A 72089-nucleotide genomic window follows, 5' to 3' on the forward strand; every position below is an offset into this window, starting at 1 on the left:
CTTGCTCCTGAATGCCCTTTCGTTACCATCTGAAATTCTGCCAACAATGGTTGTATCACCAGCAAATTTATAGATGGCATTTGAGCTATGCCTAGCCACATATTGATGGATGTAGAGAGAGTAGAGTAGAGAGATTGAAAATTTCTTTGAATACCCCTGCCAGTTGTTTGGCATAGGTTTTCAGAGTCTTACTAGGAACTCCATCAGCATGATCCTAACACATGGACTTGTACATCTGACAAGTAGCCAGCTAAATGTCTTCTGCTTCACTCAATTGACTTCACCAGCAGAGAGATTTAGAAACATGATAGCTATCACCAAGTGACTTAGTGAAGTCAGTCTTAACATACCACTCGGTTATTTCTTTCTACAATAAATTGAAATTGCTACTGCTAAAGCATTCTACTCCTGAAGCAGTTCTAATGTATCTGTTTAACTTTGAGGCAAATGAGTAAATCGTGTAAGAATTTGCTGTTGAATGCAAAGTATAGACAACTGAACCACAGCTATAATGTGGTCTGCACGTCAGTGTGTCTGCCAGGATTAAATATCTACAAGGTGCCATTCTCTTGTTCACTTTATATTAATATTACAAGAGAATGCCTGGCACATGATTGTTTCCAGTAATAGTAAAACGTTATAATCCTGATTTTAACTTGCAGCTCCCAGTTTTAAATGCATGTGCTGAGCCCCCCTGCACTTTCACCCACAGTGCAGATCAAGAAGAGTTGCAAATGCTTTTCTAAAATTGGTGTGAAAACATGTTTAACTCAAGCGGTCAGACAGCAGATTGGATGGGAGCAGTGGAACCGAAATTTCAGCAGCCAAATGTTTCATATCCAAACCACAAATCCCAGATAATTGCTTTAAAAAAGTGTCAAAATTCAAATAGGCATTGAAATAAGATTCCATCCCTAGAATATCAGATGACCTCCTACTGGTAGTGTCTGTAGGTTATTGTGTTCCTTCAAATGAACATCACAGTTTAATACATATATAAAATTCATACAACACAGTACATTCAATTCTTTAACAGCAATAGAACATATATATAAATAAATATTTTTTACAAACCCTATGCAAGCCAGAGAATATGTTGCACCCTCTTTTCCTTACAGTGTAGATACACCATGGAAAGTATCATTTCAAGGTCTTGGACTTTTTCCAACTCTATAGTACACTGGACAGTAGCTACAGTGCCTCTATGGCCAGGCAAACTTGTTTTCAGATGGTCTTCTACAGTGGTATTATGCTTTAAAGAGACCTAAGCATTAAACTGGGGGGTTACCCCTGTGTAAAAATGGCTAAATAGTCATAACCTAAATGCCCCTTTAATACCCAAGACAAAAGCGTCTTTTTCAAATGGATTAAGGAACTATTAAAAACACCATGTAAGGTTTGTGTGTTTCAAGTAAGAGCATAAGATATAGGAGGATAATTAGGCCATTCGGCCCATTGAGTATGATCCACCATTCCAACATGGTTGATTTGTTATTCCTCTCAACTCCATTCTCCTGCCTTCTCTCTGTAACTTTTGACACCCTGAATAACTAAGAAACTATCAATCTCTGCTTTAAATATATTCAATGACTTGGTCTCCACAGCCATCCGTGGCAATGAATTCCACATAGTCACCAACTTCTGGCTAAATAAATTCTGTCTTAATTAAATTCACTGTTTGTAAATTATTTAGGATGCATCTGGTGATATTGGTAAAAAAAAATTAGATGACCTGCAGCATCTTGACAGCATTGTATTTATTTTTCTTCTGATGTAAAAATGAATTGTTTAAAAAGCTTGGGCCTGGTTAACAGAGGAACTGAAGATGGGAAATGTTGATTTATTCCATGCTGCTTTTTTCCCCTTGTTTAATTCAGGAAAGTACAATTTGATTTGAACATTAAGACAAAAGAAATGCTGCCTAACTGAAGATTGGTCTTCTGAGATGCTGAGGTAAATGACACATTTCTTTCTTGAAGGAACTAGCTGTCCTTGTTTAACAGGAAGACCAAATTAAATTACACGCTTTCAAGACACCAATCTTTCAACACAGATGGCTGAGTTTCACAAAGAATGTTCAGATGTGATGGACAGGGACCTCTGACCTTTGCCATGAGGAGAATGCCTGGATATACACACAAACCCTGTCATCAGCAGCTGCTTCAGTGCATCCCATTATCATCAGCCCATTGCTTACACAGGCCATTCCACACTAAACTGTGACCACTGGTGTCCAATTTTCATGTTTATGTCACACAGATTGTGGTTTTCTAAATATTTGCATTTGTGCAATAAGATCCACTGCAAATATTTTCCCTGGGTTGTTATGTTTTGTCACTCCAAAACATAAAACTGAAAACATGGAGTTGTGAATAACATGTCTACTTCATTCTTTGCTTTAGTGAGGTGTGCACATATGATGTGGTGGTGTGATGACGTAGGCCATTCACATACTGTTACGTATAACCCATAATGAATTATTTAAACCAAGAATGATTAATTAAACAACACTTTTACAATATAACCCAAATATTAAATTCACAACACTCCTCCCTCCTTAGCTATAAACTCAAACTCAATATAGAATGCATCACAACTCCAATATGTAATGTAATGGATACAGTAGGGTCTTTTAAAAGACTCCTGAATAGGTTCATGGAGCTTAGAAAAATAAAGGGCTAAGGGTAACCCTAGGTAATTTCTAAAGTAAGGACGTGTTCGGCACAGTTTTGTGGGCCAAAGGCCTGTAGTGTGTTGTAAGTTTTCTATGTTTCTATGTATTGCTCTCTAGTTATCTATAGTTATCTATCTGTGTGTGTGTGTGTGTGTGTGTGTGTGTGTGTGTGTGTGTGTGTGTGTGTGTGTGTGTGTGTGTGTGTGTGTGTGTGTGTGTGTGTGTGTGTGTGTGTGTGTGTGTGTGTGTGCATGTATATATCTATATATATATAATACAAATCAATTAGTATATAGACATCCACAGATTGGTGATTTTTTTAAATTGTCCTATTTAGGCCTAAGGATTTAATCGCTGAGGAGGATTTGGTACTCTTGTGGGGAAGTGTCCTTTCTAACAAGGGGGATCACTGTGCTTGGCAGGAGAGAAGTGTCTGTAAAATAATCTCAGCTTCTGGGGCCTCCTCCGTGTTGGTTGTAGGAGTTGACTCTGGGACTACAGGAAGTGGTTCTGACAGCTCTGGACCTCTTTCTTCTCTAACAATTGACTCAACTCCTCTCAACAGATTGATGTGTCCTCTCCAGAAGATATCAAACACAATCTCCAGTGTATAAGAGAGTGACCCAATACTGTCCTCAATCTTTCTAAGTACCCACTTTTGATCACCGCTATAGGACTGCTTGTCCAGGAGTGAAACATCGAGCCTCCTTGGTTGAGGAGCCCTCACTCTGTATCAGCCTCTTGTCCTGCATACTCCTGGGTTTGGGTTTGAGGAGATCCAAGTGTGATCACAAAGGACGACTGAGGAACAGCATAACTGGTGGCTATTGGTTGTGGAGTGTGCTGCATTATGATATGTGAGCTTCTGATTCCGTGTCAGTGTAGTGCGTTCTGATGACATTGCTTGCATGCGTTCTTTGGATCCTAGACAAACCTTTCCACCAAGCCATTTGTAGCTGGGTGGTATGGTGAAGATTTAATGTCTTATTTCATTTATTTTCAGGAATGACTGAAACTGTTCTGCAACAAACTGTGGTCCGTTGTCACTGATTAAGTGTTCTGGAACACCAATCCTTAAGAAGAGGCTTCTCAGCTCATCAACAGGCTATTGAGAACATTTCTGGCCACTTTGCAGCTACATTTACTACTACCAACAAATTTGTGCCCATGAGTGGTCTGGCAAAATCCACGTGAATCCTCCGTCAGAGCAACGTAGACCATTCCCAGGGATGGAGAGGTGCTGCCCTTGGCATCCTGAACAGCACATGGCAAGCTGCTCGATATGCTGATCAATCCCAGCCCACCTAACAAAGCTTAAAGCCACTGCTTTCATTCTGACTGGGCCTTGATGACTGGCACACAGCTCCTGCAACTCTTTAGCTCCCAGCTTGGATGGTATAACTACTTTCACACCTCACATAAAGAACCCCCATCAAGGCCAAGTTCATCCCAGTGCAGATAAAGGTTGCAGAACTGGAGTTTCTGCTGCACATTCCATCCATTTTGGGTGGAAATGTAGACCTGAAAGAGTGTTGTTTTTTTTTACTGGCTCCTCCTTTGGATCATCTCTGCCATAATTAATGTGTGGCTGAGAGACTGTCGTAGGGGGCCGGGCTTCAGATTCCTGGATCATTGGGGTCTCTTCTGGGGGAGGTGTGACCTGTACAAAAAGGACGGGTTACACCTGAACCCAAAGGGGTCCGATATCCTAGTGGGCACATTTAATAAACCTGTTAGGGAGGGTTTAAACTGATCTGGCAGTGGGATGGGAACTGGAGTGATAGGGCTGAGGAAGGGGAAAACAGAAATAAATCAAAGATAGTGTGCAACAGAGTTGATAGAAAGAACAGGCAGGAGATGAGTCTTTATCAAAGCCAGTGGCATGAGTTACAAGGCAATAGAGACCTGGTGCAGTTAAAACAGAAAGAACAAATACTGGACTGAGAGGGTTGTATTTGAATGCACGTAGCATGAGGAATAAAATGGACAATCTTGAAATTCAGCTACAGATTGGCAAGTATGACGTTGTGGACATCTATGAAACTTGGCCGCCATTGGGAGCTGAACGTCCAAGGATATACGGTGTATCGGAAAGATAGGTTAGTAGGCAGAGGGGGTGACGTGGCTCGGTGTATAAGAAATAATATTAAATCATTAGAAAGAGATGACATAGGATTGGAAGGTGTAGAGTCTCTATGGGTTGAGTTAAGAGATGGCAAGGGTAAAAGGATCCTAATGGCAGTTGTATACAGGCCTCCAAACAGCAGCCAGGAAGTGGATTACAAATTACCGCAACAGATAGATAAGCCATATCAGAAAGGCAATGTCATGATAATCGTTGGGGATTTTAACATGAAAGTGGATTGGGAAAACCAGGCCCATACTGGACCTCAAGAGAGAGAATATGTAGAATGTCTAAGAGATGGCTTTTCAGAACAGTTTATTGTTGAGCCCACTAGGGGATTGGCTGTGCTGGGTTGGCTGTTGTGCAATGATCCAGAGGTGATAAGAGAGCTTAAGGTTAAGGAACCCTTAGGGAACAGTGATCACAATATGGTCGAGTTCACTTTGAAATTTGAAAGAGAAAAGATAAAATCTAACATGTTGGTATTTCAGTGGAATAAAGGAAATTACAATGGCATGAGAGGGGAACTGGCCGAAGTTGACTGGAAAGGGACATTTGCAGGAAGGACAGCAGAGCATCAATGGCTAGAGTTTCTGCAAAAAATGAGGGAAGTGCAAGACAGATATATTGCAAATATGAAGAAATTTTAAAAGGGAAGAAGGACATTACCGTGGCTGACAAGTGAAGTCAGAGCCAAAGTAAAAGCAAAAGAGAGGGCATACAAGGAAGCCAGAGGCAGTGGGAAGATAGAGGATTGGGGAGCTTTTATAAACTTGCAGAAGGAAACTAAGAAGGTCATTTGGAAAGAAAAGATGAATTATGAGGGGAAGCTGGCGCCTGGTATCAAAGAAGATACTAAAAGCTTTTTTAAGTATATAAAGGGTAAAAGAGTGTTGAGGGTAGATGTGGGACCAATACTAAACGACGCTGGAGATATTGTAATGAAAAATGCAGAGATGGCAGAGGAACTGAATGTGTATTTTGCATCAGTCTTCACAGTGGAAGACATATGCAGTATACCAAACATTCAAGAGTGTCAGGGAAGTGAGGTTTGTGCAGTGAAAATTACGACTGAGATGGTGTTCAGGAAGTTTAACAGTCTGAGGTTGGATAAATCTCCTGGACCTGATGGAATGCCCCCTCAGGTTCTGAAGGAAGTAGCTGGAGAGATTGCGGAGGTGTTAACGATGATCTTTCAAGAATCTATAGATTCTGGCATTGTACCGGATGACTGGAGAATTGCAAATGTTACTCCACTATTTAAGAAGGCTGGGAGGCAGCAGAAAGGAAACTATAGACTTGTTAGCCTGACATCAGTGGTTGGGAAGTTGTTGGGATTGATTGTTAGTGATGAGATTACAGAGTACCTGGATGTACATGCCAAGATAGGCCAAAGCCAGCATGCTTTCCTGAAAGGAAGATCCTGCCTGGGAAACCTACTGCAATTCTTTAAGGAAGTTACAAGCAGGATAGACAAAGGAGATGCAATAGACATGGTGTACTTGGATTTTCAATAGGCCTTTGACAAGGTGCCACACATGAGGCTGCTTAGCAAGATAAGAGCCCATGGAATTACAGGGAAGTTACTAGCATGGGCAGAGCATTGGCTGGTCAGCAGTAATAAAGAGAATGGGAATAAAGGGCTCCTATTCTGGCTGACTGCCAGTTACCAGTGGAGTTCCACAGGGGTCGGTGTTGGGACCGTTACATTTTACGATGTATGTCAATAATTTGGACTATGGTATTAAGGGATTTGTGGCTAAACTTGCTGATTATGCAAAGATAGGTGGAGGAGCAGGTAGTGTTGATGAAACAGAGAGCCTGCAGAGAGACTTGGATAGTTTAGAGGAATGGGCAAAGAAGTGGCAAATGAGATACAATGTTGGAAAGTGTATGGTCATGCACTTTGGTGGAAGAAATAAATAGCCAGACATTTATTCAGATGGGGAGAGAATTTAAAATGCAGAGATACAAAGGGACTTGAGAGTCCTTGTGCAAGATACCCTAAAGGTTAATTTGCAGATTGAGTCAGTTGTGAAGAAGACGAATGCAATGTTGGCACTCATTTCTAGAGGTACAGAATATAAGAGCGGGGATGTGATGTTGAGGCTCTATAAGGCACCTGTGAGACCACACTTGGAGTATTGTGTGCAGTTTTGGGCTCCTAATTCTAGAAAGCATATACTGACATTGGAAATGGTTCAGAGAAGATTCACGAGAATGATTCCAGGAATCAGAAGGTTGCCGTATGAGGAACGTCTGGCAGCTCTTGGGCTGTATTCCCTGGAGTTCAGGAGAATGAGGGGGGAATGTTAAAAGGCCTGAACAGATTAGATATGGCAAAGTTACTTACCATGGCAGGGGATTCTAGGACAAGAGGGCACGATTTCAGGATTGAAGGACTTCCTTTTAGAACTAAGATGTGGAGAAATTACTTTAGTCAGAGGGAGGTAAATCTGTGGAATTTGTTGCCACGAGCTACTGTGGAGGCCAAGTCATTGGGTGTATTTAAGGCAAAGATAGATAGGTTCTTGATTAGCCAGGGCATCAAAGGGTATGGGATGAAAGCAGGGGAGTGGGGATGACTGGATGAAGCGGATCAGTCCATGATTGAATGGTGGAGCAGTCTCGATGCACTAAATGGCCTACTTCTGATCCTAAATCTTATGGTCTTATGGTCTATAATAGGAGACTTTTGATTTGCATTAGAGTGCTTTAGAGGAAAGTCCTCTGTTGTAAATTTCTCAAGTATTTCTTTTCCCAAGGGTAAATAGGACAATCCATTAGCGTTTCTGTGATTAATTTTCCTCTTGAATTCAATCTTGTAATTGTACCCTCCAAGAAACAGAGCCTTTCTCTGTATTCGTGCTGCTGCTGTTAGTGGAACAGCCTTCTGTGTATTGAAAATGGACACTAGTGCTCGATGATCAGTAATGAGGGTAAACAATATCCCATAAAAGTACTGGTTGAAATGTTTTATACCCCTAACCAGACTCAAGGACTCAGTGTCAATCTGTGTGTAATTTTTCTCTACAGCGGTATGGGAACGTGATGCAAAGACTATGGAGTGATCACTCCCATCACTCATAACATGTAACGTGACTGCTCCTATACCATAAGATGAGGCATCACGAGCGAGCTTCACTGGACAAAGTGGATCATAATGTGTGAGTACAGTGTCAGATGTCACCATTTCCTTTACCTTTTAGAAAGCCACCTCACACTGCTTTGCCCATTGCCTTTTCTTCCCGGTCTGTTGTGACGAGTTCAAAGGGAGCAGCGTGGTAGGAGTGCAGTAGCTGGGTTTGGCATGAACCTTTTGCAGTAAGTGACAAATCCTAAAAAGGATCACAACTGTGACATGTCCTTTGGCCTTGGGATGTCCACCACTGCCTGAATTTTCTCAGCACACTTGTGTAATCCTTGTGCATCAATGTACGTGCTGCTTTGTTTAAGTAATTCACTCTTGTTGTATTGTGCTCTGAGGCTATAATCTTCTAATCCTTTTGACTCTGTCTTGAGATTTTGTGAAGGTTCCTTATCATCCTTACTGTAATGATGATTTCATCCAGGTAACACTGAATGCCTGAGCAGCACCTGGTTCATAGCTTTCTGCCACAGTGCAGGCACAGATGCTACTCCAAAAATAAGCCTTTTATAGCAATAAAGCCCTTTGTGAGTGGTGATGCTGAGAAAGACTTTGGACTCTTCTTCCATCTCCATCTGTAGGTAGGCTTCAGCTAAGTTCACTTTGCTGAAGTGTTTTCCTCCAGAAATGTTTGCAAATATATTTTCTATAGTGGGCAAAGGGTGTTGATCTGTTTTCAGTACTGGGTTGATGATGACCTTAAAATCATCACAGATCCTGACAGACCCATTCTTCTTAAACAGTCAAATGTGCACTTGGAGCTCATCATGAACTCGTCTGTCACTCATGCGCTGGACCCTTAGTCTGCACGAAAGCTCACACCACTCTTCCGAATGTCGCTCAAAATCCATCTCAAACAAACAGGTCTCCCTCGGGAGTATTGGTCCTTCCTTCTTGAAGTTATTCATCTGCACAAAGCACTTCATGCAACAGGGAGGGCATCATCAGCCATCTTTTTCTCCTGTCTTCTCCCAGCTCCTGCCAACAAAGACCTCTCCCCTCAATTCTGCCATGCTGACACCACATTCCCAAGTTGAATAACAAGCATCTTAACTCAACTCAAACCCAGACAGGCTGAAAGCAGAACAGACTGCTCTTACAGAACTGCTAAAATGAAATACCTACAACATAGCAGTGAAAATCTTAACCAGGACGTTACACTTGCGTTTGTTTGGTGTACGCAGGCCTTGCCACAACAGTAGCACAATTTGTTCAGCCAGGCCACTTTCTGTTTAGATGTTGCAATTTTGTTCACACTCACTTTCATTCCGAACTGCAACTCACTTGCGTTTCCAATGATACATTGTTTTTTTTTAATGTGAGTAGTGCTTCAATTAGGAGCTGTTTTTGAATGCTTTCTGGTAAGATTCTACAAACTAAATGATCGCTCAGTGCATCATTGAGGCTATCTCTAAACTGATAATCTCTTCAGTCAGTTGCATCCACTGAAATGGACCTTTCTTCCTTTTGATTATGCTTCTGTAATCTGAATCATTCTGCAGTCAACAATGGTTTTAGCTCTAAATGTTCCTGCATACTTTCATGATATCAGCAAAGCTCATTTTGGTTGGTTTGGTTGGTGTAGTCAAACTTCTAAGCAAATTGTATTCTCTTCCACCAAATGTACTCAACAAAACTGACACTTATTTCTCATTGGTTATTCCATTTGCTTTAAAACATTGCTCTATTTGTTCTGTATACATCTCCCGTTTATCTGCTGTGTAGTCGAACGTGTCCACCTTTCTGATGAAGCCAGCCATTTATGATTTTGTCACACAGTAATCACTATTTAGGAACCTGTGAATTTCATCCATTTTTGCCTTTTTTTTTAAACTCAGCTGTCTCTCTCCTTTTCCAAAGAGACATATGCTGTGGTTTTTTTGAACTTAACTATTCGTCTCCTTTTGTGAAGAGAAAACGTGTTGCACTTCATTAGGTAGGTAGTATTCTTGGGTTCATTTTAAAACTTACTAATCGCTACTGTTATGTTATGTAAGCCCAAAACATAAAGCTAATTGAAAGAAAAACATGGAGCCAGGAATAACATGTCTACTTTGTTCTTTTCATTACTGAGGCACACACTTATGATGTGGTGGCATGATGACGTATGACATTCATATACATTTACATATAACCCATAACGAATTATTTAAATAGACAAATGATGCTTAATTAAACTACATATTTACAATATTACTCAAATATTACTGAAATATTAAATGCACAACTGGTGTTAGATACTTTCATTTTCAAATCCTGTTACTCTATTCATTTAGCCAGTTTATGTCATATTTGTTAGTGGTTGGGTACACAGCACTGAACACATACCAATTTTAAATCTAGTTGAGTAACAGCGTATCTACAAGCGTTTCAGGTGTTGTTCTGACACCATCCTTGCAGAGGTGTTCTGTGTATCAATTTTCATGCTGAAGCATTTCACAATTATGTCTAAGATAGAAATGCAAAATATTGGAATCTGATTTTATGAATCAGATCTGCTTCTGATTTCATCCTCGATATGGAATATCAGAGAAGCACGAACCAGCTGAAAAGGGAGTTAATCCAGATTTCCCTTGAAATGACTAACTTGATGAAACGGTCTGCCTTTGGCAAAATTTAATTATTTCTTAAACTAATTTGAACAAACAACACATTTGAAATTCTATAAGATCATATCAAAAGGATAAAATTTGCATTACAGTAACCTTGACCGCCACCATTTTAAAAGTACTTTCGATGTCTGCATGCGTAAAGCTGTGTACTCTGTCACTTTGTCTTCACACAGGGTGCATGACTGAGATAGAGGTATTCATAATGAGATAGAGGTATTCATAATGATAACTCCAAATACTTTATCTGCTATCTATAAGGATTTTGAAATATTCTACAACAGGAAACCATCAGTGAAAGCAGTCACAACACCCTCACTCAGTTGAACATTCTCCCTCTTTCTCCTGAAAATTAATTCCAACCACAAACTGAAGCAATCCTTCAGTCTCTGATTAGTGGATTCCAGCTCTTAAGTGCCTTCAGAAACAATATTGACACCTAAATCCTATATTGTCCCTGAACAACTGACAGGCATTAGTAAAATCTAAGTACTGTTTTTAAGGCTGTCCCATACCAAGGCACAGTGAAAAATCTTTTGTTTTGCATGTCATCCATATAGATTATTTCATCTCTTCAGTACATCAAGAAGAAAAAGGTAACAGGAACAACAGGAGGCTGAATACTATGTTACAGGGAAAGTGCGGTGAGGACCGATAATAAGGTGCAGGGCATGCAAAGGTAGATTGTGAGGTCTATCCTATCATATGAGATGTCTGTTTAATAGACTGATGACAGCAAGATGTGAGCCATGCTTAAGCCCAAGAGTACATTTTGCAGAATTTTGTAAGTACTGCCCGAAGGAAGGGAGAATGTCTGCATTGGGCAGAGTTAGCTACTTTACCGAGGCAGCGAGTTGCGTAGACAGAGTTGATGGAAATTAATTTACATGATATGCTGAGCCATGTGTACAGCACTGCAGTTTCTTGCAGGCTGGTGAAGAGCGATTGCCATGCAAAACCAGATAGGATGCCCTCTATTGTACAACTACCTGCTTGAGCTGATGGAAATCCAAAAGGTAAAACCCTCAAAAATGCACACTGAATGGAAGCTTTTGAAATTATTTGAAAATGAAATCAAATTCACATTTTTAGGCCTGGGTATCAGTTGATTGGAGGATGTATCTTGTATCTTTTCATTAGTATTAAGCATATTTATATAAAAATAAATTCCAAAGGAAAGTTCATTTGACTTTTCAATGCAGTTACTTCCCTACTACAATCCCCTCACTGTTCAGTGTATAACATGCCTGTTGGCATCGTATTCTTCTCTTCTGATACAGTTCAAACCTTTTGCTGTACACTCCAGGGGGATGTTAGCCATTCAATTTATAATGCTTTTTATCTTGAGCATCACAATTTTCAACCATAAATTTTTTTAACAAGGAACTTTGAGCTTGATGAGTTTTCAAAACGTAGAGTTATTTGATCAACAATTATGGTAATTCACTTGCCACCTCACAGATCAACCTAGAAGTTGTATGTTTACAAATATCAGCTGCTCATCCTTCTTTCTTCAAAGCACTTCTACAACCTTTTATTATATTCCGCAATATCATTCTGCATGTCTTCTATCTCCTCACATTTCAGCTCCTGCTCCTTTCCTTCCTCAGCTCTCTGCAAACAGAAGCTCATCGAAATTCACTCGCCTGTTTCCTTAAAAGCACTAGAGTTCCTTCAGCCATAACTTTTATGTTTGTTGATGAACATGGGCTCCCAGTTTAATGCTTGAGGATTAAAATTTTCATCTCCGATAATTCTTTACCGTGCATCTTTTGTTTTGGACTCAATATTTTCTCTTGCAGCTCAGTGCCAAGTTTTGTTTGACATTACTTTTGCAAGGAAAAGCTAGCTTTGCTACAAGTTGTCAATGGCGATTTTGCAAACTGTATTTGTATATTAGAAATTCTGAACTATTAGTTGTTGTTTCCTAGAATGTTAAACTACACACAGCAATAATAATAGATCTTAATTATAAGGAGCAAGAGTCCAATTGAAATTCCAGTTGATTTTGATTTTCTCTATTGACCAGGAACCAGCATGCTGACAAAGTTCATGTTAATCCTTGTTTAATTGATTAACTGGAAATTTGACCAAGTATTAGAATTATATCCTTCTCTCCAATCTAAATTTATTAGTGGTTATGAATTTTCCACATGTATGTAAAAAAACTGCAAATAACACAATGGTTTACAAAAGCCATAACAACTGTACAACATTGCACACAACTAGAAATCTTGGCACTGATGAGTTTGCCCTGCAGATGGTATTTAACTCAATAAGGTCAACTTGAATCAAATACAATAATTCCTGAGCCCTTATTGGCAAATAAAGCAAGGGCGAGGTTCACTGGCAGCCCAGTCGTATGTCAGAATTTGTTGCAATCAACAAAAACTGTTGCAAACAGGATGTTTCACTGCATCTGAATCTGCCACATATCAGAAGATAATTTTAATTATAACAGTATTTCCCAAGTGGAGTTATGTGCTTGGATCAGAATTTTACTTGGATTAAGTGTATGTTTAATCTGCTGAGTCTGTGAGTGGTTTGTCTGCTGGTTCGGCTCCAGACAGATCAGCTTGCAAGTCAGGCAGCATTTCTCAGCTGATGAAAGTTGTGACGGAGGTAATTTTCCTCTGGTGAATACCAAGAACATTAATCCCTCTCCTCGGTTCCCCATCATACACCCACTCAATTCTGTTTACCCAATTGCTATTGGAATTTTGTGAACATTTGCCATGAGAAGCAAAGACATTGTTTCTATTAAAAAATCAGTATCAAATGCGATGCAATCTAGTTTACAACCTCTACGGTTATCAATGTTTTAAACTAGATTAAATCTCCATGTGATTTCCTTATGAACGTGAGCTGGATAAATTCTCATATGTATAGGAATTGTTTCTATAACATTCTCCTTTTATGGCGTTTTTCACCATTCGACAGAGGTTGTACTAACTTGCGGGGTAAATTTTGTGGATATAATTGAAAATTGAGTAACAAATGAACAGTTCATCTAGGACCTTATGTACATTGAATCCAAAGGTTTCTTTAACTGAAAGCAACAGAGCGAATGACAGAAGGAAGATCAAAAGAAGGGAATGAAAGTAAGTGAACCAAAGGGTTAAGGGTTTTTTTAATATTAAAATTCAATCATCTCCAAGGAACAATCCACTGCTTGCAAGAGTAAGAATCCACAGTTTTACTGTTTACTTTCTTGGCCTGCCAAGACTCAACTGCAAATCCAGAACATTAATGTCAATAAATATGGTGTTGGCATAAGATAAGTGGAAATGCAAACACTAACCCAGGATTTGTTTCTACAGTGATTTTGGGTGATGAATGCCTTCAACTGGAGGATTTTGTGTGTCAATCCTCCAATTTTAAATATGTGCCAGAAAGTGAAAGAGAATTAATTAGATTAAGCTGGAGTAAACTGAATGTACTGTGGCTGACAGTCAGTGTAAAATCTGTTCTAATGTGATCATCTTCAAACCCAGACGTGCTTCACATAATTATTTTATGATTGAAATACGAAGGAGAAACACGTGCAAATTCAAAATACAAAGAATGACAATCTTTAATCACTGCCTTTATATCTGCCTGGTTAAGTTATAGGATAGAATCTTCTACTAAAGTTATGCAGGGAACTTGAAGTCTTTAGTTACATCCACAGTTTTTAATGCCTACAACATTACTGACTTACTGCTTATATTCAAAATTCAAAGTATACAAATCATCAATCAAAATAAGTCAGATTCAGGTGGTATTTTAAGTCTAGGAACTAACAAATTACATCCAAGATTTACATTATTTCTGTTGTTTTGCACTTTTCAGCAGTAATCCTGGATGCCGTCAAAATTAAATCACTAATTATAAAATAATTGAACCGAACAAAGGGCTATATAATCATCTCTTAATTCAGACATTAGCTAAAATTTTAATAGTGAACTGAGCAGAACGATTTGGATGCTAAGAATGTTTGGAGATCACAGTAACACTAATTAAACTACAGATATGTCTTACCTTTGATTTCTAAAGATTATGGGCAGGAACTACTTTAATACCTGTTGTACAATTATGATGAGGAAAGCAGTGAGGTGATGCACAAATCAGTGAATTATGAAGTTGTTCACTTTATGCCATAATTTCCTGAGAACTTCAAACTTCACTCCATAAATTACAGATACAGATTTCAGAGCATCTAACAAATTCTGAGCCATGTTAATTTCCTCATTAAAATTATAATGAAATAGCAGGTAAATATTGTATCTTTTTGTTAGTAAATGGTTGAATATTATATTAATTTGGCTGGATTCATTTGTTTAATGCTTATGGATCCTGGATATGGTTTGTTTGCGTAACTTTCAACTCAGAAAGGTAATGCTGCTAATATGCTAGTAGGAAACTCGTCGAGCTCTCTAGAGGAACAAACAAATGGCAGTTTAATCTGTCCGTGTCATTTCTCTGACCACCTCAACAGGTACCTGCTGTAGAGCAGCCATGACACTTCCAATAGCTCTTTAAATATTTGTTACACAAGGTGTGAAATATTCCCTTGTCAGCTCATCATTTTGAAGTCTACCATAAAGACAGACAATTTTGTGTAGCACCAGATGTTTTGGATTTAATTCTTTAATTCAATGGATTTTTACTCAATTAAACAGTATTCATTTTGCTATTGTTTACCATCAATATTATAGTTGATGTTTTATTAGCAAAAACTGATAGGCATGTTAATCATTGCTAAATGTATTTTCAGCTATTAAAGTACAAAGAAACTTCAACGTGTGAAGTTTCAACTTGCAGTCTGCCTTACATAACTCAGCTAGTGTTCCGTTCTTCATGAAACATCGTGAGTGCTGATGAAGGGTGTCGGCCTGAAACAGCAACTGTTTATTTTCCTCCATAGATGCTGCCTGACCTGCTGAGTTCCTGCAGCATTTCTGCAGATGCACAATCTCTTGTGTTTACATCATGACCCACCTATCTTTTGGCAAGAGTTCCATTTGAACTAGATTTGATTAATATGGATATTTACAGTAGACCTAAACTTTGAGCATCAGTACATATAGAGAAGAATCTGCCGGAACAGGGCATTTGACAGCATTTCTTATGATAATTTCTCATCCGCTTGGAAAATCTCTTGAGTCAATTAATAGCATTGCAACAAAGGCAGTTTAAGCTATTGTGCAAACACGAGGAAATCTGCAGATGCTGGAAATTCAAACAACGCACACAAAATGCTGACGAAGGGTCTCGGCCCGAAACATCGACAGCACTTCTCCCTATAGATGCTGCCTGGCCTGCTGTGTTCCACCAGTATTTTGTATGTTTAAGCTACTGTGCCTTTTCTCTGAGTGCCTCACCAATCTGACTGCACAGTAGGTGGAGGGTAAGATGTGCATGTCTCACAATAACTCCTACAATGTGCACCCCTCCCCAAAAACCGGCAAAGTTTATAGCCCCATGCATGTCGCTATGGAATCAATAATCCTTGTTTAAAAAGGATTAATAATGTGGAGAGAAAAACAAATCTTACCATAACAACTAGAATATATAAATTCAGTTGATTAAATGCAGCTGGGGTTGCAATGCCAGCCATCGATCTCAGTGAGGAGGAAATAAACTGCCAGGAGAATTGCATTGGTCAGGCAGCATCTATGGAGGTAAAGAGATGGTTAGTGTTTTGGATTGTGATCTTGAATCATGACTTGTCATGCAGCAATTGTATAGAAGTGAGAAGCAGGTAAGGGTGAGACACATGGTGAGTGGAAACAGAAGAAAAAAATAAGCAGATGGACAGGGTGGACCCTCTCCCTGCCCCCTTCCACACTCATTCCAAGAGTACAGCGCAATACTTAAAATTACTACAGTACTGTGCAAAAATCTGAGGCATCCTAGCTATATATACAGTATACACGTAAGACTTTTGCACAGTACTGTATGTGAATGATGGGCAAATGGATAAAGGTTGGGAGTAGGTGGGTGATGTGTCTAGTTAATGATGAGGGGAATGATGAAAAATGCAAGACAGACCCTGCATGGACTAGTGAGATTAGGAAAGGAACACAGGGGGAGTGGGTTACCTTAAACTGGAAAATTTGTAGTTCATGTTACCCTGAAGTGTACTTTAAGATGCAGTGTCAAAATGGGAGTGAGAATTGCTCCGTTTGTAGGTGGGAATGGATTGGACAAAGGAAGTCAAGACAACGTATGAGAAAATTAAGTTTGATGCAGCAAGATGTGTAGAAATAATGGGTCCACAGGGCTGTCGTATCTGTGCACATTAAGCAAGAGAAAGAAGCGGGCAATGCAGGGTTGAGGCTCTGTTAGATCAGAGACTGAACAGAAAACCTGCTGACGTGGTGTAAAGTGAAAATGTATGTGATTTATTTGAGTATACTTTCCCATCATAATATTAGTTCATTCTATTCACACAGAGCCCAGCACTGCAGAGGAATGCAAGAACCATGGAAATCCAAGCCAGTAATTAGGTGGGGGGAAGAGGAATGAAGAAGCACAGATGCACTATGAAGCAACCCCAGCCCCAGTCTAGTGGGTAAATAAAATGTTCCAAGAGAGGAGAGAGGGAATACAATAAACGAGGTAAACTTCATCATACCTCACCCTCCTCCCTGTCTCTGGGGTCATTTGGAGTTGCTGATACATGCTGGTGAAACTGGCTGTATTCTTTCAGAAGATTAACTGAATGCATCAAGATGAGCTGAACACTAGTGGATGCCCATGAAACCCAGCCACTGGTGAGGTCTGACACTGGCTCCCTCTATGGACACAATCCAGACTTAATAGCACCCAGTTACTGAACAACACACACAAAATGCTGGTGGAACCCTCAGCAGGCCAGGCAGCATCTATAGAAAAAAAGTACAGTTGATGTTTTGGTGTTGCTTGGAATTCCAGCATCTGCAGATTTTCTCTTGTTTGTGACCTAGTTACTGAAGATGAGCCCCTCCACAAAATTCAGATGCCAATACTGCCAAAACAATTTCTATCTACGTCTCCTCAGAGATCATCACCAAAGTCACCATGGTCCCCCTTTGATCTGTAAGGCCCAAGCTCCCTGACACTCATGCGGGATTATTATTGAACACGACGTTGGAGAGAGTAGGAAGCTGATCAAAACACTATTCCCATACAGTGATCCTGCTTACGTTCACTCATAGCTGATGTCCTTCAACCCAACGTACCCAGGCTTCAGTAAATAATTCTGTTTTTCACTGTTTACCCTGTAGTTGTGTTTTAGTTATTGTTTATAATAATTATTTGAATTCTTACTCATGGTTGAAATTGTTCATGCTGCTGTGGTTTAATGATTCCTGGAATCATCTGAAGTCTTTTTGAAATTTTGTAATGTCTTTATAACAACTTCAAGATGTTTCCATCTGTTGCCAGATTAGAAATCTAGCATTATTTTAAACATACGCGTACAGGAGCAAGGATGGCTTGCTGCAGCTGTGCAGTCCTCAGTGATACCCTGGACTGACTTTTGTGTTCAGTTTTAGACTTTGCTGAAAAAGGATGCACATGTCACTGGGTCAGGGGGAGAGGGGTAACAAAGTCTTACTAGACGGATTCCTGGCAGGTGATATAAGGAGGAATTGAGTATGTTTGATCTATATTCAGCAGTGAACCTGAGGAATTCTGTACGATAGAATGAGACAGAGGCCACAATGAAGATATTCAAAAAGGAGGTGGATATATATTTTAAACGTCAAAGGATCAAGGGATAGGGTAGAGGTGGGAACTGGACACTGAAGTGCTTGATTGGCCGTGATCATGTCTGGGTGATATGTTGGTGCAGCGGGAAGAACTGCTCATAGCTCTGGTGGCCCATGTACAATTCAGACCTCGGGCTTGTCGGTGTGGAACACTGCCTCACTCAGAGGTACCTGTGAATGATAATTCAGCTTGATTTGATTTCCATGTTTCCTCTGTGACAGTGTGGTGTTCCTCTGGGTGCTCCGGTTTACTCCCACCTTCCAAAGTGGCTTTTCAAGGGTGAAGGAGAAGGAGACGGGGTTGTGTAGGAACAGAGGGGGTGAGGAGCAGAGAAATTTGCTACATTAAATTACTCCAACTGTGGGTGGTAAAATAGATGAATACTGTATAATGTAAGTGTGTGAGAGAGGATATGTTACAGGAAAATAAGTGAGGAAGAGGCTGCAGCAGTGATGCCTGTCATTGCGTTCAGTAAAACTTCAGTTTTGAATGCGATTCGCTTACTTTTATTGTTTGCATGATTTTTTTCCTCTCTGCACACTAATCTTTTTTAACGGGTTCTTCTGGGGTTTCTTTGCTTGGTGGTTACCTGTAGGGAGACGAATCCCACGGCTGTATAAGGTGTAAATACCTCGTTCACAAATGTACTTTGATTTGATTGTCTGAAAGACTGCAGACTGAATGGACTGAACAGTGTCCTTCAATGTCGCAAGAAAATATGATTGTGAATGGTGGTGCAGAGAGTAATGCCTTTACACCTCAAACGCTCAACCTCTCCCGCTGTTGAGTTCAGTCCTACTTGTGTAGAGATTGGAGAATACTACATAGTGTTCAAAGTAAATTTATTATCAAAGTGCATATATGTTGCCCTATACCACCCTGATTCATTTTCTTGTGGGCATTCATATTAAATATAAAGAAGGACGACAGAATCGATGAAATAAAAGCACACACACACACAACAAAGATGGACAAGCGACCGATGTGCTTAAGAGATCAAACTGTGCAAATACAAAAAGAGAAAAAAACTGAAAATAATAATGAATAAAAATTAAATATCAAGAACATGAGTTTTAGAGTCCTTGAGCGTAAGTCTAGAAACTGTGAAACCAGTTTAGTGTTGGGGTGAGTGAAGTTAGAGTCAAAAAGGCCTTTCAGCCCATCTAGTCCATGCCATACCCTTTAAACTGCTTACTCCCATCGGTCTGCACCAGGAACATAGCTGTCCATACACCTACTATCCATGTACCTACCCAAACTTCGCTTAAACATTAAAATTAAGCTTACATGCACTACTTGTGCTGGCAGCTCATTTCACATCTCAAGACCCCCTGAGTAAAGAAGTTTTCTCTCATGTTCCCCTGAAACTTTTCACCTTTCACCCTTAACCCACGATCTCTAGCTGTAGTCCTACCCAACCTCAGTGGAAAAAGCCTGTTAGCATTTATCCTATTTATTCCTCTCATAATTTTGTATACTTCTATCAAATCTCCTCTCAATCTTTTACGTTTCAAGGAATAAAGTCCTAACCTTTCCAATTTTACATATAACTCAGGTCCTCCAGATCCAGCAACACTTTTGTAAACTTATCTGCACACTTTTAACCTTATTTATATCCTTCCTTCATCTAGTGACCAAAATTGCACACAATGGTTGAGGGGGTAACTGATCGTGAACCTGGTGGTGTGGGGCCTGAGGCTCCTGCACCTCCTTTCCGATGGCAGCCGTGAGCCGAAAGCATGTGGATGGTGGGTGTTCTTGACGATGAGCTCTGCTTTCCTGTGATAGCACTCCTTGTAGGTGTGTTCAGTGATGAGGAGGGCTTTACCTTTGATTCATGCCAATTTAGACTTCCTCCATCTATTGTGACCTTCATTTAGTTTTCATCAGTGGAGGAACTCAGCTGGTCAGACTGCATCAGTGGAGGGGAGTAAACATGGAGGGGAATAGTTAACATTTTGGGCTGAGACCCTTCATCAGGACCTTCATGATGTTGTCTGACTTGATGAGTTCCTCCAGCTTTTTTTGTTTCTTGCTCTGGATTTTCAGCATCTATAGGGTCTCATGTGCCTTTAGCTCTCTGTAAACTTCTGTTGTTTCCTATGGCGGGGGCTTTTCTCTTCACACTTCTTTGTCAAGCCACTCCTCCAGCTCATGGCCACCTCGATAGATCTTGGCAAAGCCGTCTCAGGTCTTGGTGAGAGGGCATCTTTGGACTAAGTGGAGGACTTCCTAGCTTGGGGCACCACAGGGGGAAGCCGGGGTTTGTCAGGCTTGATTCATGATGAAGTTTGGCCCAGGAGGGGCAGACATGAGTCTGTCTGTTCAGGAGCCAGGGTTGGATCAATCTTCATCTGGCATCTCATCCACAGCCGTCCCAACATGGGTGTCCCTGAGTTGGCATTGCCTGATGGAGTCCTTGAAGCATGCAAGCCTCCACAGGACACCAACATGTTGATCCAGGATGTGTAGTGTCAACTAATTCTGACTGAATAGGATAATTAAAGAACAACCCCCTTGAGAAGGTATTGTAGTATGGTATGCCCATAAAACTACAACCTGATTAGAGTCGTCACCTCAGATAAGAGGCTTTTCTTTGGTTTTTGCCAGTTGTGGAGAGTTGATGGCCACTACACCATTCCCAACTTAGCTCATGTACAGCTCAGGAAAACAAACGGTGACCTTCTCACCTGCAAGTCTAAACTATGCTGTGTTCCTGTACATAATCTGCTGCTATTTTCTTATCCCTAATACACTTTGATGTTTTTCCTGCCATATGTCACAACAGTAAAGTTCTGACCCAATATGATCATTGATACTTGAAGAGCAATAAAGTGTATGTTTTCCAAGTAGTAGAATAATCATTTTGCAAATTTTATTATCTAATGTAATCAGGCAACGCTTCTTGTACCTAACATGGGCTGGTCTCTTTTTTGTTAAATCCACGTGAACAATCATTTATTGAACACTGACCTAGCCCTAACCACCCCCTTCCCCCCACCGCCATTTTTCAAGTCAGTTTTTTTTCTCAAAAGCAAGTCCCTTTCCTCTCCTGTGAACTTTTCCACTGGATGATATCATGCCTTTTGAAACAAACAGATTATGTGAGGAACGTGGCTGAGGTTCAACTCATAACATAAGCAGTAAAGCAGTCAGCTTAGAGCAGGATGGTGAATAAATCTGACAGATCAAAATTTATATATCTATAAGTTCCTAAATTACAATTTTTAATAAGGATCTGTATTGGGGCATTTGGAGGATATTCTGTTTGTAAGCAAAGCTGCAAATTTACTTTCAAGGATTAGTTTCATCATAGCAAACATATGAATAGTTTTCATGGAACCATATGTAACGTATTTTAACAGTGTTATTACTGAACATACAGCTGTAATTGCTTTGGCATTTTAAGCCTCCAAAAAGTAATCCTGGAATTGAAAAAAAAACAAGGCTAACAGAGTTTTTTTTTTCTTTTTTCTCTACGGGTTAATGCTATAAGAACATCCCCAACCATAATCTGAAAAATCACGTGAGGTACTTTAACTTGACTTGTTCCATTATGACACATGAAATGCCAGTGGGTATGTCATTAATTGCCATGAGCCTGGGGAAGTATAAATCTAAAAGAATCAAGAAAAGGCTTATCAGATGAGTTTAAAACACTGCTGTTGGCAGAATTTCAGATGGCGGTGAGGAGGCGACAGGAATGGAGTAGATGAGCAGATTTAGCAGTGTCGCAGCAACAAACTTGCACTCGTCGTCAGTAAGGTTAAGCAAGTGACTGTGGACTTCAGGAAGGGAACCTGGGAGAAGACACACATTAGTCCTCTTTAAGGAATCAGTGATCTATCACTGAAATTTCACACAATCAGTGAAATTGGGATCTATCCTGGCCCCAACACATTGATACATTCATGAAGAAGGCAAGCAAGCGGCTATACTTCATTAGGAGTTTGAGGACATTTGGTATGTCACCAAAGCTTCTGGCAAATTTCTACAGATGTACAATGGACAGAATTCTAACTATTGGCATCACTGCCTGGAATGGAGGTTCCAAAGCAAATAATGGTAAAAGGCTGCAAAGGGCTGTAGACTCAGCCACCCATCATGGGCACAACCCTCCCCATCATTGAGGACACTGTCAAGAGGTGGTGCCCCAAAAAGGCAGCATCTATCATTAAGGAGCCTCACCATGTGCTCTGGCTGCATCACAGCCTACAAAACGTAGTGGATATGGCCCAGTCCATCACAGGTAAGCCTTCTCCATCATTCACCACACCTACATGAAGCACAGTCAGAGAAAAGCAGCATCCATCATCATCTAAGTTGCAAAAATAAGGCATGCTCTCTTCTCGCTGCTGCCATCAGAAAGAAGGTACAGGAGCATTAGGACTCACACCACCAGATTTAGGAATAGTTACTACCCCTCAACCATCATGCTCTTGAACCAATGGGGATAACTTCACTTCATAATTGTAATGTTCCCTCAACCTATGGACTCCTTTTCGAGGACTCTTCATCTCATGTTCTCAGTATTTATTCCTTATTTATTTGTTATTATTATTTCTTTCTTTTTGTATTTACACAGTTTGCAGTCTTTTGCACACCAGTTAAACCCCCAAGTTGGTGTGGTCTTTCATTGATTATACTATGGATCTTATTCTATTATGGATTTATTGAGTATGCCCACAAGCAATTGAATCTCAAGGTTTTATATGGTGACATATATGTACTTCAAAAATATATTAATTTTGAACTGTTTGAACTCTGAAAACAGCAATGAAGGATTTATGGAGCAGACCCAATGATCCAAATGGACTAATTCTATTCCTATGTCTTATGGTCAGTGAGTTGGAAGCTGCATAAATAATGAACACTCTTTCTCAAAGTCTGAACCCTATATATGTGGCCATTTGAGATGATTACTCAGGTAGCTCTTCAACTGGCATGATGAAACTTGGAATTTTTATTATGCAAATAAGGGTCATATATGCAAAGTATACTGCCAGATATTACCCTTAAAAGTTACGTTTTTCAGCTTGTAGTTTACTTGAATCCAAGTTTATCCACTGCACTTTTCAGTCCCTTTTCTCCAATAACATGCCATCCCAATCTCTAAGTCACTAAAATAAGGCCATATTCTTTTAAAACTACAGCTCTAAGCTCTACCCAAAATATTCCGACTTCATTGTAGCTCTGTCCATATTTAAACTGTGGGCAGGTGAAGGCATGATTTCCTGACTAAACATACCCTCAGCACTTGGCACAATTTCATAGGCAGGCTTACTATCGCTATCCCAGCTAACTTGGAAACAAGAGACTGAATGTAGTTGTGCATAATCCTACCCAAACTGGCTTTTCCAGAGCGTAGCTTTTAAAAAGTAATAGTAGTTACCATGAGGAAATGCACCACTTTGATCTTTTGGGAGTGATGAAATAATAAAGAATTTGAGAAAAAGTGATTAAAACACATCAGAGAAATCTGTTAGTTATTTCAAATGATAATAATTAATGAAACATCGAACAACACAAAACTCGGAGCAGCAATTATACTGTTTTGTAGTATGAAGCAATTCTATAGATTCTGTGCTATGGATTGGCAATTCACTCCAATTCTGACTTTGTCATAGGTTAAAGGATCAAGCCATTAACAACATTTTCTGTTGCAAATGATAAACGTGTAAATCAATGTGTTATTTGTATTTTCATTCCCAGAGTCAGCTTACATCCTGTTCGTGCTGCAAAAGCCAAGAGAGGCAGTGGAGTTAGGAATGGATGGCAAAGCTTCCCATTACTTGGACAACCCAAACCATAGGATTATGGGCAAAATAATGTTTGAGATATATAGTAGGTTCTTCACAAAGATCTACAGCCACTGAAGCTGTTGATAGACTCTATAATCCTCGTTATTGATAATGTAGTGTCTGCTTCACCTTAGTTGCAGAGATCATGGGATAACGGTTGCCCGTATTAGACCAGAACTCTCAACTGCTGTCAGGAACATGGAAACAGCCACATTGCAGAAGAAATAAAAGAAAATGGATCAGTTTATTTGCCAGGATAACCACTTTCCTTTGATCAAAATGGGCATCACATCTTTCATGGGATATAGGCTTCTCTGAATGTGGCCTCTTTCTTCTTTCTGCAAGAAGGCAGGGGAGTGTTAATGAGGGACATTTACTGTGGATGGCAGAGGAGTTATATGCTGTAACTTTAGAGAGTGGAGAAATGTCAAGTTGTAATATTGTGAGAGTTGGAAGTATTATGTGAATAGGAGGAAAAGATGGTGGTGAAGTGATTGATGAATAAACCGACCAGGAAGCAAAGTGCAGAGTGGTTGCTATTGTGCCTGGAGCAAATACGAGGATTGGAATTGTTCATTGAACTTGCCCTGGGAAATAAGGTCTATATATTGACCTCAACTTTAGTTTGACTCTTCCAAAAGCCCTAGGAAGTTTTGTTTTAAGTGATCCTTCATATGTCTTCCAGCTACTGTATCTATGTTACAATGATTCCCAGCTGCTTACAGCCATAGTGTGCTTTCCCTTAAAAGGGTGCGAGATGCTTTAGATGACGTCTTTTTTCCCATCCCTCAAAAAAGGTATGTAACCAGAGCACAGCCAATGAATAGCGTGAAAATTGTTGCTTGTGTGTCTAACTCGTGATAATAAATTGGCAGTACCAATTTCATATGATCACTGTGACTATGTGAATGCAGCAACACAACACCCTCAGGCATCTGCATCAACTTTCTAGGCTGGTGTTACCAAACTCCCGCTGTACAAAAAGCAAAACTTTAAAAAGCACCAGAACATAATTCATCACTATACAAAGTTTACAGACTTGGAAATATTCTAATAAAACCAGAAGTTTTTAGATTTCGGATTTTCATCATGTTTTTCCATTATGCATAAACTGATATAACATTGGATTTTTGACATCCAGCTTACTTGGTTTCCCTATACTAACACTGAAAGAGTTCTACATCAACAAAAATTATATTATAAATTATAATCAGTACAACCTTATAATTGCCTTTGCACAAAGAGGTTGCTGAAAAGTAAAATAAATTAAACAGTCACAAGATTAATGTCATGGAAGAAATGATAATCAATGAGATTGCTTCAATTTATGCCAACTATGGGAAAGTTTACCATTACTACATTGGCTAATAAGATCGCCTATTGTGATAATAATAAATTATGTGACAGACTTAAATCATTGTCTCTTTGCTTTCGACCTCTCCCTCAGAGTAATCTCTTGCACCTGGTTAATTTACTGAATGATTAAATTAAAAGTAATATTGTTTTTGAACCTTGAGTTCTGCTCTCAATGGCCCAGAGCATCCTTCCATATTCCCTGCATACTGAAGGACAGAGTCAAAAGGGGAAATATTATTTGGTCTGTGTGTTTTTTTATATTCCATGTTGATATTCTAGCACAGACCAGGCATTCTGGGAGTATTAGTTGCTGAGGGAAAGGCGCAGGTTCCTGTGTTATAATCAAGCTGGTATAATCCACATCACAGCTGTTCAGTGTTATCTTGGAGCAAAAGGAAATTAAATCTGTGGTTGTGATGTGTAAGTGATGATATATTCATTGCTTTAAGATTGCCCAGCGAGTCTATAACACGTGCCCACACATTGCATGGGAGCAACCTGTTGACATGTCTAGGGAGCTGCCTGTTGACGTGTCAGAGGGGATGTGCATTATGGAGGCAGAATATATCACTTTGAATATAGGCACCTTATCATGATGTGAAGTTATTATAATACTCAACTCTATAGTATATTTTACAGTGATTTTAACTAGTTGGGTATCCTTAAATAATAACCACAATTAAGATGTAAATGTTAATGTGAATCATGTGCAAAATGAACAGTTTCAAAAAACAACTTCTTATGAAGTGTGGTGATGAAGGTAGTTTTAAGACAGCAAGATCTCATAGGCAGCATCTCCAGAAAGCTCCCAAAGAAAGAATATAAGGTATAGTGCTAATGATTCCGTCAAGGCGGGATAACATCTTATTTCTGTTCAGCGTGGGGCTGAGTTGCTTGTGATGTGAGAATCACAAGTGGTATAAATGCTCACACTGTCTCTTTCTGGCTGAATTAACACAAAACAATTTGGCAACTCGTCAAGGAGCTTCTCAGAAAGAATTTCACAGACCACAGCCTTAAGTACTTGTTTATCTTTTGTATTTTAAAGACACTTTTTACATATACAGATTTCTAAAATAACTTCATATTCACATAAACAGAGTAGTAAAAAGGACAACTGAAAACAGTATACAATAAGAACTGTAAATCTTGCACCCTATAATTTTTCCAATAAACACCCGATATAAGCATATTATTGATGACTTGTCTCTCTCATATATTACTTGGAACAATGACTAAGCTAAATTGTTAGCCTGAACAGCATAATGTTATTATTTCATTTGCCATTCATCCTTATATTTTATATATCCCCTTTCATAGAATGAAAATGAAATTATTATTTATCATTTATTTAAACATACTTTCTTCAAAATCTCATGAGTTATTGGTATTGCCAGAAACATGTAATATTTAAACCCCAAACCAAAAAAAATGTTCATTATCTGTAGTGTGTATCGACACTCACATCATTAAAAGTTCAAATCAGAAATAGGCTTAAATGTTAAGTGATTGCATTTGCAAAATGAAGTAAAAATGGTTATTGAGAACCAGAATATAAAGGAAGCCTTGGTTACATTTTTTACTGTCATATTAACATACTGTCACATCTGTAAATACAGATAAAAGTCTTGTTTTTCTAATAAGTGTTTCTCTTTAAGCATTTCAAAACTGAACAGTGTTTCTTCTTTCATTATATTGCAAAGAACTGTTATTCCTTTAGCTGTCCAGTCCTTAAATCTAGCATCCAGTTTATTCAGCGTAAAATCCGAGTCATATGCACACCATTTAAGAATTGCAATATCTCCCTCTAGTTTAAATTCTTATATAATAGTTTTCCATATTTTAAGAGTCCATTTTACCCATGGGTTATCAATAGTATTTATGTACCTTTGTAGGTTGTTATCAGCCAAAATTGCTTGTATGGGGATGGGAAGTACCCGCTCCTCAATGTTTTTCCATTGAGCATCATATGATGGGTTGCACCAACATATCACAGCTCTCAACTGTGCTGCAAAATAATCATCTCCAAGAGAAGGTAGGCCCCATCCTCCCTTTTCCTTGGCTAATTGCAAAGTTTTGAGATGAACTCTAGGCCTTTTACCCTGCCAAATATATCTTGATAACATTTTGTTCCATTCATTGAATTGATTTTGATTAATCTCTATTGGTAGGGTCTGAAAGAGATATAATAGTCTGGGCAGTATATTCATTTTAATAGATTCAATCCTTGACCTGAAACTTAAAAAAGGAATTAGGATCCAGGAGATTAGTGGCATATATGACTATATGATATATATGTACAATATCTGAAATACATCTTATGGAAATGTTTATTGAACTTCAATAAAAAATAAATTACAAAAAAAATATAAAGGAAGATGGTTGTCTTAGATATCAATCCTGTTTGTGACAATTGGGATGGCATTGTAGGTACAACTATCTATCTATATGCATAGAGTTTTTCAAGGAAGTTACCAGAAAAGTTGATAAAGGCAAGAGAGTGGACGTTGTCTACATGGACTTTAGCAAAGGCTTTGACAAAGTCCTGACAGTGGAGAGTGAGGCAGACTAACAAAATTTGCAGCAGGATCTGGATCAGCTGGAAAAATGGACTGAAAAATGGCAGATGGAATGTAGTGCAGACAAGTGTAAGGTAGTGCACTTTGGGAGGATCAACCATGCTAGGTTTTACACAGTGCGTGGTAGGGCACTGCAGAGTGTGGTAGAACAAAGGGATCTGGGAATACAGAGCCATAATTCAGTGAAAATGGCATCACAGATAAATAGGGCTGTAAAGAAAGATTTTGGCACATTAACCTTCATAAATCAATGTATTGAATACCAGATTTGCGATGTTAAAGCTGTATAAGATGTTGGTGAGACTTAATATGATGTATTGTGTGCAGTCTTTATCACCTACCTACAGGAAAGATTGAAAGAGTGCAGAGAAAATGTTTAAGTATGGTGCTGGGACTTGAGGACCTGAGTTATAGGGAAAAGTTGAATAGGTTAGGACTTCATTCTCTAGAACATCAAAGATTGAGGGGATATTTAATACAGATATACTAAATTATGAGCAGTATAGATAGGGCAAATGCAAGCAGTCTTTTTTTGTTGAGGTTGAGTGAGATTACAACTAGAAGTCATGGATTAAGGTGAAAGGTGAAATGTTTAAGGGGAATATGAGAGGGAACTTCTTCAGTCAGAGGGTGGTGAGAGTGTTGAACAAGCTGCCAGTGCTAGAGGTGGATGCTGGGTGAATTTCAACATTTTAGAGAAATCCAGATAGGTACATGAATGGGATGGGTATGGAGAGCTATGGTCTGGATGCAGATTGATGGTTCAACACAGACTAGATGGACCAAAGGGCCTGTTTCTGTGCTGTAGTGGTCTATGACTCTATCTTCAGCTGCTTCATCATTGACCTTTCTTCCGTAATCTTAAAAACAGAAGTGCAAATGTTCTGCATTAATCTTTCCCCAGTCCTGCCAAGGACTCTCTGCCCAAAATGTCAACAGTACTTTTTTCCATTGATGCTGCCTGGCCTGCTGAGTTCCTCCAGCAGTTTTTGTGTGATGTAAGTGTTCTGTATTAATTTCAGGTATTTATTTCTATTCATGATTCCTTAAACAATGAGATGGTCAGTGCCATATGCAGCATGAACAGAGAAATGTGAAATACACATCTGTAGATGTGAACTTCCCACTGTTCAGGACATTTACAAAGACAGGTTTGCAAAAAGGGCCCAAAGGATCATTGGGAACCCGAGTCACCCCAACCACAAACTGTTCCAGCTGCTACCATCCAGGAAACGGTACTGCAGCATAAAAGCCAGGACCAACAGGCTCTGGGACAGCTTCGCCCACCAGGTCATCAGACACAACTGTAGTGCTATGTTATATTGACTGTCCTGTTGTACATACTATTTCTTATAACTTACTATAAATTGCACATTGCACATTTAGACAGAGACATAATGTAAAGATTTTTACTCCTCATGTATATGAAGGATCTAAGTAATAAAGTCAATTTATTAATTCAGTTCAATCCAATTCAGTATTGGATATGGGTCTAGCTTATTGGTTCATTATAGTGTCTTAATTCTGTAGACTCAACACTCACAGGTATGCACCCTCTGTACAATAAAACCGACATCCATTCTGGCTGTGTGTTGTTGTGCCAGGAACACCTACCTTTCCCTTCTGCTGCCTGCCATGGCTCTGACTGATTATTTGTACACTGGGTTCGAAGTAATACTCACCTCCAGACTGGGTGAGCACATTGCAATAATGTTCAATATGAATGAAACCATTCAGGCCATAGCGGACTGCTTGATCAGCAACCAGTCTGTCACATTAAACATCATCTCCCTATACCAACATCTGAGCTGTTTGCACTCTTGACAGGATGAATATATCCACAGAGAAGTGTCAAGTTAGTTTACACCCTCCCCAACAATTCTGGCAAACCTGCCCACAAGGATATTAGTCACCCTTGGGTTCTGGTGTAACCCGTCCAGTTTGTGCAGGTTATACCTTGCCCCCAGAAGTGACCTACTGTGATTTTCATGCACGGCAGTCCAGAGTTTACAGAGAATGGTGCAAAAAACAAATAAAAAATCGGGTGAGCGGCAATTCTGTGGGCGATGCCTTGTTAATGAGAGGAGAATGGCCAGACTGGTTTGAGCTGACAGGAAGGCGACAATTACTCAAACAGTCCCATGTTACAGCAGTAGTGTGCAGAAGAGCATATCTGAACACACAGCACACACCAGCCCTTGAAGTGGATGGGCTACTGCAGAAGACCATGAGCATGCACTCGTAGGATGTATCTAATAAAGAGATTACTGCGTGAACATTGTGAGATCTGTTCTTTTGTGGCATCAGTACAGTGCAATGCATAAAGATAATATAAATTACAAAAATAAACATAGATAATTAAATAGGTCGTGCAAAAGAGAGCAAAAAATAATGAGGTAATGTTCATGGTTGCTTCACTCACCATTCGGAAATCTGATCATGGAGGGGGAAAAGCTGTTCCTAAAACTTTGAGTGTGTGTCTTCTGTCTCCTGTATCTCCTCTCTGATGATAGTAATAAGAGAGTGATGGGGATCCTTAATGGTAGATGCCGCCTTTTTGTGGCATCGTCTTCTGAAGATGCCCTCATTGCTGGGGAGGCTAGCCCATGATGGAGCTGGCTGTATTTTGAAACCTCTGCAGCTTTTTTTTTAGGTCCTGTGCAGTGGCCCTTCCATACCAGACAGAAATTCAATCTGTTAGAAAGCTCTCTAAGGTACATCTGTAGAAATTTGTGAGAGTCCTTGGTGACATACCAAATCTCCTCAAGCTCCCAATGAAATATTTCTGCTGGTAGGTCTGCCATCTTCATAGTTACATATATATGTTGGCCCCAAGAGAGATCTTCAGAGATGTTTACACCCAGGAGCTTGAAACTGCTCACCCTTTCCACTGCTGAGGACTGATACATGTTCCCTTGATTTCCCCCTACTTGAAGTCCACAATCAAGTCCTTGGTCTCACTGACATTGAGAGCAAGGTTAGTGCGACACCACTCATCTAGCTGATCTATTTCACTCCTGCATGCCTCCTCATAAACATCTGAGGTTCTGCTGTGTCGTCAGTAAATTTATAAATGATGTTTGAGCTGTGTCTAGCTGCACATTCATGGGTGTAGAGAGAACAGTGCAGCAGGGTAAGCACGCATTCTTGAGGAGCACTGGTGTTGATTGTCAGTGAGGAAGAGATGTTATTTTGAATCTGCATTGACTGTGTGGTCTCCCGATGAGGGAGTCAGGATCCAGTTGAGAAGGAGGTATTGAGGCCCAGGTTTTTAAACTTGTTGGTTAGTACTGAGGGGATGATGGTGTTAAATGTTGTGCTGTAGTCAATAAAGGGCAATGAGGTATTGCTGTTGTCCAGGTGGCCTAAGGCCCAGTGGAGAGCCAGTGAGACTGCATCTGCTATAGACCTGTTGTGGCGGTATATAGTACTCTCTCTGAATTAACTCTTCTTGGCATACTGAATAGGAATGGACTAAAGAGCTGGTCTATTAAAGTTCAAAGTAAATTTATTATTAAAATACTTATATGTCACCATATACTACCCTGAGATTAATTTTCTAGCGGGCAGACTCAATAAATGCAATAGCCATAATAATCAATGAAAGGCTGCACCAACAGGGTGGACAACCAGTGTGCAAAATACAACAAACTTTGCAAATACAAAAAGAAATAAGAAAAAAAGAAATAATATTAATAATCATCATCATAATCATAATAAATAAGCAATAGATACCAAGAACATAAGATGAAGAGTCCTTGAAAGTGAGACCATAGCTTGTGGGAACAGTTTTCTGATGGGGCAAGTGAAATTAAGTGCAATTATTCCCCCCCCCCGCCCGGTTCAAGTGCTTGATGGTTGAGGGGTAATAACTGTTCCTGAACCTGGTAGTGTGAGTCCTGAGGTTCCTGTACCTCCTTCCTGATGCAGTGAGAAGAGAGCATGACCTGAATTTTACCCGCTGCATTATTTAATTAAAATATTAAAAAGTATAATACCGAAATATAAGTGTCTTTCATAGATACATACAAGATATTAGAACACAGAAGCTGAAACTCTGAAGTAAAAACAATATAAAATTTTACCATCTTTAAATTGCAAAAGACGGGGGTAGATACACAACAGACCTACTAACATCTGGAGAGAAAACTTCTTTGATTTATCACTTTATCATTTTGGTTCATTGCCAGAACTTATTCATAAAACCATACAATTACTAGTACTTCAATGAAAGATTGCAGAACTACAACAGTGTCAGATGTCTCAGCTTTTGCATGAGACATTAACTGAAGCCTCTTCTTGCTTTAGTGGGCCCTAAAAAAATCCTTGGCAGTTTTGAAGGTGAGTGCTTCCCTGTTGTCCTGAAGCAATATTCTTCTCCTGGGATTGTCCTTACTGTGCATAATTTAGCTGTCTTGGTTGCTATGTAGCAACAGACCATATACAGTACTTATGGATTTTGGACAGCTTGAAATTGTGAACAATACATCAGACTGCTTGTTATTTACTTTTGGTTAAAGTTTCAACAGAAAGACAATTTCTAAAAAGCTTTATCTCTAAGGGACAAATGTCTTTTACTTTTGGATACCCATGAGCCTCCTGTGTGGATATTCAGCAGTCTTTTGTTTTTGTTAAGCTGTAGAAAAGTGGAAATATTGAGGAGGTACGATATAAGTTTATTTCATATGAATCAGTGTTCACTATACCAGAGTTGCCTCCCTCGCTGATGGCCTAAACAAATTTTATGCACGCTTCGAAGCATGCAACACAACACCAACCATGAAAACTACACTACCCCTCCAGCCCGCACCCCAGGCAGGCAGCATCTGGAGAGATGTTACATCTTTATCTTTATCAGATGGAAGAAGATGGTGCTAGTGAGTAAGGGGACCACAGGCAACATCGTTTGGACAGTCACAGAATTACTTCCTTTACTGCTTTCAAACATGATTCAGCTATTAATGGAACCTGTGATCTACAGCTTGATGGTGAGTGATCTGGCGCCTTTCTGTCTCCGAACAGGGTCGCTGAGGTTTCAAGTGAAGTGTGTGGCCTGGAGGACAAGAAGCCTGGAGATGGGGCGTGATCCCATGATCGACTCCGTTTCTCGTCGATTAAAGCATCGAGCAAGATTGAAATCCATGAGGACGAGAGCAGAAGGTGCAGGTGTTCCACGCAATCTGCCCGTGAGTGAATGGTCTTTCTCAGTTTTGCTTGCTGCTCCCAGAAGAAGGTGCCTACGTTCGATCGGTCCCTCACTCATGCTGCTGGAGTCTTGGTCCTTGGGCAAGGTTTCACACATACCGCTTGTGGATTGGACTCTGCACTTCATGTTATGATGTGCTTCTGATTTCTGGTTGCTCTTTTTCTGTTGTTATTTTGTACAATTTTGACTGGGACAGAATGGCTCTGTAGCTTGCAGTCAACAACCCAACACATTGCTCGATTGAACTGAACTGAGCTGAAACTGAACATACTTACTGTTTCATTGACTTTGTGGTTTATTGTTTTACATTCTGTGTGTTTTGCTCTCGTTTTGCCACCTGTGTGATTTGTTCTTTTTTGAGTGTTGCGGGTTTGGTGGTTTTCTTTGTTTCACGGCTGTCTATGGGAAGACGAATCTCAGGGTTGTATACTGCATCTTTGAATCTTTAATTCTTGCAGCAGAAGAGGAGGGAAGGACCCTGCAGAGAATCAACCCACATAAAGCTGCCGGGCCAGACAACATCCCCGGCCGAGTTCTCAGGGAGTGTGCACGCCAGCTCACTCACAGATATCTTCAGCACTTCTCTCATTCAGGCTGCTGTCTGCACATGCTTTAAATCAGCCACCATCATCCAGGCTATACCGAAGAACTCTATACCTTTAGAACTAAATGAATAATGCCCAGTGGCACTATTGCCAATCATCTTGAGTGCTTTGAATGACTGGGAATGGCACATATCAGAAAACTTCATTCCTGCCACACTGGACATTCACCAATCTGCTTACCAACAGAACCACTCTACAACGGATGCCATAGCATCTGCCTTGCACCTAGAAAACAAGGACACTTATGTCAGAATGCTATTTTTGGATTTTAGTTTGGCATTCAACACAATTGTTCAACAGACCTTGGTGAACAAACCTCCTGCCCTTTGTTCTAATTACCCCTCTGTGCAACTTGGGTTGGATGCCCTAACCAACAGGCCTCAGATAGTCAGGATGCACAGCTGTTCCTCTCTGCCCATCACCCTCAACATGATATCCCCCCAGGGCGGTGTGCTGAGCCCATTGCTCACACATGACTGCATACCAAACACCAAGCAATCACATCGTCACGTTTGCTGATGATGATGGGACTCATCGCCAGCAACGATGAGACAGCTTACAGAGAGGAGGTGGAAGAGCTCGAAGCCTGGTGTCAGGCAAACAATCTCATCCTGAATCTCAACAAGACAAAAAAGATGGTTATCGATTTGAGAGGAACTCACACCACTCCCACTCCTCTTTACCTCGGTGGCACAGCAATGGAAGCTGCAAGAAGTTTCAAACTCCTGGGAGTGTGCACCTCGCACTGCCTCCCAATGTGCCAGACACAATCAGGAAAGCTCACCACACCTCAACATTCTGAGGAGGCTGAGAGAGATGGACTCTGCAAATCCAAACTCACGTTCTTCTACAGATGAGCAGTAGAGAGCATCCTAACAAGCTCCTCTGTGACAGACAGGAAGCCTCTACAACAGGTAGTCAGAACTGCCCAAAGCCTCGCCAGAATCAGCCTACCCACCACCAAGGATGTACATACAGAAAGAGGCCAGCAATATCAAGAAAAATCCTGCTGACCCCACTCATGGGCTGTTTGTCCCACACCCATCAGGAAGGAAACTATGTAGCATCCACACCAGGACCACCAGACTCAAAAACAGTTACGTTTCCCAGGCAGTAAAGCTGATCAGTGCCTCCAGCAACTAAACGACTCCTCCAGACCTCTCCCTACCCCCACCCACTGTCACTGCTTTATCTTTTCCTGTCACAGTCTCCTTACGTGCAGACACTCCTATTCACAGAGTAACCTTATGGATATACAATCAATCTATGAACAGAAGCTATGTACTGTATTTATATTTACTGTGCATTTTTTTATTATTGCGTTCTTTATCTTATTGGGATTTTTTTGGTGTTGGATTGATCTGAAGTAACAATTATTTTGTTCTCCTTTTCACTTGGGTGCTGCAAATGAGATTAAGCAATCTTGAATAATATTTTGTTAATTTCTCCCTGCCTGGGAAGATATAGTACTCTGGGGATTCAGCCTGTCTATGTGTCATTCGACCTGAATTAATCTGAAAGATATCCAATAATTCAACAGTATCATCAATAATCTTCACCAATTCCTTGAGAAGGTTCCCAATGGACTAAATGTTTAAATGAAAATAAATAAATATTGTATATAAATGAATCATTGAATCTGATTTAGTGTAATATAAATCAAAAAAATAACACCAATGGGAATTTTTAAAAATTGTCACCCTGACCATTTTGCAGTTATATTGTGAAATAGACCAGCTTTCACCACTGGAGAGCTGACTGTCAGGTTGTAAGAGCAATACCCGTTTATCATTAGTGCAATTGGAATTTCTGTTGCAATCTGATACATGTTAAAGGAGAAGGTAGCTGGTGGCAATTAACAGGGAGTTCATAGATCAGCTCCACATGTTCAATTTTGAAACCTTGCTTTCTACAGTACTTGTTTTTACAGGGCCCATGAAATTCATTCAGGCCCATTTTCAGAGCAGTAAAGTTTAATATGCACTGTCCTGTCAGCAGTGAGCAGGCATCCAATGTTGTACATCCAGAGTCATGCCATTGCACAAACATCCACACAGGGCCAAACAATGTAAAATATGAATGCTGACAAAGAATAGTTACTGATAATAGTTACTAAGAGCTGATAATGTGCTGTGTGTTTTCAGCATTTTCTCTCTTTATTAGGGTCAAATTAAAGCAGATAGTCAAAATAGAAACATATTAAATGAAGAGAGAGAAAAGGGCACATAAGTTGTAGAGCATGATTTTAGCAGCATTATAAGCTGATAAATTATGTGGAATCATTGACTATTCAAACCTACACATTCTTTTAGTATGGTGCAAGACTGGTAAGTAACTGTGGACTTTTGGTGGGGTAGGCTATAGACTGCATCTTCTGATGTGCAAGTCCCTTCAAATGACTGTGAGAACAACTGAGAGGATCACAGGGGTCTCCCTTCCATCCATCGGGGCATTTACTAGGAGCGCTGCATACTCAGGGTCCTTATTATTATTAAGGATCCCACCCATCCATCCAGCATCTCCTTTGACTCTCTACCATCAGGCAGGAGACTCCGTTGCATAACAACAAGAACGGTCAGGACGGGAAACAATTTCTCCCCCCAAGCCATTAAGCTTCAGAATTCTCTGCCACATCATATTCAAAGTATTACAGGACACTCGAAGCTGCTGTGAAGGTTGACAGTGTTGTTAAGAAGGCATATGGTGTGTTGGCAATCATCAACCGCATGTTAGAGTTCAAGTGCCATGAGGTAATGTAACAGCTATACAAGATCTTGGTCAGACCCCTGTTGGAGTACTGTGTTCAATTCTGGTCACCTCACTACAGGAAGGATGTGGATACTATAGAGAGAGTGCAGAGGAGATTTACAAGTGTGTTAATCTGTTCTGTATATTACAATATTTAATTTTGGCTTTTTAATTTGTTGCTTATGTTTGATTCATCTGTGGCTTTATCCTTACCTTCATAAGTTAATCATGTGTTATGTGTACTACTGTGCTTTACACCCTGGTTTGGTGAAATGTTGTCTCATTTCTATATGCGTTGTATGGTTATAATGTTATAATCATGTATATAGTAAAATGACAATAAACTTGACTTGACTTGAGATGGTATTTCTGGGATAGCCTTGAGTGGCTCTGTGTCGAGGCCCTGCTTTAGACTGCACTCTCCCAGCATGACTAGAGTAGATGACTGATCAGACATCCCACCCTGCAAAAACTCATTTCAGGGTGGTAGCACCCCTGCCCCCCACAACCCCATATCCCCCACCCCCCCGGTTGACCTCCAACGGTGTATGTAATACTATGTTTAGTGATTTTGTCTAATCTGTAAACCAAGTTGGGTATATGCAGAAAATGTGACTTTAAACTATGTACTTATATTATCATGGAGTCGTTTTTTAATTCCATTACAACTTTAAGCAAGTCTACAGGGAGTTTGGCCTCATCACGTAGGACATCAATAGAGTAGCTCCTTAGCAGCTAGCCAGCTAGTTTAAATAACGTTAGCTACGCTAATGAACGAATGACACCTGTTAAACTCACCTCAACATGTCTTTTACATTTTACCTCACCATGGGAAATAGAAAAGTCACTGTTGCAAACAGTGCAGCGAGCAACACTGTCATTATTTTTGAGGTCGACTGTAAAGCCCGCCCACTGAGAAAACTGATAGGTCTTGATGCACCATCAATGACTCTCGGAGACGGGAGGCGAACGATAGGCTTTTATTAGCTGTAAGAGACCATGATTAGCAGCAAGAGACCACCACACAACATCCTGGAGACTGAGGGGGGAGCCGTGCCTCCAACTGCCTTTATACAGGGGTCTGTGGGAGGAGCCACAGGAGCAGTCAGCAGAGGGGCATGTCCAGACAGGTATATGTAGTTCACCACATGTCTACTTAGCATGAAGAGAGACCAATCAGGATGCTCCCTCTCGCTCTCGCTCTCCCTCTCCTTCTCCAAAAAATTGATTTCCAGGATATTGTATATAATTTGCGGGCATCAGGGAGCCGCTATCAATATGTGAGAAACACCCAGAACTTCCAGGAGAGGTGGGATGTCTGACTGATAAACAACAACAAAGGCAGTGCAGAACAGTACCTCAATAACTTGAGTCATCTGCTGGGGGGCAGATTGTGGATTCTGTAGCATTCTGTAGCCTACAATACATTCTGGTTTCCACAATACGATGGTAATACCCTGCATGAGGTAAGCTGAACTTGTACAACAGTAGAGTGAACTTCTAACATTCTTATCTTTGACTATACTTTTGCCTAGATGCTCAGTAACTGCAATTTGTGCTGTATTGGAAGCTAAGGCAATGATTATGTGACATTGCATGTTATCCAGGTAAGTGTTTTATTAGAGTTGCCCATTATTTCCATTCTGGAAATGGACAGGCTCCAAATTCTCTGCAAAGGCCTGTGAAAGGTGAAAGGTTATGTTACGCTCCCGCATGCAGCATGAAAACACATACTGGTTTTCTTGAGTCTGCTGCTGCATCAGGTATGTTCATTGTCCATTGCTTTCTACATCAGGCTTTTCTACGGAAGGCTTTCATTTGAGTTCTTTACAACAGAACTTCTGCCAGACTTCATACCCTGGGTAGCCATTATCTGGACTAGTCTTCCTTCCTATTCTGGCTGACAGCCACTTGCGCCTGAGTTCGCTATTAAAGCAATGAGACAACAACTATTGTGATTAGAAAGCAACAGAGACAAATGAAGTACATCCCTTTGCAACACAAACAAAATGCCGGAGGAATTCTGCAAGTCAGGCAGCATCCGTGGAAAAGAGTAAACAGTAAAAATGTTTCGGGCCGAGACCGTTCTTCCGTTGGGATACCCTCCAACCTGATGGCATGAATTTCGATTTCTCCTTCCGGTGAACAAATCTACCCCACCCCCTCCCCTCCTCTATTCCCCACTCTGACCTTTCACTTTTTCTCACCTGTCTATTACTTCGCCCTCCTTCCCTTTCTCCTATCTTCCACTCTCCTCTCCTATCAGATTCCTTCTTCTCCAACCCTTGACATTTCCCACCCATCTGGCTTCACCTATCACCTTCCAACTAAGCTTTGTCCCCTCACCCATCTTTTAATTCAGGTATCTTTGCCCTTCCTTCATTGTCCCGAAGAGGGGTCTCGGCCTGAAATGTCGACTGCTTACTCTTTTCCATGGATGCTGCCTAATCTGTTGATTTCTTCCAACGTTTTATGTGTATTGCTTTAGCTTTCCGGCATCTGCAAACTTTCTTGTGTTTGCAAATGCCTTTGCCTATTTGGTGGGGCTATTTAATTTAGGCAGCATCTTTAAAGAATGGCCACGATGCTGTCACCTGGTTTTAAAATCAAATACTGCAACTGGCTCATCAAGTTTCATTTATGCAGGGAAACACTCATTTATATTCATGCCAGGTCCATTTATAATTCCAGTCATAAACCAATTTGACATGAAATTTCCCCTTGTGGTGGTTCAGCAAGAAATGGAGCTGTATCAAGCTTCACTCTCAATGCTTCAAAGTGGCCTGTTACAACCGTTTCAGGGAAACTGGTGATGATAAACTCCAACAACGGCATTAATGCCCACACCCTGAAATGGAATCAGGTGTGATCTTAGTGGATTTCAGCTAGGATCACTTAAACCTGCTATTTTGTAATTTGTTGTTTTATTCCCATAAAATTAAATTTAGTTCAAATGCAGTGTATGCTCATTGGCTAATTTCAATAGTGCTCAGAGATTGAAAAATAATAGATGAATAACGATGGAAAGTGATGTAGTAGCAAATCTGACGCATAAGGAGATAAAACTGTTTATTGGTTATAACTTGTTGCTACACTAAATCATTTGTAAACAGTTGTATATTTCAGTAACACTGTTGAAAACTGCTTGCTGACTATCTCATATTAATGGATTAGAGATAAGTCTGTTCCAGAAGGGAACAGTGAACAAAGTGGAAACTTCACAGCCCAGCAATTTAATGCAGTCCAAGCATTTTGGCATCTGAGCAAAACTGAAGATAATAAACGTCAGAGGAATATTTATGGGACAGTAGATGGAGAATTTCCAATCCCCTCTACAGCATTCAAAGACATGACATCTGCTATCTGCGTTAAAGGTCAAACAAGGGGGAGATTTCTTTCCATGTAACACTTTGTTTCTTGCATATCTTATCCCTTTGTACTGCTTCCGTCAAAATGTTAACTCTTTTGAATCACAGGTTGGTTCGCACTCTGTCTGATTTTGTATGTCTTCTGCCTTCACTTAAAACTGGGCTCAAAACAAATACAAAAGGAAATATCAGTTTGTATGTCTGCAGTAGTTAACATTGCATGGTAAAACTGCAATTGGTCTTTAGAGCTTTCACACTATTTCTCTCTAAATCCCCTGGCTGCATATTAAAGTTTAAGCTTCTAGCTGCTGGCCACTGGCTAACCAGTTCGGTTAAAGAGCTTGCTCTTGTTAACAGTGTACCACCACATTGATGAACAAGTTGGGAGAAATGCTTGGTGAGTTTGATATATTCCCCATCGCTACTTCTCCCCCTCCTTCCTCTAACCATTCTTGTGTATATTAGCTCTGTTTGGTCAACAGATTTATAGACACACTGCCCTCCCAAGTGGCTATTCTTCACATGTGAATTGTTAACAGATGACCCTTACAGCTAAAGCCATTACTGTCCTCATCTAACATCTATTCATGGACATTTCTTGAGTGTACCTGGACGATGTCACTGATTTTCCTCCTTTTCTGGACTAGAACCCATGCAGCCAAGTAGAATGAGCCCATTTAGTACTTTGGATGACATTAGGAAGTGTATTTGAGACTAGGTGAGGCTTTTTGAATCCTCCATTCACTGCCTCAACCAGCTGTGTCATGTCAGTGACCTCTTACAGGACATATTTAATTACAAGTCCAGAGCAATTAAACATTGATCAATGCAAATACAAAACAACTTCAGTTAACTTTCATTTTCAGATTGGGTATGGTTTGATCAATAAGCAGCTAAAAGAAAGTTATGTGAGGAAGCAGTTTATATCGATAATGCCTCTGCTGGCAATTTGTTGGACATGAGTTTGCATTAGGATTTCAAGCTGTGTGGGGAGATGAAAGTCAGATATTCCCTGGAGAAGCAAATATAGTAGTCAGGAAAGATAGAAAAGATCATAATTGGTCACTCCTCAATGGCAAAAGTATTGGCAGAAGTTTCGGAGTTTGTGGCATGCACTGTCATTTCAGCGGGTTGAAGGAACCAATGGGAAATACAAACAGAACTATCAGTAGAGAATGACATCTAGACTCACAGTTGGCAACAGAGACACAGACATGCAAAACAGACAGAATAAATGTATATTTAAACTTTACATACATATTTAGAGATAGAAGATATAAATTCTGCTGTAACAGCTATTCGTGGAAAAAATGCTGCTTTGTTCCTTCAAATGAAATAGACTACATAAAATCAAGTAAAATTGCAGAACCATTTACTTAAAAGCAAAAAGTCAAACAATGTAAAGGGAGATTATGGAACAAATAACCTCCTTCATTTTAATAAATCCACTTCATCCATAAGTCCATATACTTTCCTTATTGTGGGTTAGAGGTTAACATAAGACATTCACAATAAATATACACCAAAAACATTACTGAAATTCAAACCAAAGGCACACGATAATATTAAGAGGACATCAGTGAAAGGTAATTCTAAAGAACCATTAAACATTTCTTAGAATCAATGAACTTTCTTCCATCATAAGAAGCTGCATAAAACACATTTAACCTTATTTACAATTCCCCCTGTAAAGCTGCCAGCTACATCAAGTATTTGGATATCATCAAGGACAGGAGACATTTATAATACATGGATATTAGGCAACAGCAAAAGAAGACGGCTTTCAATGGCATTTGTAAGATCCTCATTATCAGTATTACAAAACAACATTCACCAGAACTTTATCCCTGAATCCAGTTAGTGCTGAGATCAAATGTATACCATTCTTACATATGTGTACTGTATCAATTGTTCTGACTAATCCAGTAGTATCCGGGACTAAAACAAAAACAACTGGCATCTTAAAGCCTTTAGGATATTAAAGCCTTGTAAGCTACTTCACCAAAAAGGACAATTGTTAATTTTTTTTTTAAAATCCACTGTTGTTGGACATCAGAAATAAAATAAAACAGAAAATGCTCAACTTGTGTTATGAAATTTAAGATTTCGTAAATGGTGGCATAGAATATTGAAAAGGGAGAGTATTTAAAACATTAGTAAAACACTGGCTAAACTATAATTATGATATTTTGGTTAATCCTTTGCATCATATTTTTGGGGCTGTGAATGTCAGTCGGAGGATGCAGTAAAGATTAACTATAATGGTTTCAAGGATAAAGATTTTAGCTCCAAGTTTAGAATTGAGAAGCTGGATATAGTGGAGTGGATATACAGATAGTTCAAAAATTGGGGAGAGGTGTTGCGCAGATTAGTAGCAATGGCATAAGATATAGGGGAGATGGAATGATTTTATACAAATACGGGGGCAAATTTTATTGGTAATTATATAATTTTAATTATATAATTATATAATTATAATGGTATAATTTTGATATTTATATTTATATTTATATTTGGAAAAATAACTGTACAACAGGTGAACAGATCTCAAGATGATTAAGACATCAAGCTCTAATATATACTAGGCTGTTGAAATGGAGTAGACAGGAATTGTTAAAGTCTACGGCTATGGCTGCATTTATTGGGTTCTGCCTCAACCTGCAAGTTGTGCCTTGGGACTGGAGAGTAGCTGATATAACACTTGTTCAATGACACTAATCGAGTTAAGTGGAGTAACTATTGACCAGTTATTCCAATATCTTAGTATCTAATAAAATTAGATTTCTTTACTGAGGATTTAAAGACTTAAGATGGTTTGAAAAATTCATGCATATGGAAGTATCACAGCAGGCTCACTAACAAATTAGAAACAAATAGATATTCATATTGAAGAAAAAGTTTGGAGAAGCAACCATAGTGAGAAAATCTAAAAGATAGAGCAGCCATTAAAACAAAAATGAACCAGGTTTCAAAAAGAACAAGGATAGGTGCAGGAGTATTTTATGCGAAGAGTGCTATCCATCAATATAATGGCAAAAGGCAGCTGGTTTGGCTGTCTGGATTCCAAAACATGTATTTGAATATGTTTTCATTTTTAAATATACAGTTCTATGGCACCACTTTCCCACATCCAGAACATTAAAGCAAACTATGGATCTATGACTTTCAAAACTGTATTTAATCACCTGCTGTTATCTTTGTATGTAAAGTTATAACACCCCAATTTACCTTGATTTCAGAGAGATTCCTCTTGCATGTCTGATTCTTGTGTTGAAAGTGGATATTTTATCTTTACCGCTTGGTCTCTATGTGCCTCATTCAGTCACAACAGTGAAAATTTTCTACTTTGGTTCTCAGTACACATTGCTACCTTAACCTATATATAGAAGCAGGAAAGCCTTGGTATAATTCTATAAAACATCGGTCAGGACGCAGCTAAAATACTGCATACAGTTCAGGTTGCACACTTTGGAGAGAACATGATTGCACTGAAGAGAGTGCAGAAGAGATTCACCAGGGTGTTACCTGGGTTGAAATGTTTCAGTGTGGGCTGAATAGGCCCTATTTGTCTGATAAGAAGCATCAGTTTGATAGACAGTAAGAAGCTTTACCCTGTGACAGGGGTGTCCAAGACTAGACAGCACAGGTCTAAGTTACGGATTAGGAGCTTAGAGGAGAGCCAAAGAAGACTTACTTTTTTCACCCAGAGGAATCAGGAATGTAATACCTGTTGAAGCACGTGCTCTCACAATATCTAAGAAGCATTTGGTTGAGCACTTGAATTGCTAAAATGAAGTAGACTACAGATCAGATGCTGGTAAATAGGATTATTATAGATGGGTACGAGATGGTTGTAACGAACATGGACGTGGTGACGTGGTGGCTCAGAGTTTGTATTACATGACCCTATAAAGACAAATAGGAAGCAGAAGGTGAATAACATTTAATGTGGCTATGAGGCAATTTCAACATTAAAATGATTTATTTTCTGTTTATCTTTTCCAGGATATAGTTGTGGCAGTGACTTCTGCATTTTTAAAAAAGAAAATTGAAGAAGTTTCTGAAGTAGCAGTAGAGCAATGGATTAATTTAATAGTTTGAGCAACATACCAAAAAGAATCCTTCTGCCATGACGGACTCCTATGGCTCTGTTCCCATTGAGATTCATGGAGGAATAAATTGGAACAGCAAAATCACTCACTTACATGCCTAAACTCTATCATGAATTGGAAGGGCTACAAAATGCCTCCTTGAAGAACAAGATGCTGTCCGTTGAACTTTTAGTGATTTTTCATTGAAATGATGTCAGAGGCCAAGGACTGGGATATTCAAGTGAATTTGATACAGAGAGGCTAACTAAGTATCATGCAGACAAAAAATGAGATACAAAATTTGTAGACCAAAACACTGAGAAAAGTGATCAACCAATATTTATTCTGTCTTGCCATTGTATCAACACTAATAGTTCATTATTCTATATAGAAAAAAAATCTTGTGGATGGTGGAAAGAGAAGTGGTAAAAGGGTCAGTGAAGTGTTTCCTAAGTTTCCAAAGAGGGGCACTGCGGAGAGAATATCTCTGAAAGCTGAGAGAAGGGGTATTTGGTGGTGATACAATGCAAAGCATGCTGGAAATAATAATGATTCATTGAACATGGAAGTTGGAAAATGAAAATACATGCTGTGATAGTTCTGTTAAGAAAAGAACAAGGGAAAGCAGACAAATGGAACTGGAATGAATGCTGTTGAGCATTCAACAGGTCAACAGAAGCAATACAAGGAGAAGAATGTGATTGTCACAGATTGCGATAAACATGTTGGAAAGGGATCACATAGTCACTCCGAAGGGATTGAGTAGTCAGACAGAGCCACCGACTATTTCTTGTTGACCTGAAATATTAACTCTGTTTTCCTTTTCACAGATGCTGCGTGACCCCATAAGTGTTTTTTGTTTTTGATTCAGATTTCTTATCATGTACACTGTTTATCCCGTATGCTCATCCAAATAAGGAATTTCATTGCACCCTAGTGTGTACAATAATAAACTAATCTAATCTGCAGATTTTTGTGTTTTTCATTCACTTTTGGATAGCAGGTTCTAAGCATGGGAATGTAGAACACTAAAAATAAATATTATTAAAATGAACTAGAAAATAATTTTATAAGCCACAAAAATTATGTTTACTTTATGGCCATGTAGCTTGTATATAAATATGTAAAGAGTTAATACAGCACGCAATTATCAGATGATTTCAGTAAATGTAGATAGTGCATTGTGTTACAATCATTCTCCCCACCAGAAACCTCAGCATAAAGAGATTTTTGCTGTGTATTATGTTGCCTTGGAAAGGTGCCAGGTGTAAGAGTTAGAAAAGGCATGGTTAACACAGAGGCCTCGGAAGCAGGAAAGGTTTTTAATATCAGCGAGATTAGAAAATTACTGTTATGTCCACAAAAGAGCAAAGCAACATTATCCCTTTGGAAATGTCAGCAGTAAATGCATTTCCTCTATTGTGAGGTGGAACTGTGTAATCAAATAGTTATGCTGCATCTTTCAAAAATAGATCAACTTCATGTCACCTGAAAAAACTTAAGATTTTTGTTAACAACTACTAAATCAATCCCTGTTGAGCCCCATTTCATAGAAGGAATATTTAAGACGCGGTACTCTATCACTAGCCAGCATCAGCAACAACATTACCACTAGCAATATGTTGGTGCATGAGTGATGTTTCTATTATTTTTGTTTTGTCAAGTCAAGCTCTGAAACATACCATATCGATGCTTCTGATCAACTGTTATGGCTGTATCAGAATTGAGAGAGCTTCTACATATTAGAAGAAAATAATCTTGGACAGCAGAATATGACTTACAACATCTCTGTATTCCTGATATAATTAAAGGCAAATCAGTTTTGATGGCTTGCAAATGGCCATACCTCTTCTGACTGCTTCATATATCAAAACAAGGATAACAAGGAATTATAGAATATGATCCATTTGTATTGAACAACTTAGAATCAGAATTCAGGACTTGAATCAGGTTTATTATCACTGACAGATGTCATTAAATTTGTTGCATTGTGGCAGCAGTACTGTGCAAGATATAAAAACAGCTATGTTACAAAATTCAATCAAACTATCAATAAACAGTGCAATAGCAGAATAATGAAGTAGATTTCACTGTTTCAGAACCTGTTGGCAGAGGGAAAGAAGCTTTTCCAAAAAAAAAAGAGAGTGGGCCTTCAGTCTCCTTCTCAATGTTAGTAATGAGAAGAGGGCATGTCCTGGATGGTGAGGGACCTTAATGATGGATGCCACCTTGAGACACCTCCTATGAAGATGTTCTGGCTCATGGGTAGGGTTGTGCCATGATGGAGCTGGCTGAGTCCAGAGCCAGCTCCAGCCTCTTTTAATCCTGCACATTGGAATCTCCATAATGGGCAGTGATGCAACCAGTCAGGATTTTCTCCACCATCTCTGTAGAGATGTGCAAGACTCTTTGGTGACATACTGCAAAATTTAAGATAGATGCAAGGAAGTTGCTTCCAGTGATAAATCAATCTAGAACTAGGGTTCACAGCCTCAATATGTAGGGAAATAGGTTCAAATAAATTCAGGATGGATATGAGAAGAAACTGCTTTTCACAGAGAGTAGTGAATCTATGGAATTCCCTTCCCAGCGAAGCAGTAGAGACTTCTTCATTAAATATATTTAAACACAATTGAATCGATTCATGCATAGCAGGGAAATTAAAGGTTATGGGGGAAAGGCAGGTCAATGGAGTTGAGTCCATGGTCAGATTAATTAATACACTTGAGAAAAACACTTTGTCACTGTACTTCCATGGCTCAAGTATCGAGCCAACAGTTCTCAGGCTCCATGCTTGGGAAACCATTTGACAAATACGATGAACTTGTTAGACACAGCAAGCTTCGACCTTGTTTGTTAGTAGGTTATTAGTTAGATATAGCAATGAAAGTGTGAAATTTAAGACAGACCAAAGATCACAACTACAGAATAAATTTCATTTAAACAGCAATTATTATGCTATTCAATTGTAGTTTTCTAACAACACAAATTGTCTTGAAATAACCATCTGACATCAACTACGTCTAAATGTCCATTTCTCTACGGCACCCTACAACAGGTGTCTTGATATCTCTAACCAGAAAACTGGGACATATTGTAGTTAGACCATTTAGCTCTTTAGATCTTAAGATTTATTTAAAAATATAATAATGGAAAATCACCATTGATTCTAAAATCTAAACTTTTTATGCTTATCCTCTAAATGTTTATTTTTATTAGTGCATGATAGATACTGGAAGGAGGAACATTTATAGTTAAACCTTGTTCCCAATGACAGATGGTAATGAGTCTTAACCATGGTGATTTATTAGTACAATTGAGTGGCCTGCCATAATTAAACTAGGTACTGAACGCATTACAGTCAGATAAAGGCTAAACCAAAATAGCAGTGGGTTTCATTCCCTTACAAATATAAATGAACCCATAGGATTTTTGTAACCCACCAGCAATTTACATGGTCATCTTATCTGAGTAAGCCTCATTTTTTTACATTCATTCAATTGTTTAATAAATAGTCCCTAACAGGATCTGCACGAATCAGGTTTCTCATATAGTAACATTATCAATGGCAATCTATGCCCATATGAGATACAGTACACTGTAATCATTTGTCATTCAATGAACTGACATTTTTATTGACTTTTAATAGAAACCATATGCCCCATAAATGGTCTTATCTGTAAATAGTCCCATTAAGATGAAGAGCATTATTCAACAAATTTTATGAAAGTCGTATCTTTGACACTCATTCATATCAATCCAAATTTTTTAAAGGTATACAGCTCTCACATCATAATACATGCATAGGTGGTTTACATTCTGTAACCACTATCTAATCATCTGGAATTTTCTGAGCACTAGTTTATTGTAAAGGTCAATGAAAATCTCCGCTGATCTGAGATTTTCAATATGTGCTTGGAGATCTTATTATCTTACCAGCAATGTTTATCCATAACTTTTTAGTAAACATCATTGAAAATAAAAACATATTAATTTCAGCATCATTTAGGTGGTGGTGGAGGTAGGAGATGGTATTACTGTGGGACGAATGAGGAGGGTGGTTTTGTGAGATGAAAAATGTAATAGCAGATATCTCATGCCTCTATCAATAAGTGAGAAGCTGTGGGAATGGAAGAGTAAGGGAAAAGGTGAAGGTTAATGCCTCTTCCACCTGTCATCTGTTTCTGTCTTGATAACACAGTAATGATGAGGCACACAGTACCAGTTCCTGAAACCATTCAATCTTTCTGAAATTCATTGCTATCTGGAAAGGGGTAACTAATGAAAGCTTATAAGGTAAATAACTGCTAACCTGAGGTTGCTCATGCAGCTGCAGTGTGTATTTCACAAGGATGGTGGCAAAAATATCTCATTTTTTTAAGCAAATGTTTGTTGGTTCTGGATTTGAGATGGATCATTTGAAGTGAAATTTCATAGTTAGGAGATCCATCCCAACCCCACTCCAGCTAAACCAAGATATTCAAATTAAAATGCCCTTGCCATCAATAATTATAAAAATGCCCATAGTGAACTGAATGCTATAATGGTTTCACTCGCTATTCTTCTTGAGCTTTGGGATATGATCTTGAGAACAAACTTGAAAAAAAATCAAAATAAAATCATCTCTATCTGTTGTCCTTGAGGAATGTTAGTGTTAAAGAAATGGCTGAAGAATTCACAATCATGTTCAGCCAGAAGTGGTAAGTGGATAGCCCACCTTGTCTTCCTCCTGAGAACCCCACCATCAGAGATGATAGAAAGAGCTGGGAGCATTGGATATAGCAGAGACAAGGCAACGTCTCAGGTATAGTACTTGAAGACCATCACTCCAGAATTATTTCTGACTTTTGCCAAACATTTACGTTTCTGGCCTCTATGTGACAATGTGGAAAATTCACAAAAAAGCAGGGCAAATCCAGCCTAACCAATTACTAACCAATCAGTCTCCTCCTTGTCATTAGCAAAGTGATGGAATATATTGTCATCAGTGCAATCAAGTGGTGTTTATTCACCAAAAAACCTGCTACCATTGCACTATTTGAGTTTTACTTAGATCATGTGGCTCTAGATTTTATTACAACCTTATTCAAGCATGGACCAAGAATTAATATCAAGGCAACAATTGACTGAATGAGATATCAAGGACACTGCTGAAACTGAAATCAACGGGCATGAAGCAAAAGACAATTCAATGGTTAGAGACATACTTTGCACTATGGCTGACGGTTTTTTTTAAAGTTTAAGTCAATCACTCCATCTTCTCAACACCATTACTGTACTTTAGACCCAATCATCTTCACTAGCTTCACAGATAATGTTCTTTCCATTATAGAGTTAGGAGTGGTTCAGAAAACAAACTTTCTTTTTATTTCTTACTATTCAGAAGATCAATCAATCCACACCCACATGCAGCAAGATGTAACACCCGTGCCCCAAAAGTGTTGGGCAAAGTCCATCTTTAACAAAAGTTTCCAAGTACTATACTTCTGTTTTCAGTGTCATTACTACAACTCTCAACCACCACCCCTTCTCCACCCCCACCCCCTGCACACCCCTCCTTGCATGACATCCTAGGAAAACAACCTTATCCAGAAACTCATTGGAACCAGCCACATCTATCACTCAGGACAAGGCAATTCACAATAATGTTCAAGAAGCTTAACCACACTTACCAGTTCAAATATCTATCATCAAACCCTCTATCACAGACATAATGTGAACCATCTACAATATGAATTATAGTTACCCAGTCTACTCTGATAACATCTCCTATTCCCACCACCGAGGAATACAGTTATAGCAGACACCTGCAAACACCAGCACTGGCAGGTTTCTTTTCAATTCACCACCATACAGGATATATTAGTGTACTTCATGGATGATGGGTGTAACATCTCCTTAACATTTTGCAAGCATTTTCATCAAAAAGATTGAAGTGGTTCAAGAAGGAAACTCACCACCACTTAGTATCTTAGGCAACTAGGTACTTGCAATAAAAGCTAGTCTTGCCAATAGTGCCCTGACCCTAAAAAATAATACTAAACTGGTGCTATCTCTTTGAGAAGTTAAAGAAGATAATAACAGAAGGATAACTATTCATAGAATAGTTAACAGGCGATGTGCTACATTTGACATTGGCACATTGCGGGTCTAAGTTGAAATAGAGATTTTGATTATAACATTGCAATAACTATTAAAATGTTTCTCACTTTAACACTATCAGGACCAGGAGCACAATATTAAATATGACTAATTTATTACCTCTTTCTATAGATCTGCCTTCATGCTTGTAAAATAGAACCAACCAAAGATACTGTATATACTAAAAACACAAAATGCTGGCAGAACTCAGCAGGCCAGACAACATCTATGGGAGGAGGTAGTGACGACATTTCGGGCCAAAACCCTTCATCAGGAGTGAAGTAACATGGGATGGTAGAGGGGGGATAAGAAGTGGGGGGGAGGGATGAAGTAGAGAGCTGGGAAGTGATAGGCTGAAGGGAACTGGGCTGGGGGAAGGTGGAGAATTATGGGAAATAAATGAGAAAGAAAGGTAGGGCTGGGGGGGAGATTATAGTGAGGGGGGAAAAGATATATATACTCTCTTTTTACCTTTCACATCTTCTAACTATCCCAGGAGAACAAATCTGTCTGCCCTGTGTTTTTAATATTTTGTTTAACTGAAGCCCTAAAATCTCTTTCTAACCTGCTGGTTGTAATTTTGATCCCCATTGCTGTCCCTATAACAGCACTGTGGGATGCAGATGACAAAGTGAAAACAAAATTGATACAACACGTTTCACTTCCTCCACCAAAATAAATGCAATGTGATAACTAGTACCAAGAGGTTGAATTATTTTCAGATGAAAAATTATTTAATAAAATTGGTTTGCCATTCTGTTATTCAGATCATCAGTCTGCTGCTTTAATAGTGATGCCATCTGGTGGTTTTATTGGGACTTTGGATGATTGATCATTGAAAAGTAATAGGAAGATTATGCAGGAGCTTCCATAGAGAATTTATAGGCAAATCTATGAGCAATATTTATCATTAGCTTAAAGTAAATATGGAGGGATAAAACATATGTTGCACTGTATGGAATCAAAATCCTGGTCACTTAAACTACTATTTCCAGCTTATATACTGTGCAACTAACTACATGTTACCCTGACATGCTTTGACAAAGGGTCATGGACTTGAAATGATAGCATCTTTTGATAGATGCTATCTGTTCTGTGGAGAATCCACCAGCAATTTCAGTTCTTATTTTACACTGAACCGTAGATTGACAATATGCAGTCTCAAACACACATTACAGCTAAACACAAGTGTGTGGGATACACAATTTTCTTCATTTGTCACAATGACAATGATTGACTATCTACAGAGAATCTAGTGCAATGACCATATTCGCAATCATCTTCTGTCTTGAAAATCTTGAAAAATGGTTAAAAATATATCTCCTTCCATAAATGGAACTTTTATGTCAAATGAAAGGACCTTGTTGCCCTTGGTGTTTGGTTTAAAGCCTATAAACTACAAAAGGTTTGTGAGATGTGTAGCATCTAAAGCAATGGTGTTGACCATTTATATGTCTGGGGTAGATTCAAACAAAGTTTCAATAAATGAATAGAAAATGTCAAATGAATTGTAATTATATGTACTTTTGTCATCCCTTTTGGGAAAATGAATCATTATCCCATCTCTCCAAATTGAGTTTGATCATAAATCACAGGGAAAATGGGACAGTGTTGTGGAAATAGATTAAACAAATCATTTCCATTAAAAGAGAGGAAATTCTTCGTGGTTTGCATTTGATTATAGCAATCATACCAGAAATAAGAGATCATACCTGTCAAGACAAATTGCATAGATGAGGGCTCATTTCCCTGTAAAAGAAAGGGTTGACTTGACAATCATGGTAGGTTCAAGATTATGGGAAGAGTTTCATTGCGTAGACAGAGAGAAGATTTATTGTGAGGCAAACAAAAACTAAATGAGATTTATAAATACAAGAAAATAAATCCAATGGAGAACGTAGGTGAAAATTTTTTACACAAAGAAAATGTGGAACTCATTATGATAAAATGAAGTTGAGGCAAGTACCAAAAGTGCATTTTAGGTGAAACTTAATTAAGCACACGAAGGGAAAATAAATATATAGAAACGTAAAATATAAACAGAAAATGCTAAAAGTTCTCAAGAGGTCAGGCAGCATCTGTGGAGAAAGAAATAGTTAAATGATCTGTTAAACATAGTGGGAAAAGCAAGAAATAAACAAGTTTTAAGAAAAAGTAGAAGGCATTTCTAATCCTGAATGAAAGTCGATAAAAGTTGTTAGAAGCTGTCTTGCACATGTGAAAACACATCTCTACATGGTTAAATCACAATTCAATATAAAGGTTTAAATATTGCATTTTACCCATGCACTGTAATTTATTCTATTTCATATAATCCATTGAAATTCATCCACTTTGTTTCGTACAAAACATTTGAATTACTTGCAGCTAGCTAAAGTGCTCAGAGTGGCATATAACCAAACCATTACCATCTTTTTTCTTAAATACAAACTGGGAGTTCAAACACTCTAAACACAAGAGATTCTGCAGATGCTGAAAATCTAAAGTAACATGTACAAAAATGCTGGAGGAACTCTGCAGATCAGACAGCATCTATGGAAAGGAAAAAGCAATTGATGTTTCAGGCTGAGACCCTTCATCAGGACTCATCTTGTACATTAACTGTTCATTCTTTTTCTGACTCAGCTGCCTGACTGCTGAGTTTGTATACTCCAAACACACTAAAGATGTTGATGTGAATTGAAATGGTTAGAAGCAAAACCTAGCAAAAACTGACCATCAGCCACCCAAGAATCGTGGATATTCTTTCTAATCACTTGCTGTTCTCTACTCTTAGTTCTTTTTCTTCTCACACTGCTACAAACATCAGAATTTTCATAAAATCCTTATCAGGTTTATTATCACTGATATATGTCGTGAAATTTACTATTTTGTAGCAGCAGTATAGTGCAAGGCATAAAAATCCCTGTAGGTTGCATAGAATAAATAAATAAATAAATAAATAAATAAATAGATAGATAGATAGATAAACAAATAAATAGATAGATAGATAGATAGATAGATAGATAGGGCTCAAAAGGGGAATAGCAAGGTAATATTCATGGGTTCATGGACCATTCAGAAATCTGACGGCAGAAGTGAAGAAGTTGTTCCTAAACTATTGAGTGTGGATCTTCAGAGTCCTAAGCTTCTTTCCCACAGGTAGTAATGTGAAAAGGGCATCTCTTGGATGGCGAGCAACCTTAATGATATTTGCTGCTTTCTTGAGGCACTGCCTTTTGAGGATGACCTAGATGCTAGAGAGGCTTCTACCCACGATGTAGCTGGCTGAATCTAAATCCTTCTGCAGCATCTTTCAGTCCTACATATTGGAGCCCCCAAACCAGGCACTGGTGCTATCAGTCAGAATGCTCTCCGCTATACATCTACAGAGATTTGATAGCTTTGTTGACATACTTAATCTTCTCAAACTCCTTCTTCAAGACCTCTCAAGGTCTTGCAAGCCATTTGTGGTGAACTACATATACCTGTCTGGACACGCCCCTCTGCTGACTGCTCCTGTGGCTCCTCCCACAGACCCCTGTATAAAGGCGATTGGAGGCACTGCTCCTCCCTCAGTCTCCGAGATGTCATGCTCCCCTTTTGCTGCTAATAAAAGCCTATCGTTCGCCTCCCGTCTCCGAGAGTTATTGATGGTGCATCACCATTCTGACACATTGGTGATAAAAATAAAATTTGTATTGCTTTTTTCATTCACAGCATAGTTTATGTATTTTAATTTTCTTCATGCTCTAAAATGAGTTAGCTGTTACTTATATTAAAAAAAAGACCTTTCTGGTTAATTTCCAAAGCTCATTTTCATCAGGAGGTGAGGTAAATATTAGAAAGTGGCTAAGGAAGCAAAATTCATGAGGAGAACATTCAAAGTTCAAGGAGCAGGCAGCCTGAACAGCTTGGGTCAGGCCTCAAGAACAAATTAGTAGTTTTCTTTTAAGTGTGGAATGAGCTAGATTATTTAAAGATAAGGAGCCAAAAATAGAGGTGAAGGAAATGCTTGAAACTTTCAGGAGGTAGATTAAAGAGGGGAGAAGTGTATCTTTTAAATTTATTGCAGTAGTCTGAGTAACTAATGGTGATAATATAATAAATAATCTTAGTATTGGTACAACTATTTTGAAATCATAAAGTACTAATCTTAAAATCCTTAGGAAAAAGAAATACTTTTACTGACAAAAACTTGTTCTCATGCCCACACAAACAGAATACATATGAAAACACATCTTAAATGAGTAGATATAAGAAACTGAATTTTCTCTGATGGCAGCACTTTCCATGTTAAATAGGAAGCCCCATTACTTTACTCAAAGATGAGCATGATGAGATCAGAAAATCAAATATACATCATCATATGTCAAACATTAGACAAAATCAAGCTTATAGCATTTACGTCCAACCTTTGCACAGGCAAGTCCCCCAATAAACTCTAGAAAAAAAAGCATCTGAATAACTCTGAAAAGTAATTTTGTGCATCTGCTTTTTTTCTTGTGTGTTCATTCTGTATTCTACACAATACCGTTTACAGTGCATCTGTCCCTCATCATTTTCTTCGTTCTGCTTTAAAAATAATTAAATCAGTGTATTTGTTTTTCTAATGTCTGCTTAATATCAAATCTAATTAATTTAATTAATGAATTGAATGACTGGGGATGAGAAGTACATTCTTCTAGATCTACGTCTTCAAAATAGAAACAGCTTAAGAATGCACAAAGCACAAAATAATAGGTCGAGCACTATACTTTTGGCAGTCTGAGTAACTACAATAGATTTTATGGAAAAAAAATGGAACTTAAAAATGGAATAGTGCTCCTTATACATAATTGTCTAATTTATCTTTTTGCACAATGCAAAGGACCAAATAACAATTCAAAGCTGAGACAAATCTTGGATGGATTTAGGGTTATTTGAAGCATGGCCAACCAGTTTCCTGGGCACTGTACAATGGTCTAGGGATGGCCTGGATGATCTTGGGGTTTTCTGAAAGCCAGGTATGGTGGGGGGAGGAGTGTGCATTGTGGGGTGGATGCTTTGGGCTCTGCCAAGTGGACATTGGGAAGGAACAGCAGATAAGAGATTAAAGGCTGAACATAACCATCCTTAGTTAATCATTACTGGATGGACAGGAAGATGATGTTTACAACGCAACGCCTGGTTGAGAGGGAACTTGCTTGGCTGGTGCAGACATGGTACTGGGTAGTAACTTATTCCAAGAGCTAGTCTTTCCCTCCTCTTTCCATATTCCAGTGTCCTGGAATCCTAGTGTTGATGTGTTCAAAATGAAATAATTTAATGAAAAGCTGACAACACAACCTCATCAAAAGAAGTCAGCAACCCTGGAACATCTAGACAGCAAAGAAGCATACACCAGCATGCTCTTTTTTGGCGTTAAATACTATCACTCCCTAATCATTAAGCTTCAAGACCTTGGCCTCAATATCTCCTTGTGTAATTGGATCCTTGATTTCCTTACTTGCAGATCCCAGTCAGTTCAGATTGGCAACAACATCTCCTCCACAATCTCTATCAACACGGATGCACCACAAGACTGTGTGCTTAGACCCTGCTCTTCTTGCTTTACACTTATGACTGTTTGGCTAAGTACAGGTCCAATGCCATATTTAAATATTCTGATGACACCACTGTCGTTGTCGAATCAAAGGTGGTGATAAATGAGTATATTGGAGGGAGATTGAAAATCAGGCTGAGTGGCGCACTACAAGCACCGCTCACTCAATGTCAGCAAGACCAAGGAGCTGATTATTGACTACAGGAGGAGGAAACCAGAGGTCCATTAGCCAGTCCTCATTGGAGGATCAAAGGTGGAGAGGTTCAAAAACTTTAAATTCCTCAGTGTTATCATTTCAGAGGACCTGCTCTGTCCCCAACACGTACAATAAGTAAAATTACAAAGAAAGCACACCAGCACCTCTACTTCCTTAAATGTTTGCAAAGATTTGGCATGACACCTAAAACTTTGACAGATTTCTATAGATGTGTGGTGGAGAGAATATTGAGTTGCTAATTCACGACGTGGTATTCAAACACCAATGCCCTTGAATGGAAAATCCTATTGAAAGGTATTGGATATGGCCCGGAACATCACAGGTAAAGCTTTCCCCTCCAGTGAATGCATCTACATGGAGCACTGTCGCAGGAAAGCAACATCCATCATCAGAGACCCCACCACCTAGGCAATGCTCAGGAGCCTCAGGATTCACACTACGAGGTTCAGGAATAGTTTTACCCCTCAACCATCAGGCTCTTGGGTATAACTTCATTCAATTTCACTTGTACCATCACTGAACCATTCCCATAACCTGTGGTCTCACTTTTCAACAACTCTTCATCTCACGCTCTCGATATTTATTGCTCATTTATTTTTTATTATGATTTCTTTATTTTTGTAGTTGCCCCATTTGCTGTCTTTTGCACATTGGTAGTTTGTTTGCCCTGTTGGATGCTGACTTTCATTGACTCTATCTTGGTTCTTTGACTCACTAAGCATACCTGCAAGAAAGCAAATCTCAGGCTTGTATATAGGGACGTACTGTATATGTACTTTGATAATAAATTTACTTTGAACTTTGACTAGTTACCCACACTCAGGCCCTGCTTCTATTAGACTATAAATGTACTGGTTGGGGATCAAGTTTCCTGCATTTTAAATTTTAATCTCTCAACTCTGCTCCTTCAATGCCTGTTTGGGTGGAAACTACAGAATGAATGTTTTCAAGATACAGATTTGATTGGGCTGCATAATTAACTGATATGAAACCATTGTAAATAATGATGAGCATTTTTAGAGCTTCAGGATTAAGTGATGGCTGCCTGGCCAAGTATAGTCTAGTCTAATATATTTGAAATTCATCTTATCTTTAAATCATCCATACTCTTAGAAATTTTAAACAACATACACATCAATACTCAATGCCATTTCAGACAAATCTTACTATTTTCATCAAACATTTTAGTTGAAGTAATTAATATTACTTTGCTTGTGTGATGTTTTCACATCCTGCACAATGTCCTCCTGTGTCTCTAGGTTAAAAGTCATCAAAAGAGCAGTGTGGGCTTGTAATAACCAAAAGAGCATTGGAAAAAATATTAATTAAATCTTAGATGTCGTCAACAGAAATATGAGTGCAACTTATCGGGTGACACGTAAATAGTTGCACGCAGTTGGATGTAACAACTATTCCAAATATAAACGCCTCCAGTCTCCTCATAACACCAACTGCACCCATGGATAAAAAAATTGGCAGTAATACAAAGGTCTCAAGTTGTTAGAGCTTAATCTGGATGTGTGATCCAGGGGAACTTGTTTGCAGCACATAGCACATCCCAAATTAAAAGTATTGAGAGTGATGGGGAGGTTATCATCTTTTCATCGCACTAGCTTTGGGTCTTTAGTTTCTGGGTATGCTTATTATAAGCACAACATCATTTCAGCTCTGTTCCAGTGCTCAGTGCTAAATGAGAATGATGAAACATTATCTCTGGATAGTTTGAGCACTGCCTTTAATCCACATCTATTAAGATTCTCATTTTTGCACAGCTGAATTATTTATCAAATTCTTTACACAATTTCTGTCAACGTGTTTATATCATGTCTGCAGTTGTATAAAATAATAGTAAAACAGAGATGGTTTAATGTAATTTCCAGCTTTAGTAATGGCATGCACGACAGATATTTTCCAGGAATTACGTATCTTTTATCTGAACTTTTGAATCAATGTTTGTATGCTAACCATGTCCTTAATATTAAGCTCTTCTCTCCTTGAAAATGGGTGGAGGAGGGCAGGGAGAACGTTGAAAATTTTAAATAAAAAGAGACAAAGTTCATCAACTATCAGTGTGAGACCAGTTTTTACCTTTCTGATTGAGGGAGATTTACGTCTCGCAATAGATTATCTTTTGATTAATGCATTACTTCATTAACATATTCATATCAAGCTCCCTCATTGCAATTGACTCCCTGAATGCCTGATTTAAGATTAAAACTAGTGACAGTATTTCCTCACAACTTGCAATACTGTGAAAATCCCTTCTCCCCAATAGTGCAGGCAGGCAAGAGTATTCAGATTTCTGTGCTTGCTATCTTGTTACTGGGCAAGAGGTGTCAGAGACCATGCTAATAGTTTAGGCGTTACCTTTACGACCCCTACTTTGCTGGTCTTCCTCTTACTTCAGTGCTACCATATTTCCCTCCTTTTACTACTGTGCTACCTTGCTTCACTGCAGGCACCATACACCATGCCTACTCAAAAATAGCAAAGCTATGAACACTATATGTCATTAACTGCTTCAAACTGTAAAGGCTGCATTTTAGATCTATTGTGAATGGTCAATGGAATACACCTCCATGGTTATCTGGATCAACGTAACATTTACACATTTGGTACATACTGTAGATAACTGCATATTGAGCTTTTATATCTATTTTGCAATTTACATAATTTTATTTTCTTCATGACTGTGCACATGCTGAAGAATACAGTTCCTCCCCAGGTAATGAACACTCAACTTATGAACAGTCTGGACATACAATCAAAGCTTAAAGTAAATTTATTATGAAAGTACAAATATGTCACCATATACAACACTGAGATTCATTTTCTTGTGGCATACTCAATAAATCAATAGCATAATAACCATAACAGGATCATTGAAAAACTGTCCAACTAGGGCATTCAACCAGAATGCAGAAGACAACAAGCTGTGCAAATACAAAATGAAGAAATAATAATAAGAAATAAATAAACAATAAATATTTAAATCATGACATGAAGAGTCCTTGAAAGTGAGTCCATTGGTTGTGGTCAAGTGGAGTTTAGTGAAGTTATCCTCTTTGGTTCAAGAACTTGATAGTTGAGGGGTATTAATTGTTCTTGAACCTGGTGGTGTGAGTCATGAGGCACCCTTACCTTCTTCCTGATTGCAGCAGTGAGAAGAGAGTATGTCCTGGGTTGTGTGGGCCTCTGATGATAGACACTGCTTTCCTGTGAAAGTGTTTCATGTAGATGTGCTCAATGGTTAGGAGGACTTTACCCGTGATGGACTGGGCCGTGTCCACATCTTTTGTGGGATTGGAAGACTGGTGAGGCGGATCTAGTGGTTGCTGCTAGCATCCTCTGCTGAGTGGAAAAAGGACATTTCTATGTGCCTTCTCTTCACCTTCCCCCTCTCCCCCACTAACCCCTAACAACTGGGGAATGGGTGAAGCCAAGCAGAGCTAGAAGCACTGAGCAGGCTCACTGAGTTCAGTAAGGCTGACCGGCTCCTGATCTTCCTGCGCCTGCTTGCTCTCCCATCACAGCTGTTTCTGGGATCCGCTCCCATACCCTGCTTTTGTTCATTTCCAGCTGATGAGCAGTTCTCAGGAATGGAACCCTGCCGTAACCTGGGAAATGCCTGCACACAACAATATGTTAAGAAGCCACTTTCTTCCATGCACCTTATGTATTCATATAAAATTAAACAAACTGAAGTATGTAGCCTCAGTTACACACCTGGACACATACTTCCATGAGTTCAGTGTCACTGACCTACAGAAGTATTCTGGCCACTTAAACAGACTCTATTGAAAATAACCCTTTGTATCACATTTGCAGAATAAATTACATTCGTCCATTAGGAGGGATTAGAATATGGAATTTAGATTCAGTTTCACATTCCTCCTCTATCTAAAATTTGAAAGAAGCAATCCCATAATGGAGACTTATGGTGGAATGCCTGGTATGATAAAGATGTGGAGCTATTAGATCTCCAAAGAGATCAGGACACTCGGCAGAATTTCTCACCTTCCTAGCACGAAGCTTGGATTCACACATTCAGAAGAACGCACACAAAAATAGAAGGCACAAGAGATACTGTAGATGCTGGAAATCTTGAGCAACACTGCTGGAGGACAGAGGTGGGATGAGAGGGGAAGAAAGATCTCAAAGGATTGGAAATAAATGGAGTGTCAGTGGAAGGGGGGTGGAGATAGAATGGGATCTGGTACCTTGGTGTGAAGTGATAATTAATCTCACTTTGGTGGATCTCTAGTTCCACACTGCACCGAGATGTCCTTGGAGTGCCCAAAGGAAATCCTGCCAAGTTCACAGGAGTGGATTGTGAATGAAGTGGCTCATCAGGCTTGCGAGGGGAATGATTCAAACCTGTCTTTTGCTTCAGAAGTAACAGATTTTCAGATGTGTCAATCTGAAAAAGAATTAATTATTTTTTCCTTGAAAATGAACACATTTCTAGATCAATGAACCGGTAGAATTGTTTATGGACTCACTCAGCATGGAAACTGGCCCTTTTGACCACTGAGTTAGGGCTGACCATCAACCAGCCACTTTCACCAATCACTGAGTAATCCCATTTCATTCTCCCCGCATTGCTGACATCTTCCCCCAGATTCTACCATCTGCTAATGCAGTCGGAACAATTTACTGTAGCCAATTAATTTAACACTCCACGTATCTAAGGGATGCAGGAGGAAACTGGACTACCCGGAGGGAACCCAACAGTCGCAGTGTGAGCATGCAGACTGTACAGAGGTAAACACCAGAGGTTTATGCTCAAAGCATTGTGAAAGCAACAGAGGTGGGAAAGCCTTCTTCTGAATGATAGATCTACTCAATTTGAATCACCTGTGGTCAGCAGATTCACAACTTTTCATGGTGAATTTCAATACGTTCAATCCACTGTTTTTCATTATAGATTAGAAGTAATGTGCAGGCATGAAAGGGTTAAACAAAAGGCTATTAATTTGTTTTTTTTTCCTTACAGCAATATTCTCATTGCCATCCCCTCTGTGGAAACGAAAGGCTCTGTTTGTGTAATCTGGCCCAATGCATGGAAAGTGTGAATTTTCAGAAAATTAAAACTTCAGGTCAGGGGGAATAGAAAAGGAAATGGAGGTCAGAGATTTCTATGGCTCAAAGCTTGTGACACATTCAGACTTCATTGGCTTTCTCTTCACAGTACATCAACATTTACAGCCAAGGGGCTGGAGGGTCCTTTCCATCAGCCAACAAGTGAACTCATCTCTCTGGGGGGAGGATCGGGGACATGATGTGAATGGACCCTGATGGTTAGCCCGTGCCAGCATTTGTTATTAGTGTTAATACCAGATAGTACTGCACTCCAAAAGTACTGGGCTAAAATATCACTAGTTAGTGTCTTTTTCAATCTCTGAAACAAGCCTTAAATTGCTTTGTGATTTGAAATTGGTTTGTTCGCATTTCTTCTGTGGATCTGACTTTGCTTTGCACTTCTTTTTGCAGCTGCTTGGAGAACAAGAATGATCCTTCTGACCTATTTCCATTTTAAATATTTTTAGAGAGGCAAGAATTATCACAGGATTTGTGAACTCCAAATAGCAAGTAAGATAATTGCATTCCATTGTTCTGTCATGATATCACTATTTAAGGGGCACATATTTTGCAAATGTACATCTGTTTACATGACCAATGTGTTTATTTTCATCTGTATGCAAATATATAGCTAGACTACAGTCCACACGAACATGCTTCACAGAATACACATCAGTCGTGCTTTAGGCAATGGAGAGCTTTGGAAAGCTGATAGAAATGTAATTATTTTTCTTTATAGAAACCAAGTGAGCAAACGTGTCTTTAGGCAATCATACATATATCAGAAAGCAAAAGTACTTGGCAATGGCTTAGTCTTGAGAATATTTCTGAGATCTGTATTTAAGTTATTATTCACCTGAAAGAAATTTCCAATGAAGTGAAATTTGTTTCAACCAAGTCAAATTTGATTATTACCATGAATAATCTTTTATTTCCCTCAGTGCTCTAAACACCAATCCAAATTCAGGATCTTCAGAGGAACTCATTACATGCAACAGCGTTGATACAAGCGTTGATAAGGAAGATGCAAATACCACCACTGTGCACCAGCTGTACAAATGGCACAGCTCACTTTGATTCAGTGTCAACTGGTTTAAATTCACCAGGGAGTAATGATTACAAAGCCTGTAATGGTTACAAACTGATTTAATTTCTATTATCATGCATTATAAATTACCTCTATTAAAAATAATTACGTACATATCGTTTGCACAGTCAGATTATATATACAATCTATTCATTGCTTTACTAATTGATGTTGCTGCCATAATTTATATTTTCTGTCAGATTGTTAGTAAAGATCTGTTGACGTGCTAGATTACATTCACCCACCGCCTTCTGCCTTGAATTCCTTAGGTTAGATAATGACAATTTATTCATTCTGCATGATCTCCAATACTTAAATAAAACTGCAGGCTCTCTTTGAATGTTCTAATCTGGCTACTGGCTTTAATTCCAGATGATGTAGTACAGTTCTGAAGTACCAGCAACATTCTGTGACATTCTCAGTGACATTGATTCAATTGTGACTTCAGTAGGATGGAGCGATGGTAATTATTTGTTAGAGCTAATTATACAGTCATAGAAAAAAAGCCCTTAGCACATCTAATCCATGCCAAGCTGATCTTCTGCTTAGTTCCATTTACCTGCACCTGAGCCATATCCCTCCATATCCCTCCCATCCACGTAGTTAACCAAACTTCCCTTAAATGTTACCATTGAACCCATGCCTACCAGTTCTGCTGGCAGCTCATTCGACACTCACACCACCCTTGAGTGAAGTTGTTTAATCTCCAATTCCCCTTAAGTATATCACCTTTCATCCTAAATCTATGACCTCTAGTTCTAGTCTCGCCCAATTTAAGGGGGAGAAAGGTAGTATAGTGGCATCAGCACTAGGCTACGAGGTGAAACGATTTGAATCCATCCGGGTCCCAATCTGGGTGGAAGAAAAGCCTGGCCATCTACTTCCGTATCTTGTCATGAAAACCCTATGGACAGATACACTATCCATAGGGTCACCATGCATCGATGATGACGCAACGACACTCAGCAACTACATTCAACCAATCTATACCCTTCATAATTTTATATACCTCTATAAGATCTCCCTTAATTTTCCTGCACTCCAAAGAATAAGGTCCTAACCTATTCAACCTTTCTCTATAACTCAGGTCGCCAAGTCCCGGCAACATCCTTGTAATTATTTTTGCTCTCTTTCAAACTTACTGATATCTTTCCTGTAAGTGGGTGTCCAGAACTGCCCACAGTACTGTTTAATCCAGTAATTCGGCCTCACCAACATCTTGTACAACTTCAACATAGCAGCCTTGTACAAATGCAAAATAACAGAGAAGTTCTAGGAAATGAAGGAACAGTACAGGTAACAGTGGAATTTGCTTATGGACTCTCAATGGCTTCCACAGACATTGATGAGCCATGAATTCCTTACATAAGCAAATCTACTGTTTCAGACCAAATGCCAGGCGTGATTGATAAGTTTGTGGCCGCAGGTAGAAGGAGTCAATTTTAGAAAACCTAGCACATTTATTTTTCAACATAGTCCCCTCCTACATTTACACACTTAGTCCAGCGGTCGTGGAGCATACGGATCTTGGACCTCCAGAAAGTGCCCACAGATGGGTGATTGATAAGTTAGTGGCCTAAGGTGGAAGGAGATGAGATATACAGCTCTTGTTACATGCACATGCAGGTCAACTCTTTGAGTGATTATGCAGGAAGTTTGAAGTTAATAACGCAATTCGGGTGATTGATAAGTTCGTGGCCTAAGGTAGAAGGAGATGAGCTTTTAACTTCAAACTTTCTGCATAATTACTGAAAGCGTTGAATTGCATGTGCATGTAACGAGAGCTGTATAACTCATCTCCTTCTACCTTAGGCCACAAACTTATCAATCACCCCTGCTGTGAACCACCTGGAGGTCCAAGACGCTCTTGTTACATGCAATGCAGTTCAACTCTTTGAGTAATAATGCAGAAAGTTTGTTAATAACTTATCTCCTTCTACCTTGGGTCACAAGCTTATCAATCACTCTGCATATATTGACACAAATGCTGCAAACTTGACATCACTAGAAAATTTGCTCTTCTTCATCAGTTCTCTTTTCCACAGAAAAGATGTTATTTAACCAAGTTAAACTATAGTAAATTAAAGTTTTGTAACTGGTGTCTTGGATTGATTCAACGAGGTATGTACTTTCCCATTCACTGATCAAAGACTGAAGTTATCTGATAAGCTAGCCAGCCAAGTGGAAGCTGTTCCCTATGGAGCCGACAGGTAAGAGTTGCAAGAAATTATAGTAGTGAAAGAGAACATGTGAGATACAAGTTCTGGGTATTCCAGGCAGTGGTTGAATTTTTGATTGTGCAAATTTGATAAGCAAATGGAAATGGGTAATTTGTAGAATTACTGGAAGAGAACAGGAAAGGGAACAAGTTGGACTGCTCTTGGAATTAAATGGTATGGACTAAATAATATGAACTTTGTTCCCTGAAGCACAGGAGATTGAGAGAAAATCTTAAATATAAAATTTTGAGGGGTATAGATAGGGTGAATGCATGTAGGCTTCTTCTGTGGAGTGAGACTAGAACCAGAGGTCATACCTTAGGTTAAGAGTGACAGGTGAAAATATTTAAAGGAATGTGAGGGGAATCTTCACTTGGGGGCAGGGGCTTCAGTAATCATTCTATGATTCCAATGGATTGAGTATTTATTGATAGTAAAACATTCAAAATGAAGAGCAGGAAAAGGCCAACCAGCCCTGGCTCACCTACACAAGAATCACTTGACCATTGTGGCTAAGTGTTCCTTCCCTTCCTTTCCCCAGCCCTTCACACATGCACCTACAATTATGAATTCTCTTGAGATTGGCACATAAATAAGAACATAAAGCAGGATCAGTAAAGGAAGGGAAAATAAAAAATTCCTTTCCGCAGGCTTCGGAAATTCTAAATTATTCCAAGGATCGCATTGATCAAGAATTACTCACTGACGTGAGTATTTTCTGCTCCATTTAGGAACATATCCTCTCACTTCTAGAAAACATAGTTACCTCCCTTCAAAACATATTTCAGAAGCTAATCCTTGTCTGTGAGAATCACCTAACATGCTATCTTGTCTTAAAGTTACAGAGTTCTGTTACTGTTCCAATTTGTTAGACTGGAATAATCTATCAAATGTGATGTTATTCGACATTTTCAGGCCATCCAGAATGTTCTAAGAAAATAGATCCTTGCACCTATTTGCATAGCTGAGATTCTTGAAACTAGAAATGATTTTTGGTTTGAAAACTTTTCCAAGGCCACTCCATGACCAACAGGTTAGAGGGATTCAACACAGGGCACAATATCTCAGATATTGTCTGAGCAATGTGAAACACAAATAGATAAAAAATCTCTTCAATCATTTAACAATAGGTCTGCAGACTTACCATAGTTTCACCTCAATGTGTTTTATTCAAAACATCCAGTCAATTTAGTTAGACATGAAATTTTGACCTGGCCAATGATGTCCACATACTATAAATGAATAGAAATTAATTATCCAAGCATCAGTATTTGAATGTCTGTTTATTCTCTTCTCTGTCTCACTTAAGCCTGATGAATAATTTGCCTTTAATTCCATGAAGTAACACTATCTCATTTGAAAGCATTATTAATTCATTTATAGTCCCATTTCTCTCAAGTCAGCTGAAAACTTTCAAGGTGTTGTGTCATTCCATCCATAATCTTAGAATCCTGGGCTTTCCTAATAATTGATGTTAGTCTTACATTAATGGCCAAGAATTCCATGGTTCCTCCCCTATGCCTTTCTTAAATAAGAGAGCAACACATGAAATTTTCTTATCTAAAGTAACAGTTCCAAATTAAAACAAAAACTTTGCAAGGGTATTATTCTTGCCTATTCAATTCAAAGCACTACAACCTAAACCTTCTGGTCCTGGAGATTTGTTGCTCCCCAGTGCTCTTACTTTCCTGAAAATTGATAAAAATTCACTGATGTTCATTTCAGCCAGTCCTCATCTCTAATTCAACACTAGTGCCCTTGGCAAATCCAGGATGCTTTTCTCTTCCTTTACTATAATTACTGCCATCAAACAATTATTTAATATTCCAGGGGGTCTTTTATTTTTAACAATTTTCATCTAGCTATCCTTTTTTCCTTTAATATAATCAGAAAATGATTTTTTTTGTTTTTTTAAAACTTTTTTTATTAAGTTTTCAGATGATTATAGAAAGAAAAAAAATACCCTTCCCCCCTCCCCTTAGCCCCTCCCCCCCTAACATCCCTATAGAAAAAAAAAGGAAAGAAAGAAGGAAAGAAAGAAAGAGTGCCTGGATATAATCAGAAAATGTTTGTGTCCAGTTTGATATTCTTTGTTTTTTTTTTCAAAACTACCAGCTTTGATTCGAATGCTCCATTCAACCAGATCAGTGCTCATTTAAAAGAAAAATATTAATGAAGCTGGAAATCCAAAATAAAAATGGACAATGCTGGAAATACTCAGAAGGTTCAGCAACATCTGTATCAATAGAAACAGGGTTAACATATCAAGCTTTTTCTAGCTTTTGGTGTTTCGTTTGAGTGGAGTTCTTAAGCATAGGACTGAAGAGAATCATTGGTGCCGGGAAATTAGCAGAACCACTGCTCAGAGACATAATGAAGAGGTCTTAAAGCTCACAGTTCAAACTCTCCTGCTGTAACCTTTGTTTCCTTCAACTCTTGTAATCTTTTTAATTTCATTACTTCCAGTTTTGTGAATTTAGGTCTCTTAAGGTACAGTTTCGTACTGCTGACATTAATTTTGCTTATGTTTTCAGTGGTTCCTCTGACAAAGGAATTTTTTTTTCTATCTTTGTCTTTTTGTTGGATTTGAATTTAGATCCTGGAGCCAAAATAAATGAGCATTTCCAGTTCCTCTGCAGCTAGTTATATAAGGTTCTGTAAATATCACACTGCTTCTCAGTCTATTACCCATTGCTGCTTCTCACCTGGATATATATATATATATATATATATGTGTGTGTGTGTGTGTGTGTGTGTGTGTGTGTGTGTGTGTGTGTGTGTGTGTGTGTGTGTGTGTGTGTGTGTGTGTGTGTGTGTGTGTGTGTGTGTGTGTGTGTGTGTGTGTGTGTGTGTGTGTGTGTGTGTGTGTGGAAATATTGATATTATTCCTGGGTTTGCTGATAGAATTGAGTCTCCTATTAGATGTTTAGAAAATACTTTGATAGTTTCGGGTGGAGTGAGCATATTCAGAACTGAAAATGATTTAGATGTTCAAAGAGCAACTGACACTAAAGTGATGCTCACATTGGGGCACAATGGTGTAATGACACCATTATGCTTGGATAAGGTTTTAATCCCTCGTTTTGTTGCTAATAAGCTCGGATATAACAGAAGAGTCTGACGTGATGGGATCCTGTGCTGAAGAAGAGGTGAAAATGAGGGCATGAGTGAATCTTCAGTGGTGTCCTTACAGCTGCCTGTAAGGTGCAGCTTGCTCATGCACCGGCTGTGCATAACCCTATGCTGCCTGATAGGGAGGCTGTTTTCAAAGTTTTGCTAACTTCCATGCTGCAGATGAACTCATGTAACTTCTTGTAAATTTCAGCTGATCTCTTAGGCAGAAACTAAATTTTGAGTATTTTTCAGTTTTGTTCATTAAACACACCTCTTTAAATCCTTTAAATTAAGTTTTAAATTTTTAGATAGTGCTTCCCAAAGCACTATGCAAGTCAACCAAAGCTTTTCAAATACAACGCCACTGAACTCTTAGACAAAATTACTTGTAATCCGACGCAGCAGAGCTAACGGCAATGCTGAGCGGACTAGGGCTTCTATGGACACTGTGTGTATTTCAATAACATTTACTGCCTAAACTCCTCTGTAGTTAGCAGTCACTGTTTTGTGGGAATTGAAGATCTTTCTATTAAATGCCAGTCATATTACCGGCCCCTCGTACACTAATGCCAAGGACATATTGGGAGAGACTTACAGTATCTACAAAACAAGCACCGGGACGGCTTATTTTATAATTTATTCATACACTTGGTTGTACATTGCTTTTTATAAGATTTTTAAAATACTTATATTGTGTTCTTTATGATTATTGCATTTTTTTTACACATGCTGTTTTGGAGCCGGGGTAACAATAATTTTATTCTCCTTTAACACTTGTACTGAAGATTGACAATAAGCAATCGTGAAACTTGAACCTTTCCCCCCCAAATAAAATTGAAGCTGCTTCAAACAATTTGATGACTAACATTCAGCCGTCATCAAGTAGGGTAATGAAGTTTTGCAGACTACTCAGATGCAAAATCAATTTTAAATGCAATTACGTTTTACTGAATGTCCAGACTCATGCAATTGCAACAGTGATCAGAAGATAATAATTAGAGGCAGGAGTTCTAGTTGACTCATCAGCCTCAGAGGCCATCACTCCAGCTGCTTCTGTGCTTTACTCCATGAGTTGAACTGGATTTTACGATCCAGTCAATCATTTCATAAATTATTCTGACCATTCAAAGAATGTGGCTCTCAAGTTTCAATCAAGGAGCTTTTCATATTCCTGATGGTGTACTGAAGAAAACAAAACAATTATTCCAAAATCCTTGAAACTGCTAGGTCCAATAAAGTTATGTATCTAGTTTTGCATTCTTCTTCCTTCAGGTAGGAAACATGTCCATCCTCAGATTTAAACAAGGTAGATATTTGAAAATGCCTTTGGTATCATTGTGCACAAAGATGTTGATTGAAAATGTGCAATCATATAATGGTTTTCTAATTTAGAATATGGCGATGTTACCTTTTGCAACGAAGGAATCTGAGATGTTCCCAATAATCGAGATAAATTATTCACTCTGCAAAGTTGAAATACCACTAAAAGCAAATTACAAATTACTAAAGCAAAAAGAACTTAAAAAAAAAGTACTGGAATTCTGGAATAAATTATTAGGGACAGTAATTGAAACAGACAGTATGAATAGGTTCAAGAGAAAGGTTTATGAATTTCTGTATTTAGGGATAAAATTCAAGCTGTGATTGATCAATCAAAAAGGGGCCAATTTATTGCCTATGGATGTATTCAGATTTATTATATTTTTTGTAGCTCTGAATTTAAATTAGCAAATCCCCTTAAGAGACGGACCAATCTTATGCATACATAGTTCTCTTATTATATTTTTTCTGGCAGATGGAAAGTATAAAATAACTAATATTCAGACCTCAGTACAAATTTAGCTTGTGAGCAAAGTTGGACACAAGCTGAAATCCAGAGGAACTACATGTTAGTTGACAGTCTGCATTAGTAAGGAACCTTAGTAAAAGTCAAGTGAACAGGCATAAGGGGAAAGACTCTGTACAGGCTAGAGTCACGTTTAACACAAAGGAATATGGTTATAGTTATTGGAGACCAATCATCTCACCCTCAGGACATGGTTGTAGGAGTTCCTTTAAGCAGTATCCAATCTCCAGCCATCTGCCCGGTTACTCACTGATAAAAGATCAGATGTGGAGATTCATGATGATAATTGCAAAGTGTTTCATTATGTTTGCAACTCCTCAGAAAATGAAACAGCGCATGTCTGTCTGGTACAAAACTGGACAACATTCAGGTCTGGTAGGTAGGTGAAAGTGATATTCCTGTGAAACAAGTGCCATACAAGGACCTCCTCCAAAAAGAGACATTTTAACCACTGCTCTATGAGATTCAGAGGCACGATTGTCAATGACTATCCTACTATCACTAACCTGCAGATCAACTTTGATGAGTGGTTTGATATGAAGTGTTGTGGCTTCACACAAAGTTCAGGGGCGAGGTATTTTGACTCGCTTCCTGAAACACCCAAAGTTTTTCCCACTTTATCTGAGAGACCAGTCTGCAATGTGAAGGGATATTTTGTTGCTGCAGCTCCATAGCACACAGGAGGGTCAGCATCATGCATGATGAAGTAGGCCGCACCATCTGAACTGCTCTGTCACCATGACCATTCATTGGTTCCACCTTGAGTGATGAGGCTTCGTTGCACAATAGTTACAAAATACATTACAGGAATTCTCCAAGTTAATCTCGCTGCCTTTTCTCTTCTACCTTTTAGATGAAAAAATGCAGCTAGAATAAGGGGAATATTATCATTTCTAAGCTGCTGTCGAAATCACATACTCTGATTTAGGTATTTTCTTTCCAGATTCCGGCCCTTTAAGCTGCACTGCCCAGTAATCCCTGACAACCCCAATTTAACCCTTCCTTCACCACTTTAGGGTACAATCCTGGAGCTCCCTGCGCAACAGCAGAGCAATATCTCAATCACACACACACAGTAGTTTAAGAAAGCAATGTCTCAAGGACAAGGAAGTTTATTTTAGAATTATAAGAACAGTTTAATCTCTTTTCCATACAATCTTGAGGAATAATCAACCTTGAGAAGGCATATAACATAATTGTTACTTTCCATGTAAGTGTCAGTCTATGACCGTCTTTAGAGGGGCTCCTAGCTCCCTACCTTTGACAGGCAATAGAATTACAACCACTGACTACCCTACCGTTTATCCCATATGAGCAACATATTACTGTATGGTGCTTTCAAGTAACTATACGTTCACTTTTTGTGGCAATTCTTTTACTCTATTTCCACTCTCTGTCCATCAATTCCACACAATCAAGGTGACATCATATTTAGATTTACATACATAATAATAAATTACTAAAAAGTATGCTTGTTCAAATATCTCATGCATTTAAGTCTGGCATCTCTTTCTGTTTGCTTCTTTTGAACTGTTCATTTATACATATGACAAAAATTCTGTTCTAGTCAGCAAAGAGTTAAGGTGGTGGGTCAATATCATGGACGGAGGATTTACAAGAAATAAGACCCCTCTCCCCAAGTTCATGCAGCTGTCTTTTCCCTTATAACTTTTCCCTGTCAGGCATTTAGGCTATAATTAGCCTGAAGACCTTGGTGACACTGCACAAGTGTGAGTGTGTCTGCAGAGCCTGTCACCCAGGGCCTTAAGCCTGTCTCCGTGATTGACAGGTTCATATGGAGAGACCTTTACGGCTATTGGGAGCCATTGGAAACACGAGTTTAAGTAAATATGTCCAGATGGTTGAAGCCAGCCAGTACCGAGCATCAATGACGGACACTTCAGATAGCTATAATTCTCAGATCCTGTGGAAATGACTTGGCAGTGGAGAACAGAATTAGACTCAAGTGAGAATTAATTAGCTGATGTCAGCTGGAGGATCAGAAGAAGGGTTCAGGCTTCTATGGTAACCTTTCCTGTAATGACTGCAGGTTTTACAACACAAATGGTTGACTGAAATTGAATTTCACTGGCACTTCAATTACTTAAAGCACAAGTAATTCCTATAAAATATTCACAATGGATCTCCACTGAGGTATGCATACCTTGCATATATGGCTGACTGAAATTTGCTGATGCAGTACTTCAAAACAGACATTAGAACTTCACAGGATTAAACTTTCAAGAACATTAAAGGCCATCAAATTATACCTCATTCCTCTCGCAACACCATTGGAAAAATGACCTGTCACATCATAAATAATGGAAAATGTTCTAAGGTAAATTCACATTTTTGTGTATAATGAGAATATTCTCAAATGTGTCTTAGTAGATATATCCGTGTTCCTTACTGCAGGAAATAGCTGAGGTGGCAAGGGGCAGCAGAACTACCCCAGAAGAAAATCCTGGGGAGCAAGTGGAGCAAGCAAAAGATATTCAGCAGAGACTCCAGGTTGTAGTGTCCCCAATTTACATACTGAATTGCCCCTGCATTATGTACCTATGCTCTATGAGACAAAGTTTTTAAAATACATTTTTCTAATGAGACCCTTGAAATTGAGAAACAGAACCGAAGGGAATGTCATATGGGAGAGCTGAAGCGAGACCTCATGTGGACTATAGGCTCTGTCAGAAACCTACTAAGCCAGTCACCTGCTTCTGTGCTGCAAATTTAATGCAAGAATAAGAATCCACAAAAATTGAGCAAGTACCTC

This window comes from Hemitrygon akajei, chromosome 5 (genome assembly GCF_048418815.1).
Source record: "Hemitrygon akajei chromosome 5, sHemAka1.3, whole genome shotgun sequence".
NCBI lineage: Eukaryota > Metazoa > Chordata > Chondrichthyes > Myliobatiformes > Dasyatidae > Hemitrygon > Hemitrygon akajei.